Raw genomic sequence first — 72089 nt, 5'->3', positions numbered from 1 at the left:
CACACTCAATTTCCTGCCTTCAAGAGGGAAGGAGTGTGCCCCAAGCAGAGAGAGCATCATGAACTCTGGTATTTCCCTGACTGACACTACCTGTGTTCAAGAACTGAAAGTGTGTTTCCCTCATCATGGAAAAGTGCTCTGTTGAGTTGGACAGCGCTTCAAAAGGGAGCTTACAGCTGTTCTGCACTTTGTATTTGTGAGGGAGATCATGACTATACATTATGTGAGATCAAACTTGTTTCCTGGGGGTGATGGATCTTTGCCTGGTGCTGCAGGGAAGATGTGTAAACTGAAAACAATCTGGCAAATACCTTGTTCTGATAATTTCCTATTAGAATGCACTCTGCTGTCTGAATTAGTTCACAGCCTACGTCAAATAATTCTCCATCGTATTACAGATAAAATTTTATGTATCTGAAAAAGAGCCTTTTTGTTCCATGGAGCAAATGCCTTGCAGCTTAACTCTGAACGTTACAGTGCCTAAAGTCTGTTTCTTTAAAGTCTGTCTTTAGAGTAATGTAATAAAGCCCTTACCAAGAACTGGGTGTCCTGTTCTCTCTTGTAGCATAGCTGAAAATTATTAAAAAGACATGTATTTTATTTTGAACGTAGTGATTTAAAGGACCCCTTTATTTTGAATAATTGATTGCAAATCATCTGGCCTTTGTAAGTACAGTGTGTTAATAACATAGCTTCCAATCTGAAAAAGTCTTTTATATTTATTTACCCTCTGTGTTTATTCTTGTGAACAAATCAGTAAGGTCATTACTCAACTGAAAAAAAGCTATTGAAAATATATTCCAGAGTACAGTCTCTAATTATGGATATGCAATGCTAATGTGACAGTAAAATGAGTGCAAAGGCTTAGATCACATTAGGAAAATTACTGATATAAAGCTAACTAAAAATAAGTAGCATACAGTTTAACGTGAGTTGTTAGTCGCTCTTTTAGTTAAGGTGCAGTGATTCAGCATTTAAGATTTCTATATTTTTGAGTGCTCAATTAATCAGACTTTTGGTATTTCGCTTTCATGTGAAAATTTACCGTGTATCTGAATGGGATGAGCAAATTAATATTTAACAATTATAATAAAGAACATTTAGTGAAATAGCTTTAAAAGGTCTATACTATGTGGCAGCAGTTTTGTGTCGGAAAAACAAAACATTTCATTTCAAGAAGATGGGTGTATGCAGTTTAATTTAAATGCCTGTCACTGTTGCGTGGCTAGAGTTCATGCAGGGTTAAGGCTCTTACAATTAGATGAGAATGTAAATGTTCAAGAAAGGAGATTATTTATATTCAGCCTATGCCTAAGTTGTATAAGCAATGAAAATTTGGAGATGGTTTTGTCTTTCAAGCACAAGCTCATGTGAGTGCTTACATGCCAATGTGTCTGATGTACTTACTGTGATTTTTTTAGTAGGTTGCCATAGCGATTCAGCTTTCAAAACAGTGTTAAACTATCTCCAGTTAAAAAAAAACCAAAACATTATCACAAAAGGGTCCATAGGTAATTCCTCCTTCTCTCTAACCTTACCACTTCCAAAATCTAACCTTAGAAATAAGAAAAACAGAAAAAAGAATCACATTTGTTTCTGATTCCTTGCAGAAGCTACAGTTTCGTAGCCAGAATTTCCATTAGTGTGTGAGATTCTGAGTTGCAAATTAGATTTCTTTTTTATTGACAACTAAATAGTAAAATGAAGGCTTCATGTTTGTAATTATATTTCCTGTACCATACGGTTGTCTGCTCCTTTATACTTCAGATGTAGGCTAGATTCTGCTTGAAGTGTGCTAGAAAGGAAAATATCCAGGTAATAATGAAACACTAATGAAGAATAATCATCCCGTTTGTCAGAACCTGCTGAAGGGGAACGGTTGTTCAGTAGCTAGCTAGAGACTCATTTTTTTGGACGTGCTTACTTGTAAAGGATTGCTGAATTCAGGATGAGAATGTCCAGCTGTGACCATTCACTGACAGAAGTCTGTAGCAGAAATGCTAAGTGATGGCCTGAGGCAGTGATTGAGCACCTGGTGGGAAGGCAGGGCCAACCCAGGGGAGCTCAGGTGCATGCAATGCATCTGAGTGACAAGGAGTAGAGCCAAGATCCACCCCTTCCCAGACTTCATTTAAGGGTTGGCAGTGGAGGTGATGGCATCTCTTACTGGAGACCACTGCCTACCTGAGGCCTTCCAAAGGTAAGCAGCTCTTTTCATTCATTTCTGTGGCTACTGTGTTTGTATTTATTCTCATTTGCTGTAATTAAAGACTTTGTCATCCTGCTATTATCATCCCATTGTTGCATTTCTTACATCTTTGTTGATCTCCAGTCTTTTGTAAGCCACAGTTGGACATGCAGTGTTACAGATACACCTCTTTATTTTATCTTACAGCTGCTGCTGTGTTTGTCTGCTAGCCCAGTGGCTTTAAAATATTTACATGAGAAGCTGGCATCCCCTTTTATGCCAGTAGTAAAACTAGAACTAATGGCAACAAACATGGGAACTGCTCTTCAGTGGAAAGCTAAACTTGCCTCTGATATCATCAGTCTTCCAGAGCCTCTTTAAGAGGCTTGTTGAAATAGAAATGAATAATCTTGGACAGAAAGTTCAAAATGCGTTGGAAGGATTAACGATATAGAGATGTAAATCTTTATTTAAATAAATTTGTAATAAAAACTAACACCTATAGGATAGGACTAGACAAGCTGGACATTTAAATACTGTTTATTTCATTCTCCATTTTAAAGAGAATGAATGGAAGAATTCCTAGTAATTTAATTGCAGCTGGTCTGTATTTGGCATAAATCTCAATAATTTTATTGACTTAGGCACAGCTGTACCAAATTACGTGCTCAAGACTCTAGTTTGTACAGCATATCAACTTTAACTGATAATATATATTATCACAATTATATTTGATCTTGTAACTTTCATTATTTTCTCTCTTAACATTGGCATAATAATCCTGTTTGTTTAGAATATTGAAGTTGTTTTTAAAGTATTAGGGGACATCCTAAATCTAATAACAGTGTATTTTTAGATCATCTATAGTACCAATTTGCTGATATTTATGGGAACTCAACTGAATAAAATGGGAGTGCTATATTTCAGTGCCAGTTTTCATGCTAAAAATGGAAGCTATACAGAATTCGCTGTTTACTTTTGTCCACTAATCAATAAATTGAAGATAAAGTAACTAATGAATTAATAGCAAACGTAACCAAGGCAGTGGTTGGAAGACTGGAACTACTGTTATCAGAAAGGCAGTTATTTTAAACACCTGGTATCGAATTGTTCCTTACCTGAGTAATTCTCTACATCATCAGGCACAAAATGGCTAAAAGGCAGCAAATCTTACTGACTGAGAGCTTGTAACAGGCTTGTGAAAGCCTGTTAATGTGAACTAAGATAAAGGCAGCAAAAAGAGAAGTATCATTTGGAGGCCATGAGCATAGGATTTCTGTGACTTAGGAGCAGGATCTGCCTGATGAAGGGAAACAGCAAAGCACTGGTGTGGTTATGATTAAATTTCCCTTCCAATAAGGGAAAAAGAATTTGTAGGATACTAATGGCAGAAGAGAGCTGTGCTCTGGAGAGAAGGGATGAGCAGCCAGCACTGCATGCGCACCACAAGAGGGTGCCACCTCCCAGGTGCTGCACAGCAAGCCTGGCCAGGTAAGACTCATATCGGAGTGGGCAGAACAACGTCCTTAGATGGGCTCCTGTGGTCCGCAGGCAACCAGGTATGGGATTATATCTAACCAGTGTTATTTAAAGCTGTTTGGAACAGGGCTGTTGTACTTTTATCTCCTCAGCAGCACGACTGACCACACAGCTGCCTTTCAGTGTAGCTTGCATTATGACGTGGGGAACAGCATCAACCCCATTTGCTAAATAATTTTCCTGGAATGTGTTCTAACATGCTAGGAAGAATGGTGCTCTTCCACTTCATTCAGATGAACTGTACAGCAGTGGCTGAGCTAGATGGAGATATGCTGTAAGCCTGGATTTGTGCTTTTCCTTCAGACTGAATGGCAGATCTCTAATATCCATAGCCTACCTTGCTCACAATGTCTTATTACTGCATTATAGGGCTGTTTAGTGAAGCTGTGGAAATGGATAATTGATTTTCTTAAGCCCTAGTAATGAACGATAAAGTGCACTCAACTAAGAAAAATGTTTCTATCAAGCAGGAAAAAAAATCTGTTGAGTCTGAAAATGGTCTTCCAAATATATTCCTGTTATTAAAAATTGTAATACTGATTTTAATTATTCAAACTTGCTGTTGTTCTCGCTAGCTGTGACTAAAGATAACTGATTGCCACACTACTTTATGTACTGCACTGCTCTGAAATTAGGACCATCAGTCAAAATAAATACTGGAATAAAACCTCACTGAATAGAGCTGTTAGATTCTTCCCAGATAGTTTACAAGGTATATTATTACATTTTAGCAAGATACATGTAACTGTGTATTTGATGTCTTCTCCCTAGGTTGCGTGTATCTTGCCCAATTAAAACACCAAGTTAGAGGAAAATAAATTTAATGAAAAAACCACCTAATTCCCTAGCTTGTTTTCTCTCATCTTTTTTTGTTGTTGTTGTGATTTCAACCTTCTAAATCAAATCATGTTTACAAACTGGGTTTCTGAAGTTTAATTTTCACTGTGATTGCATCTCCTTCAGGCCCATGTGAGCATTCAGAGGCCCTGCTTAAGATCTGAGCGTTTCTGTCGAGCATGAACATCGGAGAAGTTTTGCTCTTGAACCTTGCTTTTTGAGAAATGTTAATTCAGAAACAATTGGCGACACAGGAGTTTCTCAGTAACGTCTGCAGAGGCAGAAATGCAGCTGTGTACGTTCTGTTGACCATTTTGAGCTTGGCAACTGTGCAGCTTACAGCCTGCATTTTGTAAATATTTCATGTACTTATTAAACATTAAGGCTAATAAAGCAGGACAGGCAGATGTTCACAGTTTCTATAGGGGGCAGTCATACAGCTCCCAGAGCTGTTTTGCAGAGCTCAGGATCTAAAGGTGCTTCAATCACATTTAGGCACCGTGAGTCAGCTCTGCAGCTGGTGGAAATTAGTGCAGTTTGAGAGATGCTGATGATTGTCTACTGTGTGAAGTTGTCCATTAGAAAAGTAAGCATGTTAAATTGTAGCTTTATTCAATACAAAAATGTGCTTTGTTCAACAGCTTGACAAAGTTTTGCTTGCTTTCATTAAGACTGCTCAGATGAGTAGGACCAGAGCTCTTATTGAGTTGGCAGTCCAAATCCTCTCCCGAGTGCCTGTCAGAATGAGGCCATCTACACTTAAGCAGAAGTCAGCTTTTCAGCCACCAGCACGGAGCCTCCTGGGCCACCTCACAGAGGAGCACTGAATTCCCTTACACCCTGGGCAGCACAACTAATCCTTTCTGCAATTTCTCATAACATTTCTGGAATTCTTCAGAACAATCATCAGTCTTTTGCTTCTTCTCTATATAATTAAACTTTCTCAAGCCTGAGTTCTTTCAGTGTGGCACTTTCCATTGACTTTCAGGTGTATGCGTCTGAGAATAATACACTGAATGTTTAGGTTTTGAGCTTTCATGTAGTACAGTGGAGTGATGCATCTGAAAAACAGTCAGAATGTATGTCTGCTTTCCAAAAGTGAGGATTGTATCTTAAGTAAATGCTTAGTCCATCCATCTTTTTCTGTTTGAATCAGACAGCCCAGAAACATGGCACTGCACTGTTAACTTCTGGGACTACAGTATTTAAGTTTTATGTGGGTTCTTGGAGGTGGTTAATAGTGGGATTTTGGGGAAGAGTTTTGCACTTTATCTATGTGTTATTACAGGAGGAAAAAAAAAATACTGAAGGTAGAATTACTACTTTTTTCTAAGGAAAAAAAAATTGTAATTAGAGCTACTTCAGGTAAATGTATGGAGCAAGTCTGTTTAAAAAAAAAAAAAACTTTGCTGGCTAAATTGCTAGTGATGAGTTGAGTCGGGGGAGAAAAAAAAATCCTCTGCTAAAGCAAACAAGTGTTTAATTTTAGGCATTAAGAAAACCATCACAGGTAAGAAAGACAAAATTAGATTGTTTGCTTTTTGAGTGAGATCCCCTGTTCTATTCTTTAAAATTTCTACTATCCCATCAGAGTCAATGCTGGATAAAATTTACCACAGTGAAATTTGTGTAAACTGTTCTGTGCAAAATAGTGCACACACATTAAGGGTCACTTAAGACTCTTCTTAAGATTCAAGTGTGGTGTAACTGAGGATTTCCCTGGTCAAAATAGGTCTTTGTTGTATATTTGATGCTTCTTTCAGAATCAGAAAAAATGGTGATGGTGCAGAGTCTGTCAGGTGCTCTGTTAAGATTGGCATGTACCTTTGTGCTTTGCTGCTTTATTTCTCTTCTGTCTTCCATTTTATGCCTTCCTCACCCAAGCTCCATTTATTGCTGTTGTTAAGGCACACCTTTTCTGACAGATAAATACACAAAAGGTGAAAGATGGACCATAGAAATTGATGCTCTCTAACATTTAAAAAAAAAAAACCAACAAACACAACCTTTGTTGACAGATGACTGTAGATGGATGCTATCTGTTCTTTATATTGCATTTAGTGCCTCAACTTGTTGTAACCTCAACAACTTTCTCATAAGGAATCCTTCATTTTTAATCTATTTTCTTCCATGCTTTGTGTTTTGAGGGAGTTATTCTTTTACAAAAGCAACACTACATTCCTTTGTAGTGAAGGTGATTAAAGCTTAGATCTGACCTGAGCTTTCCTTAGGTATGTCAATTATTCCAGAGTTCATACATCTTCAGTGAATGGAGGTATCTAACTTAAGTTGTTATGCTGTGTATTTATAAAAGAGCCTGCATTATCCAAACCTGCTAATTTAGAGACAAGCTCAGACTATCATATTTGATTGCGCTAGTTCTATTGGCAAGCAGGTTGTTTAGTGTGTATTTATCCACAAACTGCCTTTATTTCTTTTAATTTCAGTGGCACTAAAAGGCAATTCTGGAAAGGTGACCTAATTGGTCTGGTGGACAGAGGGGGAGGAGAAGGAGGGAGAAAAGGAAGGTGGCAATGACTTGGCCTGAGTTCCTGCACTGCCAGAAGCAGCAGCGCTCCTATTATGATTGATTCTATTTGAGATGCTCAAGAGAAATGAGCAGTATATGTAGTTCCACATTTCCTTCATTGTCCAGCTGAAAGGGGAGGAGGAAAGGGAATGGGTGTGTGAGGGGGAATTCATTTGCACATCTACTCAAAATGCTTTGTGCGGAGGTAAAGATGATTCGGAGGACATGAGCTGCTGCAGCATACAGATGTGTTTGTTTAGTTAATTGAGTTGTCATGGCAACTACTTCATCTTAACTACCACAGAGTATAGGTTGTCACTGGCACCTGATGACTCTAAACAAACATTATACTTCCAACAAAATCAGGAAACTGTTTGGCTGCCTTACAAGTTAAAGAATGTCATTTTGGTGCCCCCCAGAACACACAAACAAAATCTGACTTACTTTTTAAAAGCAAGTCATCATAGCTTTGCACTGGTAGCATTTTTGTGGCTCCCACATCATCCGGTAACTCGGGAAACATGAAATGACACAGTTGCCCGAAACCTACAAAATAAGTCAATCTTAAGAGAACGATGGTGCTCAGATGAATCTCTGAATACGTAATATAGCAGGGTGAAATATATTGAAATCTGAGAAAACAACATTGAACAGTTTGAAATTGAGTCAAGACCTGAATTTCTGGTGGAGGACCAGCCCTGCCCAAGTGGTGCTCTATCACAGCCCTCTGCTTCCTCTATGTTAGCTGGAAGCAGAAAAGGGGAAAATAGCTCACAGCAGGAATCTCACACCTTTGCTTGTGCTCAGCTTGGCACACAGACTGACAAATATTTAAAGAGAAGTGAGGGCTATGGTACCCCATATGAATAGGTCTGGAAAAGAGATCGTTGGCTAAAAATGGATAGAAGCTGTTCCTGTAGGTTCTTGCTGGATGGATGTTTATTTCCATGTGCCTGACACTCTGGGGTGTTCTAAGCCACAGAGTCCCTGGTGGGGTTCAGTGTGGCCTTGTAAGCAGCTGGGCCAACACAGCTGAGGCAGCAGCTCTTGGAAATGAGCAGTGAGCTGCTGAGGCAGGGTAAGTGGGAATACATACTGGTGCTGGAGACTTTGTCTCCATGCGTTGCAGATTGATTTATAGCTTGTCAGTTCCTGACAGATTGTCTCCCAGAACTCTGTGTGGACTAATCTGTGTACTCTTCCTACCCAGCTGTGAGATAAAATGTATTAGGCTAATTGAAAAGAGCTTTACCTTGCTAATGGAGGGTTGTGGAAGTGCAAAATCTGCTACAGCAGCTCAGAGGATAGAAAGTAACTCAGCAAGGCATGACTTCGATCACATACATAAATCAATGAGCAGAGAGCTGCAAGGTGTGACCTACAGGTTGTTCTAAGCTCTGTCACTGACGAGCAGCATATGCAAGTTGTGTAGGTGGTGATCCCAGGGTCATCAGCACTGGATAATGTATTGCAAGTCCTGCACAAGGACTTCCTTCTTAGATGGCACTGTTCAAAGCAGAGCAGACTGTGAAGCACGTCCTATAATTCCATCAAGAAGCACATACATTAAGGGTTGGGATATGCTGTTATTTAGGCTGGACTGACCCTCTCAGAAGGTCTTTTTCCCAATAAAGGAATCTCCTGCTCTCCATAAGAAAACCTATCTCCTGCCTGAGATAACAGGAGCAGGAAAAATCAGAACCCAGCAGAAACCTATTTCCTGATTGTTCTTGCCTACAGAACCTCAGACCACTGAACTTTCATCCTGCTGCCCTAAGGGCATGTTTCATTCGTATAGGACCTACATTTTCAGAATTGATTTACTAATGTTTTTTTGAGAAAATTCACATGGCTTTCTCTTTTGATGTACTTGCTTCCCAGGAAGTGATACCAGATTCTTTTGCTTAGGTGCAGTGCCTGCCCTCCTCACTCCTCCATGTTTCCATCCATGCTTCACTCTCAAAATGAAGCATGTTAAACCTTCCCCCAGCATCCTTTTAGCATTTATTGCCATAAGAGAAAAATCTTACAGTATAGTTTGGAGCAGTGTTCATCTCTTGTGAACCTAACTGATACTTTTGTATAGGTTCTTCTCCCTCTTTTAATTTGATTAGCATAACAGCATCTTTATCATCTCTAAACTGGAAGAACTTGGAAGTAATTTAGGGTTTCTTCCATCCTCCTGCTAAGGGGGTAACTGAGGTGACTGAAGGTTTGGCATCTTCTTAGAAAAATTCCTTCTTTCGTGGTCTTTTGGCACTACGTGAGCCAACCTCATTGATTTCAAGGACTCGGAGGAAGTTGGATGACATTCAGCAGCAGTAAGTCTGATGCTGCAGTTTAGCCAAGATAACACTGATATTTGGTTTTGATTTAGTAACTCGGTCCTTTCTCCCAATTGCAAAGCCAACCTACGTCACCTGTATGTGGGACTCCAGATACTACTCAGCATCTCCACGTTTAAAGATGGATGCTGGCTAGTTTCCCGCCATGAAAGGATGCTGCTTAGCTCATAGCTAAAATTTCAAGCAGAAAAATTTGTGTATTTTTCTTATGCAACAAAATAAGGAAGAGCTTTTCTCTTTGATATTACAAAACAATCACTTCCTGAGAGATCTCAATTTCCTTCATACTAACTTTGCTCTCTGCATTAACCCTTTCTGACTTTTATTTTTCACCTGTAGATGTAGACAGCATTTGAATTCTCACTTTAAAAGGACAAGACAAATGCCTGCACTTGTGTGATCCACCTGCCATGAGCTAACACTTCCAGGAAAAATACCCTTTCATCAAATTTTCTTAGCCCTTTAACAACGGGAGTGCTGAAGAATCATTTATCTCAGTTGTAACCTTGCTATGCAAGGCTTACATTAATTCCATCTCCAGAAAATCACCTTTCTTTAACAATTAGTTGATTAATGCGGAAAAGTACATTGGAAAATAAGCCTGTACTTCTTCAAAGCCCCTAGGAAACAGAATGGCACAGTCAGTCGTCCTCTGCAAGTAACAGCAAAGCAGCTCCACTTCAGACTACAATACTTGTTGTCCAGAGGTCTTCCTGAACTATGAAATGTTGCTACAGATGCAATAAATCATAAAACTGGACCACTTATTCTAGTAGATATACAAATACTCAGAACAGTGCACTTACTGATAGAACAAGCTTACCTCAAGCATTTCACTTGCATGCTTTACTTTAGTCTAAAGCATCACTTCCCTAGGTAGGAAAGGCATTACAATTTTTCAGGCTCGATTCACACCTTCCTAATGTAGTGGTTTTCCTGAAAAATTACTCGAAGAAGCTGCATTGGCTCACGAGGCAGGCATCTGCCTTTTGGCTGTGCTGCAGGTTAGCCCTGGCAGGCAGCAAGTCCCACAGCTGCTCGCTTACTCCCCCACACCGCGACTGGGAGAAAAACAGAAGGGCAAAACAGAAAATGTGTGGGTTGAGATAAAGGCAGTTCGATAAGTGAAGCAAAGCAAAAGGAGGAATTTATTCAGTACCTCCCGGCAATAGGTAGATTTCAGCCGCTTTCCTGGAAAACAGGCCCTCAGTCATAGCCCCAGACTTTCCCCTCTGCTCTCTGTCCTGAAGCTTTCATTGCAGAGCATGCACCATACGGCACGGGGGATCCCTGTGCTCAGGGCAGGCAGTGCTGGCCGTGCCCCTGGCAGCTCCTTGAGCAGCCAGCTCCTTGCGGCCAGGCATCCTGCAAAACACAAGGCCTTGGCACTGCAAACACTGCTCAGCTAGAACCAAAACATCCACACCTTATCAGTGCTGTTTGTTCACAGACCCAAAACACAGCACCACGCCAGTGGCAGTGAAGAAAATTAACTCCAGCACAGGATGGAGACCCTGCTTGCAAACTCACGTGCTTTCACGTAGTGATTGCCTGTTCCAAATGGAGTCTAACCCAGCAGCTTTGTAGCAGGCAGTCCCATTAACGTGAACAGTGCTCAAGGCAAACCAATCTCCTAATAAGCTGGGGATGAGGGCTCTGTAGGGGTTTTTTGTTGTTTTTTGGCTTTTTTTTTTTTTTTTCTTCCAAGTATCATCTGATAGAGAATAGAAAAGAGTGAGATGTGTATGGAAGAGATAATTAATAGCCTGATAACACACTCCAAAGAAAGCAGAACTGTGCTGAAGAGCATCCTGTTCCTTTCCTCAAAGGCCCATTAGAGAGGGCACAACTGAAATGGTACTGAAAGCTGCATCACGACGCTGTGAGGTGAAGAGTTCTTTGTGTTGTAAGCCCAGCAGAAACTGTGCTGTGAATTTGTATAATGCCTTCAGGTCTAAATCCAAGCCAGAAGCACCACTGCTTCCAGACCAGCAATGCTTACATCCTGTGCCACTAGACTGTAACTTAGAAACGCACAAAACAGCTCAGCTTTGTAAACCTAACAGCTCAATTCTGTTGTGGATTGCTCTGGTTTGTTTCGTTTTCAGCACACTCAGGAGGCACCTGTATTATAAGTACTCAGTGAGGAAGAAAGCACAGCTCGCAAAGCCATTCAATAGACTGTTGAAGAAAACTTCAATCAGAAATACAATGCATTATTAGATGCAATCAGTCTGGAAGACAACAATCACAAACAGATGCTCCTGACGATAGCACTGTACCATAACCAAGAATATCACCTCCTTATATCCACTACAACAGCTGGAGATCCTGTTCAAACATAATCCCATGATGGTTGAATTCTCATCCTTCTATACACTTCAACTCTGTGATACACTTCAGTGACATTTTTTCACAAGCTTTTAACAAGTTACTTGGGTTCTATAATTGCTGAGACCGAACTGAGTCAAAATGCCAAGTATGATTACTCTTTTTCAATGCCTGGAGCCACACAAAGTAAGTGCATAAGGCACTGTGTGCATCCCCAGAGAGCTAAGTGGACAGCTACTGACCATAGTGCTTTCAAGAGCAGGTCTAACAGCTGCGATGATTTTTAGCTATGAATTACCTTAAAGAATAAAGTTTGAATAATGTCTGAATGCGTCTGGTATTCCCAGGTGGCATTGTAATATCCTGAAAAAAAACCTAAGGCTATTGAGCATTTGAACAGTACTACATGGGAGCTGTGAAAGTCTATGACTGGTCATTATTCATGTGGGGTAAATAAACAGGGAAATAAGTCATACAGAATCGAAATGATGGAGTCAGGACAGGACAGCCAGTCTGCTCACATTCTGAGCCACACTTCTAGGCAATGACAGTCCTAATGTACTCATCTCCCTTAACCTTGCTCGTGGTGATTTACTGTTCCTCTCTCAGTAGTTGCACAGGCAGCAGGGGAAGAGACCAAGTGGTAATTTTTTCCTGCACCAAGTCCCCAAACAAATGGATCGTGTGGCTCTAATAAAAAGTCATAAATGAAGTTTTTTTGCATCCATCACTGAAGTACCTGAACACAATTTCTGCACAAGACAAATGAAAAAATAATGAAGAAGTGAAAGTCCGTGTGGTCACAAGATAAGTCACATTAGCATACCTTGGCCATGCCAAATCTTCTGTGACTGCTTTGTTTTCTTGTCCTTTTTAATTTAAAATGCAATTCCTGATGGCTCTGAGGAGCTTAAAGCTGCTTCTATCTACTGAAGGGAAAGGTACAGGTCTTTACAGTGACTACAGACAGAATTGCTTCTTTTGCCTTTATGATTCATACATTGCTGCACCAGTAAGAAAAAGCCCGTGGCCAATATAAAATAAAATAGTTACCTCAATGTGAATAAACATGGGGAAACAGAGGTTTCTCTTGGCTGCAAAAAGCAGACAAAGAAATAAATCTAGCATGCTATATTGTTAGAGGCTCCTTTGCAAACATCTTTGTTAAGATAGCCAGTGCACGGGTACAGGGAAAAACAAATCAGTGAGGGCATTTTCCTATTGATAAGAGACGTTGTGGACTACAGGTTGGAACAGTGGCTGAAATAGGTATTCAGAACATGCTCTCAAAGGACAAAACATGAGATGCATCTGCTGTCAAGCAAGATGGAGGCTTCATAGTGCACAGTGCTGGAAGGAGAAATGTTGAATAAGATGGAAAAGTGAAGAGAGTCCTGAGGATTTGTTTTTTACCCTGTAATAAACAGATATTTTTTTTAACAGAAGATTTTAAAGAAAGCAATATTTTAGAACACAACATAAAGACTGCACAATTTTTTTTTGCGTTAAAACAGACAAAAAAGCCCCATGGTTTTACTGTTTTTATAAGAAAATGCATCACTCATTAAACTTAAAAATGTTTTTGATCCTTTATAAGTTGAAAGAAAATGTAATTCGATTTATGTCTTAGTGAAAACTACAGTATTCTCCATTCTAGGGGTTTGGTTCTGCCATCTATACATTGCTTCCTCTGAGCAAAGCAATGAGCCATTATTCAGGGTTTAAACAAAACCAAACCGTGCACTGAGCTACTGCAGTTTTTGATTGATTTCCATGTGGTCTGTGTTTCCAGTAACAAACATTTCTTTACCTGTCTTAGTCCAAAAGTATGATAGACCTGCAATTAGATTTCCTCTGAAGGGCAGCTGCCCTCCATGAAATCCAGGCACGAACGCTCAGAGCAGTGTCTGTGGTGAAGACAGGTTTGTCCCTGACACAGTTACACTTCAGACCTTTCACTGAATTGATGATTGTGTTCTGAAAATACAGGATTGGAATCAATGAGAACTATTGATGGTAACTGCCAGCATTCCTCCACAAATATACTGTTCCATTTTCCTATGCTTTCTAAACACCATTTTAATAGTTACTATTGCAAAGGATGACAGCACTTGACCAGCAGATAAGGATGGAGATCAAAGAACTCTTAATTGCCTTTTATTCAGCATTGCTGCAAAAATAGGAGTTCTATGTTTCCTCAGTTGCCACAACCAACGAGGGTAAGACCTGCTTCTGTCCTGGGCAAGACGTTCCAACTGTGGAATAGCCATCCATCCTTTGGGCATACTGACTGGCAAACAGGATACGATTCAATAACTCAGGATAAACTACAGTCCGAGATCAAAGACGAAGAGAGACAGCTTTAAATCGTTAGTCAGGGTCAATCAAAACACTCCCAAGTAATCAGCATACAGTGGGGACTACGCTAGCAGGCAATCCACTGCAAAATAAATGCCACCTCACTGTCCAAATTCACTTGGGATGTGTCAGACTCACGGTGTGGTGTCAGTGAGCTGTGCCTTGGATCACTTGGGATGCCACTCAGCTGACACGTGCTACCCATCTTACTTTCCCACTGCACTTCACCATCTGAGCTAGAACTGTAATAAGATGCCAACTGAGTGAATCATCAGGAATCAAATGCATGTTATTCTTTATTCAACTGCTGCCTGCCTGGTCATGCATTCAAATGGCCAGATCTGAAGTGATAGAACTTTGTATTCCTTTTTACAGCACCAAATTAACTGTGCATAGCAAACGGAGGGGAATATTGATGCCATTACCAGGGGAGCAAGGGAAGAAAAAAATGCTTCCTGACCTTTAAAGTAGCGAGATGCCTCCACACGCTGCTCAGAGCAAAAGGAATGGCATCATTCTCATACGTCACAGAGAAAATTCTCCACCGTGTTAATGAGCAGGTTTTGAATCCTTGTCCAAAATATGTCTTAAGGACAATGTAAAAGACGTTTAAGGCAGCAGACCTCTTTTCATCAGATCTGTTTGAACTTCTCGAGGTAATGAAGGCAGCAAAGCTCCCCTGTGGCTGGCATTCTATCTCCTTTGCTCCTGAGATGTATTTGTTTACTGCTTCATTTATAGCAGACTTAGATGAAAAATTCTCAGAAATAGACTTTAAAGAATATGATACCTGCAAACTTTCTCAAGACTAGGAAGAAAATCCCAAAGCATCACATACTAAGTATAAAGAAATACAAAAACTGTTTCTCCTGTATCTCACACCACTCATTAATGTGAATGAAAATGTTTTACTCCATTACTCATTACAGTTGTAAATAAGGAATTTCTTAGTTTTTCTGCTTTCCCCAAATACAACATGAATACATAACCTAAGATGAAATAAGTGCTTTGTGAAAATAAGGAATATTGATCAACTCTGATTTGTAACAAACCCACAGTGCAAAGAGACAATCCCTATTCTCAAACAGAACTGAGTTGTTGCAGAGGGCTGGAAGGAGCACTCCATGCACACCCAGTTCCATAGGGATGTTCTCTGCACACACTGAATGGAATTTGAGAAGGCTCCAGGGAGACCTGAGAGCAGCCTTTAGGTACCTATAAGGGCTATAAGCAGGAAGGGGACAGACAATGTAGCAGGGTCTGCTGTGACAGGACAAAGGGAAATGGCTTCATACCGAAAGAGGGAAGATACAGACTTGATATGAGGAAGTTGTTGTTTGCAGTAACGGTGGTGAGGTCCTGGCACAGGTTGTCCAGAGAGCCGGTGGATGTCCGATCCCTGGAGACAGGCTGGATGGGCTTTGAGCACCTGATGGAGCTGTGGCTGTCCCTGTTCATTGCAGGGGAGCTCGACCAGATGGCCTTTAAATGTCCTTCCAACTCAAGAGGTTCTATGAAATATTCATCGCAACTGCTTCGAACTCGAGTTGCTTGCTTTCAGTGCTTGTGTCAACCGTGAGGCACCTGTCCACCTGGATGCTCTTCCCAGCGCTGAGAGCACCCACTCGACTGACCCCAAGAGCTGAAGAAGGGAAAGTAGTGAAGAACACCTTGACCCGCCCGGCTCTTCAGCGATGTGAGGGCAGATCTGGGGAGGAGGTGGTTTACATTCCCTAAGGGGAGGGACGGGCTGGAGTTCAGGTGCCAGGCACCTCAATTAGAGACCTGAGCGCTGCGCCCTTGTTGAGCGCGACGCACGGCCGGGCAGAGCCGGGCTCCCCGTCCCGTACGCGCGTCCCGGGGGGAACTTTTCGGCCGCGCCTCGCGAGGAGCCGGGCTCGGGGACGGCACAGCGGCAGGGCCGCGGGCTGCTACCTGGGGCCGCCAGTTTCGCCGCCAGCCCGCGAGGAGAACGCCCCGCGCCCGCCCCGCCCTGCCGCCGGTTGCGACGCCGAGCCGCCGCCTCAGCTCCGCTCCGTCCCGCTCCCCCGGCCGCGCGGTCCCCTCCCGCCGCGTGGAGGCGGATGGCGCTGCGCAGCTAGTCGGTGCATTGCGGCGGCGGGCGGACCCGCGCCGTGCCCGCGGCCATTCCACACGGCGGCACCGCGCCTCGCACAGCCGCAGCCGGCGGGAGCCGCACCGCAGCCCCGCCATGGCCAAGGAAGGAGCGCAGCGAGCGGAGGAGACGGAGCAGATGATCGAGAAGGAGGGCGGCAAGGAGGCCGCCGAAAGCAGCGCGGGCGGCAGCCTGCGGGCGGCGGACACCAAGGAGATGAGAGCCGTGGTGCTGTCCGCCTTCGGGGGGCTCAACAAGCTGCGCGTGTCCAAGAAAGCCATGCCGGAGCCGCAGGAAGGGGAGCTGAAGATCCGCGTGAAAGCCTGGTCCAGTATCGCCTCTCTGCCGGGGCGGGGGCGCGCGGGGCTCAGTGCCGGGTGGGGCCGGGGCTGGCGGGTCCCTGGAGGGGGAACTTCCCCACTTGTGGCTTCCGCCGTCCGCCGCCTGTGCCCGGCATCCAGCGGGGAGCGGAGGTGCGGGTGCGCTGTCAGGAGCGGCGCCGAGACAAAAATCATCGATTTTCGTGGTGCCGTCAGGGAGACGCGGGGAAAAACCGCGTCCGCCCGCGTTCAGGGTTTGGTTTTGTTGTGTGCTTTCGGTCCCTGCGGTGCTCGGTCCGCCGGTCCCGCTGCTGGCTGCCGGCACGGCGCGGTCCCTGCCCGCTTAGCGGTCTGCCTGCTTTCCTAGACAGCTTTTCTGTTTTCTCCAGACAACTGAAGCAGATCGTGCTTCCTAGGGAGCCACTTCTCGGTGCACGTGTTCCTGTATGAGAATAGAATTATTTGTTTTTTTCTTTTCAAGTGGCAGGAGACAACGAGAGGGCCTTCCTGCACGGATTGGCCGCCTGCTGTCCTGTTCAATTGGGCGGCATGATGGTTCCCGAAGGCGAACACAGAGGAAGGCTGAGCTGTGTCGCAGGGCAGCTCGGTGTAGGCGATCACCCTGTGGATGGACGCCCTGTGCATGTGCCTTAGATCTGGAGCTCCCCGGGGACTTAAAGGATATTGCAGCCTGGGAGGTGCTGGCACCAGGGGATCGTAAGGGTTGTGGGGAGGAATTCTGCCCCAACAACCCCAAAGTATCACCCACAAGAAGTGAGATCCGTAGACCTGAACAGGGAATGATAACTGTTACTGAGTGTTGTTTAATTGTTTGACTCTTAATGGCTTTGATGAGAAATGCAAGAAGTTCCAGGCTAGAAGAAGTAATGGTAGCCCATTTAGCTCTTGGGGAGCTCGTTCTGCTATCGGGGGCTGTTATTCTACTGAGGAACAGGTCTTGTTGTTTTCTTAGTGATGCTTCTAGCTGTTAACAAAAGTTATCCTGCAAAAGCTTACATATTCTAAGCACATGCAAACATATTCCTTTGTATGCTTGAGGAATTTGCACCCATCTTCAGTGTCTGCATGAACTCCATTTCCATCAAAGGAATAGATCTCAAATAGCAAGCTTCCTGTGAAGGAACTTTTTTTTTTCTTCCAATAAATAGAGATACTGTGCTGTGCTCTAGTACTGTAGTGAGCTGTGTGAGTTCCAGGATTGCTGTTTATGGCATCGGTGGATCTGCTCAGACCACGCAGCTCTGCATGCTGTCACAGCTGTCGTTCATGCCGGCTGAGTCCATCTGCATGGTCTGCTTGTCTGGGCATGGCTGTAGGGCTGACATGTGCTCAGGTCACCAAAGTTTCTTCCAAATAAGGCAAAATCAACTCGTCTGATCTTCTTCATTGTAAATAGAGAAGATTTGTCAAGGTGACAATGATGGCTTGTGGTCTAGTCTGGGAAACCGAGCAACAGAAGTAACTGTTGGTTTTCCCCGTGTGGCATCCACCTGTTAATGCACCCAGTGCTGAGCATGTCAGAGATGAGCTTGCTCTAGGTCGTATTGTTGCCAAATAATGCTTAGTGGAACAGATCTGCAGTTGACTTTCATGGCAGAGTTAACTTGTGGAGAAAATTAATCATTATTTTAAGGCAGTATGTGTATGCATGATAAATAATATAGTAAAGGCAGTTAAATTATTTCTGCGTGTGTATTTTGTAGTATGGCACTATAAATAGAGGTGATGGAGGGTACGTTGCTGTTAGCTTGTTGACTTATCCTTCTGAAGGCCTGGCACATCAGTGATCCAATTGAAAATGTCTCAGTTGTGATGAGTCATGTGTTAGCCTCATTCTGTGAGTAATGGATGGAGCAGCCATTGATGTCCAAGCTGAGTCACAGCTTCTGCATATCTCCTGAAATAATTTTTGGTTGATAATGACAGAGCAGCTGAAATTGCTCTGTTTGTTTTTACTGCCACTTGCAGCCTACAAAATATTAGTGGACGTGTTGTTCGATAGATGAGACAAATAGCTCGAGCAATCCCAGACGGACGTTTCAGATAAGGTGTGTGAGTAAGGAGTCGTGTCCTGCAATTACCTCCTTTTATTTTTCTTTGCTCTGTTATAATTATTTCTTCCTTGTGCCGTTACATGTGCGTCATGAGGAGTGAAGCAGAAGTGATCCTTCTGATCCGGTGATTTTGAGATAGCAGCACTTAAAAAAATTGAGAGCAAGTGAACGAAATCTGCAGAATAGGAGACAGTGTATCAATTTCCTTTGTAAAAGGAGTCTTGATCATGTGCTGTGGCTGTTTCTGGATGAAAAGCATGTGATTTTCAGGCAATTTACTTGCTGGCGTAAAAGGAGACTTAAGAACCTAGAACTCAGTGCTCTTCTTTGCCCTGTGGTATTTCAGTGACTTCAGTGTTTAATATCAGTGGAATCTTACAGTGAAATAAGAAAGATCAAAAGCAGCTCCTGTCCAAACCAAAGTGCTGACGTTGGTCAGCGTGATCTGATGTTTTGTAGTGGAAGTGCTGGGTGTCCTGCAGTGCGTGGATCAGAGCAAAGAGAACCTAAGTGACCACTGCTGATCCGATGATGAAAGAAGATGATAGAACACTGCACCCACAGGAGTTTCCATAGTTTAAAAAAAACACAGCAAAGTTAAACCTCAGTAACAGAAGTGAATATTCAAGAGCTTCAAAGCTATTAAGGCAAAGCATTGCAGTCTTAGAAAGTCAGATTTGAAGATAATTCAATTTTGGTGAACAGTGGGTTTGGAGATGGATGTGTAAGGCAGTCTGTGTAGCTCACACCACTGTCCTTGCTGCTTTGCTGAGAGCTCCTTGCAGAGCCTCTGTCAGCCTAATTTATGTGCTTCCCTATCTCCATGTGCATACAGCTTTTGATTTAGGATGTAGAGCACATGACTGCAGGAAGCTGTGCACTGTTCCTCATTGGGTCACTTAGAATTTACTCTTTTCCTTTTGAGTATGAGTGTACGGGAAATACAGCAGTCACTTTCTTTTACTGCACACCAGAAGAGGCTATGCTGGTTCATGCTGATACAAGGGATGAATGGTGGTTATTCTCTAGAACCTCTGACATTTTTTTACAATATTCTTTGCAGCCAAATTCCCTTTTCCTTTATCTGCTGTAGATTGAATCTCAGTGAAGGATTTGACAAGGTTGGATGTCCTGGAGATAGTTACTAAGATAGCTACTTGGTTTTGAGCTCTCCGTCTGATTAAAAATGATAATAATTTGCTGGTTTTATCATATATCCAGTTGTACTTTCAGCTTTGTTGTGGATAGAGCTTGTTCAAATCTGGCTTATAGCAACTCATTTATATGAGAGGATGCAGAGGAATGAAACCGAATGCATAAATGAGAGTAACAGGGACATGAAAGCACGTAGGCCCGTAGGAAACTAACGGTGATTGCTTAGTTGTTTGGTTATGGTTGTTTTGTGGGGTTTTTTACGTGTTTGTTTTGTTGTTGTCATCTTTATTTATTTATTTATTTTCCTTTTCACATGCTGAGTGCTTCACAGGCATTTTGTTGTTCAGAATTTCTGTTTCGTGTATCAACTTCTCAGTGGCAACGCGGGGTTGGCCTTGGACGCTGGATAAGAAGTGGTCTTTCCAAAATAATTTCAAAGCTCCCAACCCAACTGTGCCCAAACCCTCCTACCCTTGATGAGCTTTGTGTACATGTGTATGGTGTGTGTTCGTGGTTTTTATTTTTTAATTTTCCTCCCGAGTTGGTCAAGCTTGGTTGTTATAGCTATATTTTCCAAAAATAATCAGTAATTCTAGTTTTGGAGCTAAAGGCGATGGGCTCAGGTCATTTTTAATCTGTGTACCTCAATTACAAATATTTACATTTGGTGATTTTTTTTAATTTTAATTTTTTTTTCCCCACTGACCTACATCTCATGAATGCTGTCTTGTCTTCATGTTTGTGCTGTGCGTCTCTTTTTGTCTGTTGGGTCTGTTCAGTCTGTGAGCGTCTTGATTAGCGTCTGACTAAAGCTCCATCTCATAAATTCTTGTACACATCAGTAATTTTATGTATCAGAGCAGTTGTTGGCATCATATCACATGAGTAGGACTGGCAGTGTGCATAGCTTCATAGACATGGGGGAGTTAGTGTGCAGCAATTCCAGCTAATAATAAACACAGGGCTGTGTTTTACAAGGGTGGATTAATGCTGAAGCATACTGTTAGAGTGTTGCTATAAGTGCTAGAAGTTTTAACTGTGTGTATGGCTTTTGTTCCAGGAATCAGTATGTACACATAGGGGATAAACCTTGGCCCAACAGTAGTTGTTTTTCTTGTTTCATTTTGTATTGTAGTCTGCCTTGGAAACTGCATTTTATTAAATAAAACTGGATGGCATACAAAAGATAAAGCAAAGGTGCTTCAAGATTTTTTGTAAAGCTCAGGCTACAGGGGGGAATTGTAAACGTCCTGAGCAAGAGCCCTGAGGATTCCAAAGACCTCAATAATCATTGCAAGACTGTGTAAAAGTGGTTCAGGAGGAATGGTTGTAAAATAATGGCATATCTAAAACTGATCAAATTCTCATCACAGTTTGGACTCCTACCTGAGATGAACACAAGATTCATTCTTGGAGTCACTTCTGAATTTAGGACAGTTCCACCAAGATACCTACAGTGTTTGAGGGTTCTTCTCTTTGTTAAATTGACCTGGTTTTATTTGCCAGCTAGTGATGCCTTCATGGAAAACATAATGTTTCCCTGTTATGAATTCGAAATGGCCCCTGTGAATTTTTACATGTGACTCCTAAGCAGTCGGAAAGCTTTGGAGCTCTGTTTAAGGATGGATGTGGTTGCCTTGCATTGTGTGCTTCTGCCCACAGCCTGTGCAGCACTGCTGTAAAGTCAGTCTGCTCCACATGTGAAGGATGGGAATGTCTGCTGGGTCAGTTCTGCACTGTGGAGCCCAGGTTTTTAATGAAGATTTCTGTCTTTGTCATCTCACGGGTCAAGATTTCCCCCTTTGCTTTGGTGTATGGCAATAACTCTGATTTTGTTTTTTTTTTCCTCATGTTTTACAGCGGTTTGAATTTTATTGACTTGATGGTGCGACAGGGGAATATTGACAACCCCCCTAAGACACCACTTGTTCCTGGCTTTGAATGCTCTGGAATCGTAGAAGCTCTTGGAGATAGTGTGAAAGGATTTGAGGTAATATTCTCTTTAATTTCAGGGAAAGACTAAAAAGTACCGTTTCACTGAGATTGTTATTGCTTTCTGTTATGTCTTTGCCAGCAGCCTTCATTACCACGTTGAGATCTGAAATGGCAGTTTTTCCTTTCTACTTCCCAAGCATGAGAATGACCTCTTCAATTAATACCTAAAGCCACCAGTGTGATCTTCAGATCCTTCCTGGAAAGTCACCTGTGCTGTGCGCACATCCAGGTGGTTTTGTAGGAGCTGATGAGCTTTAGGAAAGTAAAAGCAGCTGAGTTAAGTTTTATTGGCCATGTTTGCTGTCATTATAGTTCAATTCCTTGAAGCCCATGCACTGCTGATGCTAGTTCCAGTTCTTGATCTTGAGCTAACAAGGCCCCATTGATGATAAGCATTGTTTCTTACAGCTGCGTGCATTCATATAGTGCAGACAATAATGGGACCTTGATTCTGGGTATGTGACAGCTTCTTCTTGAGTGATCAGAATCTGTTTTGCCTAACAGAGTAATGATAAATGACAGATAGTTAATGTGTGTAATAAAGCTATAAGGTTGGCGTTATGTACTCTTCAGTGTATTGTGTATAAACAGTGCTGTGTTCTACTTACTGTTTTCATTACTGATGTTAAACACCTCAATTCCCTCCAATCTCGTACTCTGTTACTTACTAATGTAAGTAAAAATAGATATAAGAAATTCTGAAATAGGACACAAATGAGTTAATGCATGTCAAACGTATATCAGCTATTTGCTGACTCTATCATGTCATCAAGTATAATTGTGTTTCTAAATTCTTACTGTATCTTGATCTTAAGAAGGCAATTACCTAAAATTTATTTGAAAGTAATAATTGTGTGGTTCTGGAAAAACTTCAGAATTTCTCTGTGGAGTACAGATGGCCAATTTAGTTTCCAGTAGGGTGTCAATGATAAGCTTCTCTTAGGACATTTCTCCATTTTCCCCCTCCTGCCTTGTCTCTGCCTTGCAATAAATTATGATCTTTCAATGTTTTTGTGATAAACAGTAACTGAATGGAAACTTAAGTATCTGGAAAACTCTTCTGATTCAGTTGTTCAGCTCTAGTATTCCGTTACCTGTAGTCCACATGGAGGAATATTTTATGAAAGGACAGTAGGAAGTTTTCTGATATAGATCAGCATTTTCAGTTTAAATGTTCCTGCTATTTTTAAAGGGCATCATGTAAAGCTACAACATGTGGTTCTTGTCTGAGTAACGTTGCCCCTGAATGAATATACTGGGTCTCTGAAGATTATGACTTTGTTCTGACCATAAAGCATGTTTGTGCCCTGGTGAACTTCCTGAAATCTAAACAAGTCCAGGTATTTTACTTCTTACATATGGTCAGTGTAGCTGTGGTGGTGTTTCAAGTAATCTCGAAGAAGATCTAAAACTTGAAATAATGCTATGTACAGGTATGAACCCATCACCAGGGGAATGTCCCAAGATGGAGCTGCAATAATGCTCTGTCAGCTTCTTTATGGAACTTTTGCACTGAATAGAAGGATGCCAGATGCTCGTTGTCTTGTTGACGTATGCTGTTACCTCTGTTTGTAACGACTGCAGGAATGGCTGAGATTGCACCCTATATTTTCTGACCTCCTTTCCCTTCGTAGATCCCCTCCAGTTCAAGTCCTGTTCAAGTTGCGTTGTGCTCCAGGCCATCTTACAGTTGAGATATTGCCAGCTATTTATTGTCTTCACTGGCTGTGATTGCATTATTATGTGATATGATGACATGGAGTGGCAGACCGTTTTGATAGAGATGTGTAAAAACATGCTTTATATTGAAAGAAAGCTCTCCTTTTTTGGGGGGGGGGGGGGAAGGAGGGGATGGAGGGTGGGGGGAGTAAAAGAGTAACAGCCTCTTCTTCCTCCCACCAAAAGCAAAAGCTGATTTCTGCTGAGCCCAGATGTAACAGGTGTGATCTATAGTTGTGAGGATGGCCCAATCTGACATGCTTCTGTATAATTTTCATAGAAAATATGATTTTAATTATTATTATTATTTTTATTATTATTAAGAAATCACTCCCAAGAAGGGTCTCTCTCCTTTGCATTCTTTTTGGTAGTGAGTTCTGTTTGCAACGATATAGGACTGTGATAATACTCACTAATTAATCTGAACAGACTTCAAATTTTATATACTTTGCTAACAGCAAAAGGAAACCACAGAATGCTTACCAGTGATGCATTGCTAATTTGAATGTGAATTTCAGAGGAGACATCTCAGTGAAACTGGAATGACGGTTCTGTTTCAGTATTTTCATTCTAAGAGAGATGTAAACCTTTCAGAACTGTCAGCAGTACCTTAGCATTTAGCTAACCCACAATATCCCAAAGCCAAAGTGATGACAAGTACTTGGGAGACCAAAATGTGCCTGCTCTGTACTGCTGTGGAGCATCATTATCTTTACTATCTGTCATCCACAGCTTGACCAAGAGAGGTGCAGATCTTAGAACTTCCTCCCTACAGTTTTAGTTGCACACATATCCTCGATGTTTTTTTTTGTTGTTGTTGTTGTTTGTAGATTGGAGACAGAATCATGGCTTTTGTAAACTACAACGCATGGGCTGAAGTGGTTTGTACCCCAGCAGAGTTCGTCTACAAGATCCCAGATGACATGAGTTTTTCTGAAGCTGCTGCATTTCCCATGAACTTTGTAACTGCCTACATGATGCTCTTTGAAGTTGCTAACCTAAGAGAGGGCATGTCTGTGCTGGTTCACTCTGCAGGAGGTGGGGTGGTAAGTTGGAGCTTTTCTTATGTTCCTATCTAGTCACTGAAGTAAGCCAGATGCTGCAGTTCGATTTGACATCAGTCTTTCCTACATGAGGGATTGTGGTGCAGGAGCTACGTCAGACAGTGATGCAGGCTTTTGGTGAAATAAAAATGCTGTGACAATCAACTCTACCCCAAAAAGCACCAAAAGCCTTTTTGAGGTACTCAGAAATGAACAAGCAAGTATTACCTCAAACTTTGTATCCCTGCCTTTCTGCACTTTGTACTTGTTGGTTGTGAAAGAAGGCTGTAAGGAAGGGATTAAATGAATCAGCTCCCAGCATAAGATCCTCGTGGTAACTGTAATTCTCCTTGCAGTAAATGGCCCTGCTGGAATATTCCTGCAGATACGGTGTGCAGGTGTGATGTTTCTTTGTGAAAGGCAGTGTACTTTTTTCCTCTGTTGGGATTGAAAACAGTGGAAAATATTATTGTGCCAAATCTGAGGAAAATGCCATACAAATGCAGAATTTGAGTCAGAGGGGGCTGCTGCATGCCATGTTTTGGGTTGTTGGTAAAGAGGCATTGCACTGCATAGGCAAGACAATGGTTGAATGGATTGGGTGGAACAGCAGGGCACACAGGGACATGAGAAGCCTACACATGGTGTTACCAACTGCTTCAAATATCTCTGGAAAAATCTCTTGAATAAAATATTAAGACACCTACAAGGTAATATGTTTATGTTGGAAATTACGCAGTCCTCTTCCATAAGACAGATTTTATGACCTTAGAACTTGAGCAGATCTCAACCTTTTAAATTAGAGTACCTCCTCTGTTTTACTATCATTCCTTATTTATGCCAAATTAATATTTTATTGTCTGCTGAAGTGTCTGGTAGGCAGCCCCAAACACCTTTTCCCTGATTCTATGCCCTTAGGCCTTCTTTTAGATTCTCATGTAAATGAAGTCTGAAACCAAAGGAATAAATTCATCAGTTCCCTGCACAAAGTATTTTTAGCTAACAGTAATCCTACTTGCAGTAAATGATCCTCTTGAAAAACTTCTGTAAATGAATGGAATTTGTAATCTTATTATGTTTCAGCACAGTGCAACCTAGAGCATTATGGCTGACTTTATTGTTCTATAACATTAAATCTCGTCATGTGGAATTTAAACAACTGGAGGCCACACATTGAGGGAACTGGATATTCGGTAGGACTTTAAGGCTCTGTGTTTACCTGTGAGGCCACTAGCCCAGCTGACTCTATATGGACCCAGGCTGAGCATACTGAATTAGCAAAACACCCAAGAGTGTGTGCATATGCATAACTTTAGAGAAAATGGACTTTTAGAATAGACTGTCTAGACTGTCTGCATTAGGATAAAGTGTCCTTGCTACATTTTTCTTTTTTTTTTTTTTCTCTCTCTCTCTCTCTCTCTCTTTTTTTTTTTTTTTTTTTTTTTTTTTAGCTTCACTCATCTCTATTATTTCTTAATTATCTTCCTTAAGCACTGCTAACACTCTACTAGCCTACACGCAGTCTTCTTCACTGGGCAAGCCCTGTGCTGGGCTATCCAGTTAAGGTGCTGCTGCCTTTCTTCCTTTCTGCTGTTGCAGATGCCCAGTGAACATTTTTCTGATAGTCCTGTGTTGTGCTGCTTGTGGGCCTCTTCTGAGAGAAGCTAAAGTAGGGGAAGGTCCTGTATGGCTCCCAAGAGAAAAAACACATTTTTTTCCCTTGTGAAGAAGTTAAATAACAGAGCTTCCAGAGGAAAGAGCAGAGGTGCAGGAGGAACAGTCAAAGTGAGCAGTACTATTGTAGATCTGTGTGATCTGGGGAGAGCTGCAGATGAAGTGGAAATCCACTGGTTAGCCTGCAGGGCAGGATGCTGATCGCTGTGTCACGGGGGCAGAGCCTTGTGCAGGCTATTGGGTTTGGTGGGGAGAACATGTATCGTTAGGACCAGAAGGGAAAAGCTTTTCCCATTCCTTGGTCTTACAGGTAAAATCTCATTCTGCAGGTGTAATTTTCTGCTCCAGATTTCAGAGAAAATGTGCTGAAGGCACGTCTTCCCCCTTAAACCACTCTTATACTCTGTCTGTTAATCCTTTGAAAAATATAACAGCCTCAACCAAGCAAATTATTTTCATGAAGTGCTTTGCTAATAAAACAAAAAACTGACACCGAAGTCACTGCAGGAAGAGATTTGTGTGTGTGTGTCTTATTGCTTTAACAGATACCAGGTCCATTAACGTTTTCACCATGTAGAAAACCTGTCCAGTTTGTTTTTAAATGCCGTAAAAATTCCAGAATACTTTAATGAGACAGTAGGCTCCCTGTGGGACTAGAAGCTTGTAATTTTCTTTTCTCATTATACACGATCATTATTTTAGCCACTTCAGGCAGTTTAAAAAAAAAAAAAAAAGAACTTGTTGCTTCAAAAAGCTTTTGTGAGGTTCTTTGTTCTGGCTCCCCAGCTCCCTTCAGGAGAATCCTGCAGCTTTTTCAGAAAGCACTCAGGGAAAATTCTCAGGGACCTTTATTTTTGTGTTGCCTCAATGTATTTATGTGGCCTTGTTTTTGTTTGTAGATATTTCTGGTAGGGAGGAAACTACCAAACTGCTTTCCCATCTGTGCCTGGGATATGTTTAGTATGTGATGGTATCATTTGGTGTCTGACCAGGTGTTCTAGTTAAGGTGATTTACTTACTTCTGGAAGTTTCAAAGGGTATCGGAAGATAATGTAGAAAAAAAAGAAAATGCACTCTGCCTCCCACTCAGCTACAAGGTGAGGGAGTTGTGTGATCTTCACGGTAGGAAAGATAGCTGGCTGTAGGGAAGCATCTTGTCTCTCTGAAACAGGAGGAGAAATACGGACAGTCACCACCTGCTTGTAACACTGCATATTGTAGCCTTCCATTTAATAAGAAAGACCTGCTGCAGCACTCAGATAAGGGGATTTGAAAGAGGAGATAGTGTTTACTTTTGTTTCCTAGGGTCAGGTTGTTGATTTTGACTGTTTGGAATGGGAGCTGCAATGGGTGTTTTGGTTTTCCTGTCTCTTTTTATCTGGTGAGATGGGAGAAAGTAAGAGAAACTGACTGTCAGCAGTCATCCTGGAAGGTGAAGTAGGCTGGAGAAATAGCAGGGACCTTCTGGCTCACAATTCTCATCAGACATAGATAAGAAATTAGTATCTTGCAAAGCATTTTCTTATCATTCCTCTGTTGCAGATTAAGATCTAACAAGAACCAGGCTGGTCACATGCTATCACTTAACACTTCTGTTTAAGTGGTCTGTTACACTGTACAGCAGGGCAGTTCAACGGTTAACAAGATAAAACTGTATAGTACCTATGAGGTATAAATGCCTAAAGCTAGGGGGATGTGCCCTTCTGAACTGATTGCTGAAATAGTGAGGTCAGCTGACAATGAACTTCAAAAACTTTAGGATTATACACACACAGAAATCAAAGCTCAAAAGTGTGAGAGGTTTGCAAGAACACGTGACTTACTGTAGGGCAAATACCCAGATGAGAAAGTGGCTTAAATTTAACTGTCAAACTCTATAACTGATGTTTGGAACGTCTGTAAGAGAATGGTAGAATAGGTCCCGTCACAAATATACTTAAATGACATTTTTTTCAAGGGTAGCTAAGTGGCAACTGGAAAAATAGAGTGAGGAAACGGAGCATTAGCATGCACTCCCCTGGGACTGATCTGCTGTGCGAAGCAATTACTTCTTTAAAATGAAGACTGCTCAAGTCAGTGCGTTCAGTGTAAGTTTCAGTACAGGCTTGTATGAGATTACATTAATAATTTGAAGAACAACTTCATAATTTATGAACTGTATCCTGGATTAATTGAATTGGTGTATTTTACAGGATTCCTGTATTTTAAAAAAAAAAACAAAACAAAAACAAAACATTATCATCATTTCTATATGTAATAAATCCAATTTCTCTGCCTGTTAGATCTGCTTGGAATGAATTCTTTTGTGGATTTAGATTTGTTAGAGGCTGCCATTATGCCCATATGCCCATTTGCTCATCTGTTTAGTTTTTATATATTGCTTATTCCAAGTGTTCAGAGCACAAATTACTGGTCATTTACCACAATCATGTAAACGCTTCAATTTCATTGCTTAACTCCTCAGATACAAGGCAGAATTACTAGCCAGTTCTTTCACATTTCACACTCCCAGGTGTAGAACCAGGCTGCTTTTAATGCAGTATTGATTGCTATCCTGAAACTGTGATCTGACCTTCCTTCCACCCTCAGCAGAAGAGGAAGTAGAGGAAGATACACATGCAAGCTCTCCTGTTTGAATTCAAAGGATAAATCTGACTTGGCAACAGATCTAGGCCATCCTGGCAGGAGGGGTTACTGCTTGGCAGGAGCCCTTATTTTTATTTTGTCTCCCCTGCGTAAATTGCAAATATTTGAGGATGTGTTCCAAAATGAATCACATCTATCTGACAAAGAGGAGGCACTCTTTAGCAGCTGATCTCACGGTATCACAGGAATTCCTTCGAAAGAATGATCAAATTTCTTCCTAAAAGAGAAAAAAAAAAAAAACAAACAAAAACCAAAACAACTCTGCATTTATCCCTTCAAATTTTCCCTGCTCTGTTTTGCAGTATGAGAAGTTTTCCTAAATTTCCAGATTTAATTTGTAACCAGTTAATGTATCTCTGTATCTTCTCTGGCTCTTTCATTTAAATTAGCTGTTTTTTCATCTTGAGACAGTTCCTTCATATCTCTTTGGTAGTATGCATATATGTTAGAAAAATGCTCATGATCAAACCTTTCCTTGGCCTGTGTTTTTTCACGTTGAAAGCAAGTTTGCTCGTGCACACTCAGTTTCTATAATAAGGTCAGATGTCTGTTTCATTGAGCATCCTACTCACAGTACTCCACACGGAAGTATTTCCTGGGCTTTGAGCTGAGTGACTGCAAAGCAGCGGTGGGCAGTCTGAAAGCCAGCCTTCTAAAACAGATCTCTCAGCATCCCCCATCCTTTTCAACATTGTATGGGCTGATTGAATTTAGGTCTGTCTGCATGTAGCAGGTAGGAGTACATTAAATAGCACTCTTGACTTGTATTTGAGTTAGTTCTTGTTGAATATGTGTTATTGGAATTTACTCCCTTTTTCTGATGATCTCAACTGGTATATTGCACAGTGGCATTACAGCTTCCCGATCTGATGAAAACTTTATCCAGTACCTTCCAGAACACTTGCTGTTTTCTTCTCAGTAGTTCATAGGTATTCTGCACTTAATAAATACACCCCCAAGTGCTTTTCTCCTATTTCTTCTCCGTCTGAAAAGGAAGAGAATAAATCAGCCCACACAAAGCCATGTGTAGCTGCTTTCAGTATCCTAGCTGACTCATTTGAAGCCAGACAGGGTGTCTTTACACCGTGATGCCCTGTGCCATGTGAATGCCTCTAAAGCAATGGATATGCTCCCTCAGCAGCACAGGAAAGTCCCAGTGCCATGTCTGAGTCTATTTCCAGATGCTGCCTCAGAGCATAATCTGTTAATCAAACACAAAAGCTTGGCAAGCCGTACACAAAAAGCAGTTTCCCTGACCAAAGCAAGCTGTGGTGTCTGAAGGCCTTTCTTTCTGCTCTCCCCAGAGGATTTGTTCTTTTCCCCAAGTCCCCTACTGAATCACCTCGCAGGCTGCCACTGCTGAACTCTTCCTCGGCTGTTCTGCCTTTTCTGATGGAGTTTGTGTGCTCTGAGCAAGAACTGTGGCAGGTGGATGCTGGCTCCCTTTAGTGCAGAGGGTTTACACCAAATGTAGACACAGCCATGAGTTTTGGTTGCACCCAAACGTCACAATTTTTCAAGGAAGGAGGAGAAAGCATTCCCTGCTGATTTGTGCAGAAAGTCAGTCTTAGGATAAAAAGAGATTGTTACCTCACCTCACCTCCTGCTGCCTCTCCTCCAAAACTTTCTGTGGTGCACTGAGTGTAACGGATGCTGCCTTAACACTTGCTTTGTTTGTCCACTCTGCAATGTTCACTTGAGTTCTTGGTTTCCAATTTCCTCTGCTGTACCAGAAAATTAACACCCTCAGGAGATGAAGTACTGTGCAGCTGGCTTCTCCTGACACCACAAAAAAGTTCTCCTTGATGCCAGGAGATCTGTAGACATCCTCTCTTGCAGTTTTGTTACTCTTTGTGTACTTCATGCCACCTTCAAATATGGGCATGTGGCAGCAGTGCATTTTGGAAGTGTGTTATCTTCATGTTCAGTTCCAGACAGCTTTTATGTGCAAGTATAAGTCTGAGTGAGTTTTGAAATGCCATAGCACCTCAGGCTGCAAAAATATCCTCCAGAAGTGATCATTTCTTACCGATGCTATTGATTCTCATAGATGCTGTTTTGCTGGGTGTTGTTTTGTAGATGGTTTGTTCATTCCTGCTGTAAGACTCGGCTCAGGTTATATCATAGCAAAGTATATAGAGCAGAAAGAGTGCGTGAAAGACTACTGATGTGTGACTGCTGTACATCAGTGCAAACTGGTCTCTCTTGTGCCTTTTGGTCAGAACCTTTCAGAAATTCAGTAATTTATTTATAATTCAGCCATTGTTAAGTTAGTATTAATAAGCTGATTAGATTAGTAAATTTTCGTGCAGTCATGCTTTTCATACTGACTTTTCAATGCCTGTGATATTTCCATGGTTTTAACTTTGAAATTGCTTAAATGAACAAATCTGTTTCTTTTTTTTTTAATTAAAAATCTGCTTTTCCTCTCTTTTATATGACTATCTCAGCATGAGAAGTTTCTGATCCTGCAGGTTTAAAGTTGGGTTTTAAAGCAAACAAATGTATAAGAATTTCAGGTTTTTTTACTGGAACTAAAGCTTACAGAAGTGTATTCACTTAAAATAGATAAATAGATTCTATAATAATTGCATTTAGATTAGGTTCAATACACTGATGTCATAAATTGTCAGGAGCCCTTGAAAATGAATCTGTCAGACAGACTTTGAAGCTAGTGAGATGTGAGATGCTCTTGTGCTGAGTCCAGTACACAAGACTTGCTTTGCTTCCATAGAACACTAAAACCCAAGCTGTTTGTCAGTGTACAGTTCTGTATGATAAATTGTGTTTGTGCACATAGCTGGATTGCTCTGAAGGTAATGCCTTCTATTGATTTCCATGGAAACTACAACAGGTATAAAGAGCACAATAACATTATTAATAGAGCAAATTCTCAGCTACAAAATGCTGTTTTTTAGTGTAGTCACCACCATTAGCTGTGCATTTTTGCCAGCAATGAGCTAGCTCCACTGTCATGGCAGCAACATCCATTTCTAATGCCATGGGCTGAGATAATAAAATAGGAGACATTACTTTTGGAGCAGTCCTCATATATAGATTTTAAAGCAGATTAATTCCCTTGTAAGGAAATAATCTGTAACCATGTCTATCACTTCAGTGAAGCAATTGATCAGTTAATTCAAAAGCAGCTAAATCTCCTTAAACATAAAAGTAAGTATCTGTATGATAATTGCTTTTTTTGCCCTTTATCATCTTCCCTCCCTGTGGTCAGGGCAAGTGCAGTGAGGAGTCACAGTCAGCAAGGAGAGCCCACCTACATCTCCATGGCCCAGAGAAGAGGATGGTTTTCCTTCCAGCTGCAAAACTCCTTCTGCATGCTTCTTTTGTAAACTGTGGGCATTCTGAACGCTGGGGCCCCTCACACTTGCAATTAACATGTATAGCCCTCTAAAACGGAAGCTTCTAATCCAAAAGTAGCTAAATGACTTGAGGGATTAAGAAGAGAGACTTAAGAGCAACTTGCATAGCTGCAGTGCTGTTCTGGAGCTTAGTCGAATTCCTCAGAAATTAGTGAAACATTCAAGTTTGTAGGGTGAGTTCAGTTCTCCCATTTAGGTGAGGAAATCTTGCTGAGTCCAGTATCAGCCTTTATTCCTGTATTTTTGAAATTAAAATGTTAGGAACACTTTGCACCAAAATAAGTGCAAACCAAGGTTAGCTTCAGAAAGCTGTAGAAGAACGTTTCATGGAATTGTCACAGAATAGTTCAGTGATCTTGTTCATCCAGTTATGAAAAATACTGGTCATGTGAGTCAGTTTTAGGTTTTAAGTATCCACAGAAAGCTGGAAAGTATTCTCAAGTAAGATCTTAGATAAGCTTATCTCTATGGGGGGTGAAAGGAAGAAAATAGGTTATGTACATTGTGATGTTTTTCATGCATTTCTCCTATTCATCTGACAGTCATTTAGTTAAATGTTAATTAGGATAAAAAACATTTCCTGCTCTAATATTTGACCTTTCAAACATACACCGTCTTTGATTCAGGATACATTCATTATCCCTTGTATTCCTGACTTACATTGAAAGTGGAGAAAACTAATTAAAGAATAGATCAATAATGTCAGAATTTCACTCAACTAGCATATGTTATAAAATACTAATGTAGACATGTAATTTACTGGGGGTAATGATTTTCTGGAAGGCGTAGAAAATGAGAAGTTCATTACTAGAGAAAATAGCTGAGAAAAAAGAGATACAGAAGTCAGATTGTTTTTTCTTGTAATTCCGTGTTTTTGGAGGCTTCCGACCGAGCTGATAAGAAATAGGAAAGACAGCAGGAGAAGAGTGAAACTGTGCTACTAGAAAACATCTCATCTTGCGATGTCTTCCCCAGGAAGACATTTGCCTATGATTTCTATTAACTTAAGGATTCAAATCCAGGAAAATAGTGGATGATTTTAAAAAGAAAAGGTCATTTATGTTTGGTATTGGATTATCGTGCTACAAATCTACATGCAGATCTGGGTCCTGCTGTAAGTTTCTCTGAGCTGTTGGACATGTTCAATTTGCTCTGCTATTTCCATTTGTCACCTGTAAAGAATGAATTAGAATGCATCCTCTCTCATTCCCTTCTCTTCACCTGTTGGTATCTGCCCAAAGGTCACAGAAACTGCTCTTGCTGTGTAGCTGTTTATTGACTAACTCTGTTTGCATGCCACCATATAAAAATACTACTGTTGTCCTCTTGAGATGTTCAGCTTTGATGACTGTCACTAGCAATTACACTCAGCATTAAATGGGAAGATGCCAAGACCCCAGGGTATGCAGGATTACCCAATTATTCTATTGTAAATAAAAGCCAAGCAATGATTACTGGTATTTACATAGTAATAATCAGAGTTTCTGGTTTGAATGAGCTGAAATGTGTTTATCCATGGATGATTTTACTGGTCATGCATGCTGTTTACAAATGACAATAAGTCATAAGGCTGTAAGTGTAAGTAAGAATCTGCTAAATTCAGCTAGATGTTATTTCCTGAATCACAGTGCTGTTTCTTGCTTCTGGGCATATCCATGTAACCCTGCTATTTCCAGTGGAATAATGCGGCTGCAGTGAGGAGTGGAATTTGTTTCTTTAACTGAGGGATAGTTATGCAGTTTTACACCTGTGTGTGTCAGTGGATGCATGTGTATGTGTGTGTAGATAGAAGTTCAGGTGTGGCTGTCATGGAGCACAATGAACTTCTCTTTCTCAGCAGTGTAATTTCCATCATGGCAGTAGAAAGAAAGCAGTATTCTGTTTCAGATCTCAGCAATTAAAACCATAATGTGAAGTGCGTTTTATTTACAGCAAGAAATTCCTGCAAGCTCATTTAAACATAGGCACAGGGAAGCATAAGCTTACACTGTAGAAGCCATGGAACTGAGAGGATATACTAGGAGAACCATTCCCCCGTGTGTGCTCAAGGCCATTTTCTCCTCTTCCCTACTGATTGGTTTTGAAAATGGGGCACTGGGCTCAGTGAGCCTGTTAGTGTGACTCATGGCTATTTCTGCATTCTGAAACATCAGTAATAATAATGATTGTTATTAAGAAGAGGGAAAACAGATTTGCTGTACTGTGCAAGATTTGCCACGCTAAACTGGTATCTCCTACTGAAACAAGAAGAAAATGTGATCCCTTAAAAAAAAAGTAGATAATATGTTGTACTGGACCACAGGAATCTGAGGAATAGAAGCTGTATCTAAGTATCAGAAACAGTTATCTGCTGTAAGTTTTGTTATGGCATAAAGTGCTGTGAGGCCTTCTTGTGAACAGAGGAGGTTAGAACCACACATGGAAGCAGCCACAATTATTCTGAGGCATGGAGTGCTGATGTTACTCAAGGGTCTCTGGGAAAAAGGCAGAGTAGAAAGTGTGAAATATTTCTGATGTTCTCTTCCAGCAATCGTTTTTTATGTTCCTTGTAAATTCATGCAATTTCCACTAAATTACCCTGCCTTTCCAATACAATTCTTGATAGAATGAATTCGTTTAATCTTTGTAATTACTTTGTCTTCAGGATATCCATCTGATTTAAGTGTGTTTTTTTCCTATGACTGAATTGCATTACACTGGTAAGAAATTAGTTTGGGAAGTGCTTGCATGTTTGGTGTTGGATTTTGCCCTGTCATGAATGAATTGGTAACTGCAAAGTCTGTCTACCAGTTTCCATGTCAATGAACTAACATCATAATGTGCTTGCAGGGTCAAGCTGTTGCTCAGCTCTGTTCAACCATTCCCAATGTTACTGTTTTTGGAACAGCTTCATCTTTCAAACATGAAGCAATCAAAGACTCAGTAACTCACCTGTTTGACAGAAATGCAGACTATGTGCAAGAAGTAAAAAGGTATTTTTGTTTTTCTCAAGTAAGTGTTATATACCATCTGGCAAAATACCATGAAAAACACTGGGCTGATTGTATCTACGGGAAGAGATTACCCTATTGAGTTCAGGAGCTGGAATTATTCAAGAAAACAGCTTAGATCCTTAGACAAGGAACAAAATAGCAAGCATCTCTTTATTTCTTTATAAGCAGCATAAGATTTGCAAAGTAAATACAGTGGAAAGAAAAATACAGATGTGACCAGAAGACTCCACAGTTATCTCTGTATGTAGTAGCTCACTGTAGCTTTATAGAGTAAGAAGTTTTCAGTGAATCTGTAAGTTATCCAAGTTTTAGAGGAGCTCTCTGGTGTGACTCCATCTGCCTGTGCTTCTGTCTTCTGCCAGGGACTGATAGCAGAGCATGTGATGTCAGTTTTAGTTTCAGATCCTCAGGTTTTGTTTGTTTGCATTTAGATTAGAATTATCCTGTTGCCTTCGGAAATCTTGTATGCTTTGTGTGCTTCTGTTTCCATTTATATGCTTTCAAATACCTTTTTTCGTTTCAGTTTGCCTAACTGCTTTTAGATAGCGATATCAATAAAGGTGACAAAACTGTGGAATTAATAAGAAAATCTTAGTGAAAAAAAAGTCTTTTTTGTTTTACTTGCCAGATAAATAAGAGAAAATGCATTTTCCTGTATCTTCTATCTGTTAAAATACTGACTTATTTAGTTGGGCACAGCAATACATTTCTCAAAGGATCACTGCAAGACTTAAATTCCTGTGAATCCTATTGCAAAGTGAGGTTTCTTTCTTGTTTTTTTCAGAATCTCAGCAGAAGGGGTAGATATTGTGTTGGATTGTCTGTGTGGAGAAAATACCGGGAAAGGCCTCAGCCTTCTCAAGCCACTTGGGACCTACATTTTATATGGTGAGTGAAAGCAGGTACATCTTTCAAAACTTCGCTAAGCTTAAAATCATCTCAGCCAGTCATTCCAAAACTGGATGTTTATATGAGTGGCTACCACGTTATATTCTCTTGATTCAACCATTTCAATGTCAAGTCAATGATTTTGGAGTAGATAAGCATAGGCTAAATTATTGAGAAACAATAGCTAATACGAAGAAATTCTTAAAAGAAAAAATCAGAAAATAAATGTGTTTCAGATAATTAAATGCTGAATTCTGCAAGAAGAGCTTAGGAGCAAGCGTGGATCTCTCATTCTTTGCACCACAAGAATCACACTGAGGCATAACAGCTCAAACACAGAGCAGGAGGGAACCTTAGAGGAGGCTTTCAGAGAGAAATCTGTCATTTCTGTTGGCATGACTTTGAGGAATTCAAGCCTGGGTTTCTGTTACCAAATTCCCAATTGCACACTGAGTGCTTCACATACTGAGTACGCACATCTTGCCTGCAGTTCTGCCAGGTTGCCTTGTTGTTTATTGGTAATGCCACCACAGTCAGCTTACAGGAGTCAGCTGAAGGGATTGCTCAATTCTGCAAATGAAGAATATATCTCTGTTGTAGTGGAAAGTGCAGTGGCATCACCGAAAAGCATTTCTGCTTCCTTGGTCTCACATCCGGTGGCAGTAACGATGAGGGAACACTGTCACTCAAGTATCTACTTGGAGTGTACAAACCCAACCTGTTTGTTATCTAGTTCCTGCCAGTGAATTTCTGTTGTGTTTGTTATCAGGTTGAAATGAACAATATGTGTATGTTCAGACTTGTAGTAGTCTGACCTTTGATGGTCAGATATATTTATCTGTTGATGGAAGAGAGGATATCACTGTGGTGATCAATCCTGTGTATTTATAGAGATGAATGTTATTTTATTGGGAATAAATGAAGAGCTGCAGAAGAGAATGGTATCAGAATGACTAATAGTACTTAACCTGTTCCTGGCTTTGAAAGAAATTGTCTTGGAATAGGAAAAAAATCTACTTACAATAAATGGTTTGATCGTCAGCGTGTAGTTAGTCGTGTCTGTGTACTCATCTTTTACAGGTTCATCTAACGTGGTTACTGGGGAGACAAAAAGCTTCTTCAGTTTTGCAAAATCAGTAAGTGTCCCAACACTGTGATTCCATCCTGCTTTCCTCTAACCTCAGTCTTCTCTGAACAATGTTGCTAAATAGAAGTTTTATGGCTGCACTGTGGTCTGACACGTTTTATTCTGATATGACAGCTATACAGGAATTGAATCTGTGTACGATGCATATTTAAGTTGTTATCTATCAGACATACATCTGTAAAAACAAAGCTGGATAAGCAGTGTATGGTTTCATTGTTTTGAGAACAGTCAAGAGCTGCTTTCAAAGGATGGGAGATCCATTATTTCTAGTGCCGAGTCCTAAAGCCTGACACAAAAATGAGTTTTATTTCTGCATGGCAGTCATTAGCTACCTGCTTTTTAGCCTGTTAAATAAAATCCTTACCACTTGTCTTGGCTGCTATTTGAGAACTGACAGATGAGTCATGTAGCATATCTGCATAGGTAGTTTTCTTTGTCATCTTTTTAGTATAATTTCTTTTTAGTATAATTTCTGAAGATTGTTTCTCTACCTTGCTGCTGTTTTTTCCTTTCCAGTGGTGGCAGGTTGAGAAAGTGAATCCTATCAAGCTGTATGAGGAGAACAAAGTTATTGCTGGATTTTCTCTGTTGAATCTACTTTTCAAACAGAATCGAGGTAGCCTGGTCAAGATTGTGATGGACAAACTCCTAAATCTATATAACAGTAAGAAGATCAAGCCTGTAGTTGATTCATTATGGGCTTTGGAAGAGGTAGGAGCAAAAATTTATTTCCACCTGTTGAGGGTTTTGTTTTGTTTTTTTAATGTATATGCATTGTTGGGTGCAAAATTGGTTTTAAATCTGTATTCACAGATTTCTTTAGTAAATATTTCTGGAGTTCCAAACTCTCTGTGCAACATGCTTCAAAATACTAAGAAAATGTGAGTTTTCAATCTTAGAAAATTGTTGCTGATTCCTAAGCACATGAAATTTGCGACTAACGAGTGCAGCATGAAATGCAGATATTGTAATTGAAAACAAAACCTACTTTGAGGAGAAGATCAAGTACATAAGCTTTACTTCTAGTTTGTGCTTGCAAACCTCACAAGCTTGAAGCTTTTCAGGAAAGTACTGAACACGTATTACAGAAAGTTGAATCAGAATTCTCTTAAATGTAAGTTAATGCTCCAGTGATTTTATTTTTTTTCCCTTCTAATTACTCAGTTCTCCTTAGAGAAATGCAAACAAACTGATCTGATCATAGCCTGTGTAGTGACAAGCTCCTTGACCAAAGAAAACTTTTATCACCTGAAACGCTTGTACTTGAAATGACAGTAAATGAACATAAATGTTTTCGGAGGTATGAGCAGATAGTAATGTACAAAGAAATGCCATGATTATAGCAGCACCACTAGATTCAGTTTTATTTGCCTGCGAAGTGTGCTCAGCCTGACACGTTGTTAAGGTTTGTGATCACTTAAGAATGCAGAATGTGAATGGTAGTTGCACGGTTTCTCTTCAGAAGGTGCTGTAACAAAATTCTGGCTGTCTTAGTACATCAGCTTGTATTATCATGCATCCGTGAGGAAACAGTAATCATCAGACATAAAAAAAATGCATTATTATTATTAATGTGTTACAGTTCCAGATAGCCTGCAGGTAGTGTTTGGAGGCCAACTTGTTGATTATTCAGGTGGCACTGAAGAACTTGTGATGGATACAGGGAAAGAATACTGGACTGTGTTGGGGCTCCATAGCCTTAGACTGTTCATGGAGCAGGATGCACTGCAAAGTTCAGTGAGGTTTCAAGGTGCATGGCTAGGTGTTATGAGAAGAAGGTGCATACTGCCCCAGGTCATGCTTGTAAGGGAGCTGTGAGCATCTTCATCCTATCTCTACAACTGCTCCTAATGTGCCCCAGCACAGCACTTCATGTTTCCCAGGAGATGCAGATGATCCAGCAGTGTATGGACTCTGTTTTTTCCTCTCCAGCAAAACAGAGAGGAATTACAACTTCACCAGGAAGCCTTGATCTGTATCTTTCCTGAAGAATCTGTTACTGTTTGTTCAAAATGTCTGCTTACATTGTCATTAACAAGTAGTGCTGTAGCTTTACCAGCCAGTGACATGAAGAGTGGCACTCAGCTCAGCGATTGCACTAAAATGGCTAACTATTGGAGAGAAATCAGATGTTGTGGTTAAAAGCATCTGGCTCAGAGCTCGAGCAAGATAAAAACACTCTGTCCTTGTCTGAATGGGAGAGCATTTTAAGAGCACTCTACAGTAGAACTGCATTCACATTTTGGTTTTCGATGTGGTTTCCATTATTTACTTAGTAAATAACCTTACAAAGCATTTAAAGAATTCAAATGGCACAAGGCTAGATAGGCATTCTGCAATTTCTTGTTCATATACTTCTCGAATTTGATCCTAAAAAAAGGAAAAAGAAAAGTATGGTAACAGTGTTCTTAATAAAGATATTTCAGGCTAGAACATGAAAAATTACACATGGTAGGCTGATCTTAATAGAAAACATGATGAGAATTTGCTGGGAGACTTTTGTTTGATAACATTTCATCTAACATTTGGCAGTACCATGTACCATCCCTAGCATTAGATTGTAAAATGTGTAAATACATCTGTTAAAGAGTGCAGTCTAGAAAACTAGAGCTCATTTATCACGCCTGCTCATTTTTCATGAGCTATCTGGGCAATTTACAACGAAATTATTGGCTATATATTCAGGAATGTAACAGAACCAGAGATGTCCTCAATCAATTGCAAAGTATTTCTGAATTATTATTTATTCTGGGCATGATCATTTTGGTATACATTTTTGTAATAATAAAAGTAACTTAGGTCATATTCTCAAGATGAAGTTAATATGATGCACAGAAAAGTGTGTTATAGCTGAGGACTAATTGGAGTCAGAGTTAGGAAAGGTTGATGCATGTTTTTGTTCTGAGAAGTTTTTTTTTCTTTTTTAAATGTAACTGTAACATCCTCTGGCCATGTACTCTGACATTTGGTTGCTTTTCCTTCCCTACTGAGTAAGACCGATTTTCCTGAAATGTCCACGTTCATTTGATTGTTCTCAGTCTTGTTCATTAGATAGCAAGCAGTACAACCACAATTTTTACCACTGCTGTTTCCTGAGGAAATATCCTGACCTTAGGAGCACTGAGAATAATTGCGTTTGAGTGAGAGTGACAGACATGGACTTCCAGCATGGCATTTGGAAAGGAATGTTTTGACTAGCTTTTTGTGGCAGAATGTCACCCTCTCCAAAGGCTCATGGAAGAATGCACTTGTCTTCTGACTAGAAATTGACGCAGAGAGTTGAGGTCGAATCCATTAATTGACATAAAAAGGAAAAATTTCAAAGGAGCCTTAACCATGGGACACCATTCCTAATGCTTAATATTAGATACCTAGTTGTGTCATCAGATACAGAAAAGTTTTTATCTACATATGAAAGGCTTGTCATGCTTTATTAACTTCACATCTGTGTTTATTTTCATGTATTCTTTCTGCAAATATTAATTCAGAATTGGGTTTCATCCGAAAGCATATCATAAAACAAATCCCATGTCCTGTCAAATTTGTAGAACAGATGAAGTGATGTCTCGTTGATTGCTGATTAATATTCAAGGTAGTGTTCCAGAATTGTTACAGAGACTTACCTTCCTATTATTTGTGTTGAGCAGTGAAGGCTTGTCTGTGTGTCAAGGAGGTCATTCCAATTAGGATATAACCTCTTCCAGCATTCTGATTTGTCTTTTTGTTCCTTATCCAAATGCTCTGGAAGTCGGTAAAAGGACTCCTAGGTTCATCGGCTTTTGTTTAGGATGAGGATTACCCTGCCTCTTCAGTACAGTCTGCCTGAGTAAATTTAGCAGTGGGATAGAACTTGCTCCGGATGGAATTGGAAGTGACTTAATTTTCTTCAGTGCATCCAATTATTGATTCAAAGTACTTCAGGTTCTAGACTATGGACTATTCCTATGGTGTAGAACTATTTGTGTCACTGCATTATCAGTTGGTGTTGGCTTAGGAAGGTTACTTTTTTAATCTCAGATTTATATCCATAAAGCATAGTAAAGAAAATTATATTCTCAATTAGGACGGTAGGGCCATTTAATTATGTTAATTGATGAAAGATTTAACTAAGAAAAACAATAACACAGTCCACAGATATTTTCAGATGGAAGTCTAACTGAGGAGTTATTCTTCATGAGATGAACAAAATCATAGAGTAGATCAGCTGCTGTGTAAGTCTTGCTGATTTGTAGCTATTTGTTCATGCTGTCAAGTGTTTAAAATGCCAGATAATTTATAGATGGGGCATGCTTAAATTCTGTTGTGCAGTAAAAAGCTAAGTGTGCGGTAGGATTGTATTTCATCAGAAATAGTAGAGTTTAAAGCAGAATTAGTATTCAGTGCATACTTGCTGAGTTCTGTGGTTGCTTCTTTGGCAATAGCTACAAATCTAATCTTTAATTTGCATTTGGCCACTTGTCTTTGTTCTGATCAATTTGTATTTGAGAGTTAGCATCCTCCTTGGAGGGTCTGTATCATCAGCTCTACACAATAGATTATTCCAGATTGATTATTAAGTAGAATGAAAACTTGAGATTCTTACAAAATCTGGTGTGTTGAACAACATGTACATGTTGCACTTTTCTATCAAAATTCTGTTCAGCTTTTTATTACTGCAGAAGAAAATGCATACTTAAGGTAGAGCAGGTTATAGAAATAGAAGATACAAGTGCTTTCTGTAGGACTTGCAGCAGTTAAGAGTAGCAATGATAACATGTAAAACAGAACTGCCATTCTGTCATGAAAGTGACAGTGGAAAATATAGGACGTGTCATCATCTAATCTGTAGGCCCCTTTTCCTCACACTAGGCTATCTGCTTCAAAAATTACTCTTTTGGTATGTTGGAAAGTCTTTAAATCTGGAATATTTTTGTCCATGTGGGTGACTACTGATATTATAAAAAAGCATGCTGATTACAGATCAGTTTTGTGTGCAGGAGGATTCATTGTCTCCTTCTGCCTGAAGTGAGGTAAAGAAGTACACTGTTCATGCAGTGGTAATGGTATCAAAGACCCATACTGCTGTAGGGCCAGTAGGAATGATGAAAAGCCTGAAATCTGTGGAACACAGTTATTACTTACTCTTATAAAAAAAACTGAGGGTAATCTGATAATGTTTCTACATCAGGCTAGTACCTTGTATTTGTATTAGGCAGTGAATGTTACCCTATGTCGTGAGTTTGTAGTGATGATGTACTAATAATATCTTGAACAACTCCTTAGTTTGCAAATGGTAGTGCAACAACTGTAGCTTAGGTTCAGTAGTATACTTTGGTACTCAGCTGTGATTGCAGTTGGTGGAATCAAAGCACTAAACACATTTCAGCAGACTCTAATTACTGTGCCTCATGGTCAGTGCATCAAATGTGTTTGAGTGGAAAGGCACATATTAATTTAATTTGCAGTGATCACTGCATATCAGTCTCGTTTTTCATCCTGAATCACTATAGGAGATGCTGCAAGTCTAGCCAGCTCTAAATATTATTTTTTATACAAGTTTGATTCTTCTGTCTCGGAGCCAGAGCTTTCTGCTGTAGTAAGTTGCTAAAGCAAAATCAAGCTGTGTTTAAGGGCCTAAACCTGAAAGAAGGGCAGTGCAACTGATGGCATTGTGATATCATTATAAAATATCTGCTGATACCATATTTTCCTTTAAAGGAATCATTTTCTCATGTGTTTTAATTTTCACATATTTTTCCATTTTCTGCATGAGTTTTCAGTGTTATGAGCATGCAAAAGAAAACAGTAGAAACCTTACATCTAAGATTGCAGTCTTGCCAAGTTGTAATCCCATGGCAAGAAAGAGGACTGAAGAACACTTTCCCTCTGTAATGTGTTTTGGTGAGGGCAAAGCCATCACAACAGAATTCAGATATTGTAAATCTTTTATTCTTTTGCCGAATGCATTGTTTAGCATCAATTTCAGTGCATGCTTTTAAATATCAACAGTATTCTAGGAAAAAAAGAAAAACCATATGGCCCATGCTAGGAAAAGAGTGACACCCCCTTACCTTCCTCTGGGGCAGAGACTTTAATTTCATCGAAGACACATCATGCCTTGCAGTGATCTTAGCTTTAAGGCAAAAAGCCTTTCATGTATCAATATGGGAGGACATGGAGAAAACCAACACATTAATAACTCCTAACATAGTAAGAGGATAATCTGGTAATATCAGATTAGGCTGGCACCTTGTTATTAATACTAAGTGTCATCTTGTGCCTTTGTTTTCCTTTCCTGTAGTGACACTATAATAGTGGCTTGTGCAGCTGTTACTTTCCTTTTATCTGCTAGATGAAAACAAATTCCTCACTTGAAGAAATGACACCTTTCTCTGCCCATATTTGAAGTCAAATGCTTCATTTAGATCCTGCATTTACTCTTCTAAGCATACAAAATAATCTAGAATATCATTATAAATATGGAAGTTCCCTAATAAAAAAAAAAACAACAATCCACCACTAAATACACAAAAAGGATAATGTTTCATGAAGTGAAAACTCCCACAAACATTTTGATGTTTCCTTTGCTGCTATTACTTCTCTAACATTAGAATGCAAAGTCTGCTTGTTCTCATAGCACAAATATTTCCTTGATAGCACTACAATTACAGTTGTTCGTGAACAGCTTTTCTGATGTACAGGTATTAGCTCTACTTATATTCTGTCCGTTGCACTGCCATAGAACGTTGTTCTCCCTCTGTGTGAGATTCTGTTCCCTTTGCCTGTATAAAATAAACATCTGTAGCTCAAAGTAAATTTAAATGCCTTATCTGTACAGTACTGTTGTTTCTCTGTGTACAAACAAGTCACAGTATCACAGAATTGCAGAGGATGGAAGGTACCTCAAGATCATCAAGTCCAACCCCCCTGCTACAGCAGTTGCCTTACAGCAGCTCACACAGGTAGGCATTCAGATGAATCTTAAATATCTACAGAGGGAGATTTCACAACCCCTGTGGGGAATCTGTTCCAGGGCTCCATCCCCCTTACCCTAAAGAAATTCTTCCATATGTTTGTATGGATCTTCTTATGTTCAAGTTTTAGGCCATTGCTCCTTGTCATATTGCTGCACACCACTGGGAAGAGTCTGGCCCCATCCGTTTATCTCCCACCTCCCTCTAGATATTTAAAAACATTGATCAGATTCCCCCTCAGTCATCTTTTCCCCAGGCTGAACAGACCCAGCTCACTCAGTCTTTCCTCATACGAGAGATGCTCCAGGCCCTTGAACGTCTTCATGACCCTCTGCTGGACTCCTTCCAGGAGATCTCTGTTTTTTGTGAACTGGGAAGCCCAGAACTGGACACAGTATTCTAAATGCAGCCTCAATGCAACAAATTTAAAACAAGCTTCCTGCATGTATCAAAGATTACAGAAATTCAGGGAGCTGTGTGGTACTGATGTAGTAGGTTTCAAAGTATGAATGTGGGAAAAGCAAACGGAGAAAAAAAGCTTGAGTAGTTCAGGGTAGCTTGCTTCTGTGTTCATGATTGAATTACACTCAATTAATTGTATTTTAAAATACGGGAAGAGTAAGGGAAAGCTATTTCACTTAAAGTTTACTTCATTAAGATTATATGTAATGAACACAGGTTCCAAATTTATGAAAATTGAGCCATGAGTACGGTGATTTTTAATGAAGACTGCAATTTTTTTTTCCCCAAGATACTTAGTCTTAAGTAAATATTAATTAAAACTCCAGATAATTTCAGTGCAATATTGTGTAGAGGAGCAAGCTGTACTTTGGAGGAAAAAATATACCTTAAAAGTACTGTGGATTAATTAGGCACTGCAGTTTTTTCATCTAAAGCATTGTGCATACCTGATTATGGACTCCTTGCTGCTCTTAGACGAATAATTTAATTCCTAGCAAATACCTATATAATTTAATTTACTTTTCTTCCCCACGCAATGCTGTTTAACAGGAGTTTGTATTACTTCCTAATTCCTTCTGCCCTTCCTGGCTGTATCACTGTGTGGTGACATAACCCAGTAGTTTCTTTGGTTTCACACACTGCTGATAGCAATGTAACATGACCGTGATTTTGTTGTAAGCATGAGATAGAAGAAAGAAGAAAAGCCTTAAGGATGAGTCCATTGTAACACCTCAGATACGCAATATTAGCTGTGATTACCACAAAATAGGGTTGGGTTAATGAGCCGTTTTAGGGAACTCGTACTTCACTTGTCAAGTCTGTTAAATATGTATGCTGAAGTCAGTTATTTCCAATTGTTACATGTTGTTTGTAAACGCTGCGTAAAATTCCAGCTACATAAATGGAATGTAATTAAAAAAGTAATTTATTTTAATTTTGTGGGTTTTTTATTTTTTTCTTGACAGCTTCTGAAATGGTTTGCATTGTCTAGCCTGCCAGTTGAATTACCTGTGTGCATAAACAAAAAGATTTGCCATCTAGAGTCTTCATCATGTTGCTTTACATATACTGAGAATATTCATATTAGAATATTAGTTTAATAGATAGATAAGAAAGCAGAGCCTGATGTCACTTGCCTGATGTTATATTGCATGTTAGTGGAAAGCTCTTGGGTTAGCCTGACATCTCTGCCTGCCAGTTCTGGCTTCCAGCAGCCAAGCCTCTCGGTTCTGTCTCAGTATCACTGAGGGCCTTTGTGGTTCAGAGCATGCACTAGGGGCTCTCATTTCAGAATTATACACGTTTCAGTAAGCTGGGTAGTTGCAGAGGAACGATATCTTAATGTTTTGGAATTGAGTAGCAGACATGAAAAATTATTTCAGCAATATTTCTGATAAGCATTGATTCTGTATTCAAATATTGCTGTTACAAAGTTGGAACCTGACTAGTGAGAGACTGAACCTGACTACTGTGAGACTGAAACTTTCAATTAACGTAAACACAGCCCGCAGCTACAGTACTTTTCTAATCTACTTGGTAAGCACTCTGCTAAGAATTAATTAAGTATGGAGATACACAGGCAGAAAGTACTTTTCTAGAAGACATGAGACACTGGAAATTGGAAGTACAGCAGTGAGTCATGGTACGTGTTTTTGGGTCAGGACAGATTGCCATTTTTGTTTGCCCTTATGTGCTACAGAGATAATGGCTTTCTCTAATGGCAGGTCAGAAAAGAACATCTAGACTCAGTTCCTGATGGATAAAGTGAGGCAGAAAAAAACAAACAGTGAAGGAAATAACATGGAAAGCACTGATAGATTCCGCTGAGGAAAGTGTGCACTGTTAAAGATAAAGTAGTCACGTGCTTCCACTTAATTAAATTAGCAACAGGAGATTGTATGTGTGTTAAACTAGTATGTCACTTCTTGGAAGAAACAAACCTGTTAAATGGAGCAAGCTGCTGATTAATTATTGTGAAGAAGCAATATTTTACAAGAGTAGTCTGCTTACTGAAGTACATTAGATGGCTTTTAAGTAACAAATTGGCACCTGTTCCCTGCGTATTAAACTGACATGATGATATGGTACCCTTGCAAAGAAGTAATGAGACCTAGCTAAGGAGAGCTTCACCAGAGCACAGTGGATATATTTAGACACCAAGGACAGAACTATGAGCGATAAAAGGATGTATATTCTGTATTTATCTTGGATGTTTGACTCAAACGTGTTTTCTTTACAGTTCATTTTTACTGTTTATGCCATAGAATTTAAGCCATTCTCAAAATGTTAAAAAAAAGTTTCACAGGGATTTCTTTTGCTGTTTGAAAACAATTTATGGAACTTTTATTTTATGAAGTAGTAGAGAATAGAAGCCACTTGTTTTATACTCATATTTAAATACTCCATTTTGCCTAAAAGATGCTACATTGGCAGCATTGGTCCCCTGGCCATTTTCCATGGCTGATAGTGAGCAGAAAGATTCAATAGAGCAGAAGAGAATGAAATGATTTGTGAGACTGCAAAATTACCACGGTGATAGACGTTAGCAGGTAATATGCTTTCAGCATTACTTCTCTCTATTTTGTTTTTCTGAGTGCAGTAGGGAGCTTTCACTGGAAACAAGTTTACTTTTCTGGTTCACGTAATTTTACCCTGAGTAAAATGGAATGATCCAAAGTAATATTTTAAGTTGGTGCATAACAGTCATTAATCAAGATGAATGTTCTCACCTAATGAAAATGGCTCATAAATCCTTCTTAATCATTTTAAACATAGATGAGTTTTAAGAGCAAAATTGCTCTTACACTTAAAGGCATCTCTTAGAGTAATATAGTCCAATTTTAATGTGATAATTGGGAGTTTTATTTGGTAGTGCAGTTTTTTAATGATATTATTGCTTGTTACAGATAATGATATCAATTAACACCAAGGCAGCAGAGAAGATGTATTGTTGATAGTAAAGTGTTCCTACACATATATGTATAGCCTGCTGTGAATGAACACAAAGATACTTTGTAGGGAAGATCTATGCATTATAATCACTGACTCAAATAAAATAGGCAACATAATTCAGGGTCTTCAGCTGAGCATCTGACTCTCAGCTGTTCTGTTTTTACTCAGTATGCTGGTTTGAGTATTAAAGTTCTGTTTTTGGATGTGGTATTAAAGTGCATGTGTTTGGGAATGTAGACTGTATCTTAAAAAAAAAAGATAAAAAATAAGAAACTAGGCCTTAGCTCATCACAGGCAGCTTCAAATCTTTGTTTATACACATTTGGTGTAACATAGTAAAGTTCATTAACCATCACAAAAAAAAAAACCAAAATCCACCACACCAATCTTGGGAATAGCATACATTTTATTGTATTATCCTTTATGGTTACATCCTGCATGAGTTTCTTGAAGAGAACGGGTATAACCTTTCAGTTCTTCAGCAGAAGTCATGAAATGCTGGTTGGTTGGGTCGGTTTGTTTTTGTTGTTTGTTCACTGTTTGTTTTGAAGTTCTTGCCTATTTTCTTGAACTAGCTCATACACACCATTTGAAGTTTTGGCACATCAACACCTAATTGAATTAGATTAGAAGCTGTTTCAGCTGAATGAGTGGCATCTTGTTACACAAAGCCTTATGCTTTATGTTACACAAAGCCTTTATGGACTGCATAGCAATTTGATTTCAGTCAGTGTAATACTAAGTCAAATGAGTATTCATGCATGGCCATTAAAATTGTAAACTAAATCAGTTGTGTTGGTACAGGGTTAAAAACCTTTAACAGTGTCTCAGAATGAAAAATTTTTAACTGTGCCATAAAAAACATTAACAAATAAAGCAAATGGGACTGAAAAATGTATTGTAAACTCGTCTGGTAAACAACAAAATAAACTCAAATACCTTTCATCTTACGTAGATGAATGACTTCAGTCTTACTGTTAACTGATCCAGCTCAAGATGAGGATAAGCACAAATCACACTAATATTACAACTGTAAAGCAGTTTAATATATCTGTGCTTTTTGGTTTCGCTTATGTAGAATTTTAATGAAGGTATAGAGCAGCACCCAATGGTCAGATCTGGCTTAGAGAGCTTCTTGAATAATGGAAAAATATGACTATGACTTAAGAGTAATTAGATTTGCAATCCTCATGGCACTACTTCGTGAAACCAAAAAATTTAAACAAGAAAATAGAGAAGAAATATTTTTTCATTTGGATCTTTAGAGTCCTTTGGTATTTACCACGCTGAGATTCAAGAATCTACATAATTGACTTAATGTCTAGGGAGGGAGTTTATTGGAGAGCATCCATTGTTGTGAAAGAACAATTCTGTGTTTTTTCACACAAAATTAATGTGCTCGTGTAATCTGATCCTAGTTGGTGGATTTGTGTATGGAGCTTCCCAGACTTTGGAAATGATAGTGTCAAGTCATTTTAATGATTACATCTCTATTGTCTAGAAGTCTAAATGTCTGCTCTATTTTGTAACCAGTAAGTTTAGTTTCCAAGTCTGAGAGTATTTTATGTTGTAGTTCTGGAATAGAGAATAATTCGTTCTCCATACTTGTATTAAAGGAAGGTAACTACTGCAAGGCAAAGTAGTGACAGTCCTAAGTGTTGCTTCGATGGAGTCCTGCAGAGAAGAATTTAGTGTTTCTCATTTCAGTTGTCATCTGGCATAACTGTATGTATGCAAGCACATACTGAAGAATCACCTAATGTGGTGCAAGCTGATGTGTTTTTAACTCCATGAGGCAACATCCATCCATTTGCCCAGAGGCAGTTAAGGCATGCATTGACTTAGATCACCTTGCAGCTAGTTTGCTTTTGGAGGCAATTAGGAATATAGTGAAAAAGATTCTTCTGTCTCTGAAAAGTGTTCTGCAAATGTCTAGACAGTGCGTGTGAAACACTGTGATTCTGGAAGTATTTCAGACTTGGAGCTCTCACATGGCTGTGAAACAATACAGTTCCAGAAAGGCTGTCTCTAATCTTTCACTTGTGTGTGAAGAGAGATCTCTGTTTGCCAGCTTCCCACAGAGAAGCAAGCAGACAGGATTGCTGCTGCAAGGCTGTGCTGAGGAAACCAACAACGTTGACCTTCTGCAATCTGGGCATTATAATTAGAAAGACAACAATTCACAAAGCAGTGTGCTTGTAATTAAGGGTATGTAAGGGGGAGTGGAGGAGGGAGAGTTTCATGACTCTCTTAACTATTAGAAGATGCTTATGGGAGAGAGAATGAATGAGACATATTAGTGGGTTGGTGCAGTTTTTTTCCAAATATTTTTTCAAAGAGGTCACAAGGCAACATGGCTGAGGCAAGAGTTTAAAAGCTTATGTTATGGAGCTCGATAATTGATAATAACATAAAATATCTGCTTTTAATTGCAAGGTGATAAATGTCATAAACTTTCCTGCTGTAAATTGTGAAGACATTGTGATGAAATGGACCAAACTGAACTTCATATTTGAATTTCACTTACACAAGAGACTGCTCCATGTTAACCAAATACAAAGGGCTTCTTTCTTTTGTCTGCTGCTGCCAAAACTCCTTTGCAGCCAAAGGACTTCTCCACAGCATAAGAACTGCTGCTGCTCCACAGCAAACCAGATTTTTGCTGGAGTGGAATGTGAACCACTTCACTTTTGAATATCCCAAAATCAGGGGTATCTGGGGCATCCTTATGTGAATAGTTGGCTGTAGCTTAGTATAACCTGTTATTGCTCAGAATGAGAGAATAAAGGGAATACAGGTGACCAGTTCTAAGATCCTGTATGTGGGCTTTGATGTGCTAGTAAAATCTGGGGCCATGCTACCTTAATTTCTATCAGCAATCCCAGCAACTCAGGCAACAGCTGTGAGTCAGTGGCTCACAACTATATAGCAGAAACCAGAAGCACAGTGCAGGAGGGAGCGATCAGTGAGTTTGGGGAACTCTTTATCACAGTAGTTCTGTCTCTTCCACATAACGTTGTGCTCACTTTCAGATTGGTTAATCTCACCCTAGAGTTGATATGATTGTATTTAGCTATTGACTAGACAGATGGCTGAAGATCTGTATTCAGGAGTTCTGGCTTTATTGCTACTCTGAAGAATTCTACCATTGAATTCTAAAAGCTTCTTGCTGATTCACAAGACGTGGCTTTTCTTCTAGTCTGTGTTCTGGGGATTTTTTTCACCAAATCTCCCTTCAGAGAACACCCTTTGAAACTAAAAAGGTAATTTTTTTACAGTATTAATTGCTGTTGCAAAAGATTTCCTTTTTCTTCAAGCTTATGCAAATAATAAGTGATAATGAGAGGCTACACTGTGCTAGTTCAAATCAATATTTGCTTGCCTTATCGTTCTGCAGGCTCTTCTAAGGTAATACACATAGTCTAATAGAGATGTTCCTTCTACAGTACTTGTCTTACAACCGAAATGCTGGCCTTTAACTGTTGAAGAAGTCTCTGTGTTGGTGGATCCAACTTCAAAGTCTTTTTTCCCCTGCTTACTGTGTAGGAAGAACTCCCACCAGATTTATAATCTAGGTCCTATTTTCGTAGTTATGAATATTTAATTTGATATTGGTTCTTTCTTTTTTCTGCTTTGTTCCTGTTGACTTCATAAGTAAAAGCTGGTAAGATTTGGTTCAGTTATTCTGTAATTGCGAGGCTTTAAATCTCTTTTTCTTTGAGTTTCATCAAGACAAAAACAAATACTCATTGATGTCAGCAGGAGCTTGTTGGAATAAGGCAAGAGTGAACAGTACAGTTGTGCAGCTGTAGTTCTCCATGTAAAAAACATATAATGTAACAGATCTCTTCGGTAGCCAAGGAAGGATTTGAGTCAGAATTTGCCTGTAGCATCAGTTTTTATTCCTTTGACATTTTTCTCATCTTGGGTCTGGTTTTAGTCTTGCTGCTATGGCAACATACAGTGAGGCAAAAAGGTATTCCAGCAAAAAGGTCTCTCCTTGCTGACGGGCAGCGGGAGGGAGTGGATGTTGGAGCTGTTCTTTGCAGCTGCGAATAGCAATGGAGGAATGAAAGGGATTTTAAAATGACCTTCTGTTTGCATGTATACAGGAAAAGACACTGGTGCAAAAGTTCAGGGTGACAGCAGAAAACAGGTGAGTCAGATTCAAATCATTCTTGGTTTCAGATGAGTACTAGCAGGATGATGTGATGTATTCGCTTCCATAGCCCAAGTTATCTTCCTCCCGTGTTCTCTAACTCTCTAAACAGATCAAAAAATTGCTGACTATACTAATTTCTTAGCACTTCAGCAATTAATTTTGATTGTATCTCAGTTTTCTCCACGCTTTTTTCCCTGTAGCTGTACCTTAAGATCATTGTGTCTTCTTGCATATGGTCAGTCCTTGATTTCAGAGGTAAGAACTGACACAAGCAGGAGTGGAGACTATTCAGAGCCCTGTAAATACCACATTTATTGTCACAGCAGCCGAGTACTAGAAGCACTCTTCTGCTAGCTGTTTGGTACGTGGTGCAAGCAGAATATTCCTCTTACGAATGCAAGTTGTTCCCATGAAGGTGTGCTGTGGTCAGTACTCTCTCCCAGACAAAACAATGCCTGCGAGCAAAAGGATGTTTTTGACCAGATACCTGTGTCGATTGTCAGTAACCATACTTAAACAGCTCTTTTACAGAAACTTGTATGGAAGACAGCCTGAGAAAGAAACACACTGCAAACTCACCAAAAAAAGCTTAAAAGCATTCAATGTGTGGCATAGTGAAATATTATTTCACTGAATCATGTTGCGTTAACGTGGGAGAGACATGTCAGTATGTGAGGAGGAGGAAATGTGCCAGCAAGACAACAGGACTGCATTTTGACAGAAGTCACTTCGAGGAGCAGGCAGATGCAGTCTGTAGTGCTGGGGAGCCCAGCAGCTGCTCACTGTGTGCAATACAGAAGGGCTGCATCCAGAGCACCAGATTTCTGTCCCTGATCTTAGCACAAGCCACACTAACAGGGCTGTTGCAAATGCAGCCTAAAAGGAAGATACACTTTTGCTCTCTACATCCCATGGCCTGGCACTGGCAAAATCTGCATAGGGAAGAATATCAGTTCGCTCTGCTCAGAGCTACCAGCAAGCTCGGGAATTATTGTCCTTGTCCTTTTGTCCACAGACAAAAGCTAAAAAACATAAACCAGAAGACGGAAACTACATAGGCTTTTTCTTTGCATGGACTGCCACATTGTGTGGAAGCCTGTATATGCCAGTGACATGAAGGTAAATTCTTCTGATCCGAGAGGAGCATCTGCCATTATAATGCAGCTCACAGTTTATATTAAAGACAGCGTAGCCTTTAATAGACCACAGCAGTGCTTCTGATAATAAAAATCATGTTGCCTCATGGCACTTATGAAAGCTGTAGTATGAAGTGCTTTGCTTATGGGGTCTCTCAGCTAGAATAGTCTGCAGCATGCATCTTTTTCTTCATTACTGCATACAAATGATGCTTAAATAAATACTATTGATATTAATGTTTGTAATGCTAATGGAAATAGCTCATGAAAATAGAGGCTGTTATGAAACAGCAATGGAGCAGAACCGGTCCTAAAATGAGAAAAAGACAAGTTTTTAATTCAGCCGATTCTAGCATAAATCTGAAGAAGATTTGGATCATTACCTGTGACACTTGGGTTGCCAAAGTAACCTTGACTAGCCAGCTGATGTTTGCACACTGCATGACACTGTCACCATGGAGATCCTGTCCATGTGATTTTGCAGACATGATGCAGTTGCAGGCTCTGCTGACACACGGCAGTTAGATACAGAGGAATTAATTATTGGTAAGGAATGTTTTTGCCAGCAGCTCTTCTTTCTGTCAGAGAGCGAGCCTGCACAGAGCTAAATTTCTTATTTGTTTAGCTGTTTGTGTCAGGGCAGGATGAGTTGTATGAGGAAGCTCTCTTGGCTTTCACGTGGAAAATTCTGAATTCTCCTGATGGGAAGTTCATGCTCTCCTGATTTTGGAGAAATCCAAAATGTCCAAACTGTTCCATGCCAAAAAAAAAAAAAAAAAAAAGGTGTTTGAAAGATAAGAGCCATTTACAGAATGCATGTTCAAGTAGTGGAAGCTGATTGATCACTGGTAATATTCCTTTATCAGCTGAGACTTCCATCCTCCTAACAGCTGCTCTTCTCATCCACATGCAACTTAGCGATGTCAGGAAAATTGTGCCAGTGGAACAGGGAGTGAAATTTGTTCCCACACACAAAATATTTCAAATTTTTCTCAAAAAGAAGCTTCAATTTTTTGTGTGTGTGCTTTCCTTGCCGGCAAAGCAGTAGCACTCCAAAGTAGATTTTGGACTTATTTTGTGGAACAGCACCAAATCAAAGGCCATGTTGAGTGTTAGAAAGATCTCATGAGATAACCAAAATTTTTTATCTTTTCCTAGATGTACAACCAACTTATGGTGAACCAAGGCTTATTATTCCAAGCTATTCCAAGGCTAATATTCCAAGGGGAATATTAGAGAGCTGGAGGGAAACAGCCTTAATGTGACATGCTGGCAGGCTTGGACATTTTCAGTGTGTAAGCTGAGGACAGAAGGTGATTCCTTGAGATGATTTGTGGAAATAAATAGTGATAATGAACCAGAAGGTGTGGAAATAATAAGAGAAAAAAATACGATTGTAGATCATAAAGCGAATGCTGTGTTCCACTGTGCCTGTCTGCTAGTGGGGACTGTTCACATTTGGGCGCTGATCTCTTTTGCAGCAGGTGATGCTACAGGGGATAGAACAGTTGGTGAGTATGGTAGGTTATCACTATTGCTGGAGACGCTCAAGAAAATAAAGTACAAGTGCTCTGCCACTGTCTGGTAAATGTGCCTTGGGTAAGAGGGAAGGGTTAAGGACAAAGCCTGCAAAGATGAGACTGTGACCGTGACAGCTTGGGCAATAAACTGCATTCGACCTCATGCAGGTAAAAGAATATCCATTTTTCTATTGCACTGGTGTCTTTCAGTTGCAGATTTTGCTCTCCTAAAGTAAAAGCGCAACTTCACTAAAAGTTTTGATAAAATTGCAGATAGTACTGAGCTGAACAGCACTGCATACGATGATAAAACCATCGTGTTTTAACGGCCCGCTAAGAGATCTACCCATGGCATTTATTGTTTCTAGCCACTAAACATCTGTATTAAGAATACGGGACTAAAGTCCCCAGTGTGTTGTATTGGCATAGCAAAAAATACAGTGCACAGCTTTGCAGACTCTTATTTTACTCCTGGGACTGGTTCCTTTTAAGAGCCAAATACAGAAATGGATCATAAATAGAACATTTTCTGACCAGCAACGTGAAGGCGTTTATGCCTTTCCTCTCCAACCAAGATCTGTTGGCAGTAATTGTTGCTCTTCTCAGTGTGATACACAATATAGTAGGACAGAAATGGCTGTGGTACAAGAGAAACTCTGAGATCCCAGCCATAACATCCCCTCAGGAAAATACCACTGAATAGTCTTTCCCACAGCAGGCTGTCTTTGCTGCCTTTGTCATTTTCTAGCCTGTGTTTGTATCAAGACTTCTCTGAAGATTTATCTTTGGGTATTGGTAGCACAACATCTATTTAAATGTGCAAGTGTGTGTTAATGGATGAAATTTACAAAGCGATGTTAAAGCTGCTTGATAGCCTGTAATGCTGGCACAATGCAGTGAGTGCTCACAGAGCTCAGAGAGCGTGCGGCACTTGGGGAGTTATGGTGGAAGACGAGTTTTGAGTGTTTCTCACAGGGCCTCGTAACTGTGACTTGTTATTACATAGATCCTAATTACCAGATTTATTGTCACTGCTCAGTGGGGATATTTAACAAATTATCCACAACTGTGCTACTTGTAAGGCTGAAAGGGATGGGAGAAACACGCTTGCTCAAAATCCTTTCTTCAATTATGAAAGGATACTCCCTAAAGCAAATGCAAATTGTTTCCAACTGGGTTTGAAAATTCCTTTTCCTGTGTTTATTACCATTTTTCATTAGACTGAAAAGATACGGAAAGCTATTTATGCTGCAGAGAATGTTTAAAAATACAATACATCAAACTAAAAGAATATGATGCAGAAGTGTGAATTGTGTTTGGGGGAAAAGGCAAACTTTGGTTCCTTTAATTTCTCTTTTCTATTATTAATTGCTTTCTTCTCTTGCTACCTAGGAGAGTTTATGTTGGGTTCATGGGACTGCATGGCTTTTATTTCTTTTCAGCAATAAGTTTGACAAATTTCCTTAGACAAATAACGTGGAAATTTGAAAGTATTTTCGCATTGTTCACTAATGTGTAAAAACAGTTCAGAATCCAGTGCAGAGCCTTATTGTACGTATCATGTGAATGTTAGGCTTTCTCAGCATAATTTCCTGTAATTTAGCATTACTTCAGTCACAACCACTGTAAGGAGTGAGTTATACTGAAAGGGCAATGGAAAATTTGTCCTTTATTCCAGTAGAAATTCTTTAAATTAGGAATTGCCTAATTGTCAAAGTTCACATGGAAAAGCAAATGCTTTTGGAATGTGCACAGAACAGCAAACTGTAACCATGCTTGTTTAGTTTTTAATGCTCTCTTCTCTACAGTGTTCTCTACAGTTTTAATATTCAGGTGTGTTGGGAAACAAGCAGTTGCAGTCTTGGTTGAATAAGTGAATTAGCAGCCATAAACTTTAAAATAGAAGAATTACTCATTTATTAAACAGCTCATGGTATTGCATTGGTATAGAATTTGATGAACTGGGTAGGCAAGTTGAAAATGACACTGAAGGATGCTGATGTTGAATCAAACTATTTTTTTCTCTTCTTAATGTATTTTAATGTTTCCATCTGGATCCCGTAGCCACTGTTATTGTTAAAGAGTGTGTTTTCCCTTTTCCAATGCCTGCTGTTTACATTTGCAAGCTACTTACAAGTGTACTGGAAACCAGTGAACCTTTCTCCAGAGTCTTAAACTCAATACCATGCTTGTGAAAAATGCAGGGAAAGCACATTTTCTCAGATTTGCCTTGTGAACTGCAATATGGTACAGATTAAAATCAGTGTTGCATGCTTTGCTTTTTACATGATGTTCTGGTAATAAATTTCAAAGATGGGTAAATGTGTTTGCTGATTTCTCCAATTTTATCACATCTGTGTATTTATGCTGTGCTATAGACTCCTGAAAGCTTGATTTGGCTAACAACATTTACAAAATAACATAGCTGCTGCTTTGGAGTCATTGTTGGATGTTAAGGGAATACTGTCCATGTTACAGAAGTGCTGTTGTGGGTTACTTAGATGGGTATTGTTTAAGTAAAAGTTACTGTGGTTTTTGGTCAACATATAGAGTCAACCTTTTATCCAGTTGAATTAATGCAACAGTGTATTCCAAGGTTAATTTGTCAGAGAGTTTTTTTTTTCTTATTAGTTTTTTTTCATCATTGCAATTTTTCTTTTGTTCTATCAGATTTATTTTTTTTTAATGTCTGGTATTTACTAATTGAGTGAACCACTCAGTAAAATTAAAATTGTAATATTGAGTTCACTGCAGCCAGCTTTCAGAATAAGGCTGACAGATGGTAAAGACATTTTGTGCCCAGTATCCATTAAATTTAATTGAAGCTTGAAAGCTGTATTTGTTTAGTGTCTTCAGAAATGTCATACCACCTCCTGTATTGGACATTCACTAATGATCTTGGGTGCATGGACCTCAATTCAAGCTTTTAATGTACTGTGGGCCCCACATGTTCCCAAGTCAGCATTTTGTTTCTAGCTTCTATGCCATTATTCTTAAAATAGTCAGTAGAACTATGTCACAGATGGCAGATCCTATTAACATAAAACTTTCTTGCCTCAATATATCCTGTTATGCCAGCAAAAATAGTGTGGTAAGGCTATGGCAAAGCCTTTCTGTGGCCTTTATTTTCAGTTTTCTGATGTTTTTCCACCATGACAGTGAGGAATTCTTGACATCTTCTAATTTCCAGTGATTTAGTAGTGTTCTGCATGCCTCACTTTGGATATTCAGTGAAACACACATGCAATGTCAGTTCATCAACACTGAGACCCCATGAGTTCTAAAACTGCATATAAAAATAAGCTCCTCTCCAGAGCATTCATAAGAAGTTGTTGTTCCTTTTTTATATGGGCTAATTGGTGCCAGTTATTAAATGTCTGGTATTGGTAAGACAGTATTCATTAAAAGAAACAATTAAAAATGTGGGGAAAGACAAAAGAAAAAAATACTCAATCATGCAATTAGAGCCAGCGTGGTCTATCACAGCCACTGCCTGGATATGGCATTCTTTCTGTAGGAAAGCAAAAGGATATAATTAACCATCATAGGTCAATTAGAAAAATATTTCACGTTTTCAATGAAAGTAAAATTTCTTCACAAATATTTTGCAAAGAAGAAAAGAAATTAATCTAATGAACAACCTGTCAAGATTAATTCCCTGATCCTGTTTCTCACCTCAGCTTTTGTACTGCAGTACCGTTATGTAGGTACTCTACTCAGAAACTGTCATGAAGCTTTGCATCCCATTTTGGCAATCACAAGGCAAAAGTCAAGCCTTAAAAAACCACTGGAAGATGTTTAACATATTCATTTTGTTTAAAGCAGCAGTTTGAATGGCATTGCTCATAGCATGCCTCACATATACTGCTGATTTTGAAGAAAGGCAGTCGGGATTTTCTATAAACGTGTGCTTGTAAATTATCAATATCTTATCTTTCTTTCAGGTGAAGGAGGCCATGCAGAGAATCCATGACCGAGGTAACATAGGAAAACTAATTCTGGATGTGGAGAAAGCACCCACTCCCCTGGTGAGTGCAAAGCACTACATACATGGCGTACAGTCTCACAAGGTAAAGCGTGGTAGTGACATTTGGAGAAATGTCCCTTACGGTTTTCTTGTATACTGTTTTCTTCTAAATCCATAGCACCTAAATAGAACCCATAATTATAATTTATACTTTTAATCCAAGGTGAAATGCAGTTGTAACTCCTGCACTCCCAACAGTTAAATTTCTATGCAGCATAGCCATCTCCCTCTCCAGAAATGTGCCTGCCATTCCTAAATCAGGATAAAACTGTCAAATCTATTTGTGTCCCTGTGACAGAAAACAAACAGACATTTAATGAATACAAAATTCCTGTCTTAATAAGTAGGTTGAACAGAAAAAGACACATTACTTCAGCGTCCGAACACAGAAGTGCTTTCATACAGAAGTAGGGAGTACCTCTGCTAGGAATTATTTTCTTCTCTAAGTATCTAAACACTTCCCATCCATTAGCTGCTTTAAAGAATCATACTGTCTATCTCTGGAAGAGCATGTTACATACATTTTGTGAACGTCCTACATAGCTGTGTTTCTTTTCTGAGAGTCTTAATGCCATTCTATGATAGGTATGCAGATCAAAGTCCACTTGTGCAACTGTCCTAAAAGCAACTTCCAGTTACAGAATTCAGCTGTAATCCTTGAAGGAACAGTTCACAGTTCTAACTGAAAGTGATGTCATACCAACAAAACTTTTGTACTGACAGAACATCTGTTTTCTTGCTGCATCCATGACTTCTTCCATTTTTAAAGTCATTTTATGAGATGAATCAAACAGAAACAAGACTGGGTAAAACCATGTGATAGGTGCTCTGATTTTCTTCATCTTTCATCCTGTAGATGGCCAACGACAGCACAGAGACAAGTGAGGCTGGAGAGGAGGAAGAAGATCACGAAGGGGACAATGAGAATAAAGAGCGCATGCCATTCATCCAGTAACAGCCAGAGGTGATGGAAGCAGAATGATTGATTCAGTAGAAGGGAACAAGACTGGGAAATATTCTCTGCATCAGTGAACAAATGCTGTAGTACAGTGTGTGTTGTATTTGTCTGCAGTCAGCTGAGCTATGAGCTGTTGATCATTGTTTTGAACTCAAGTGCCATTCTCATCCAGTGCAGTATTATGACATTCCTGTGTAATACCCAATTTCCCTGTAGGAGTCCCATGGATTTTTCTGTTTCAGTTTAAAAGCCTCATTAACTTACTGTGTAATTTTAGATGGGCATCTTTCTCATGTAAATTCCAACTTTTTGCATAAAGTTATTTGGAGGGTTGAGCTTTTTTTTGCAAGTTGACAACCACAGTAACAAAAAGTATTGCCCACTTGCTGTATTGAAGATTCTGCTAATTGGAGGGAGGATTCTTAAGTTTGTGAATTTTTCAGTGTTAAAGTAGTTTTCCTTTTATGAACCACAGATAGAAGTTTCAAAAATGGTAAGTTTATTTTCCTTTATCACGCTTCCTCATTTTATAAGCAATCTTGTCTTCATTTTCAAAAATACCTCATTTTGAATTGTGGAATCTGAAATTGTGCATTAATTGACAGACAGACTCTGATTAGTATCGTATAATCATATTAGCCATCAACACCAGTAATTAAACACTTCATTCAGAGTGCCAGCTATCTTGCTTTCCTGTTGATCTGAGTTATCGCCCCATATGTTTTAGGCACCAGAGGTCAGTTAGCTACTCACTTTAGAGCCAGAACAATTTGCATTGTTACTGACAGTTCAACATCGTGTTCTGTGAAGGATGCATTGACTCATCTGTGTCTAAAATCCGAAACATTTGTAGGTTTAACTTTTAAATCCCATTAGTAAGGATCACTCTTCAGTATGTGGAAGGAATTTGTTGGCAGAGTTTACTGCTCTTAAATCACTATGTATTGATCAACTATGAAGCTGGAGCTGAACTTCTAAAGAAGTTAACCCTTTTAAAAGTGACTTTTTAGACCTTAATCCCATCACAAATTATGCATGGGGATAACTTTACCTAGGCGAGTAATTCTATTAAAAGCTTTGCTCCATGTGTATGGTTATATTTGTGATTATTTGAAGGATCAAATATACAAAACCAGCTAGTCTATCTACCTCCCACTAGTGGAAACTATGTCTAAACATGACAAAAGTAAATATTTTTTCTTGACTTTCACCTATCCAAACAGAAGCTGCTCAGGTCCTTGGTGGTCTTATTGAAATAAACATTTTAAAATAACTGCAAACAACTTCAGTAGAAATGCTAAAAGAAAGTCAGAGACCTTGTTATAATGCCATGTATCTTTGAATTAATATATTTTTAGTACATTTTTAGCAAAGAAGTTATTTCTCCAGGCATGGCTAGTTGTGCTCCTAATTCTACAAATATGTAGTAGTGATAGAAGTTGAAAAATATACAGAAGGGGAGAAGGATTGCTTCTCAGGCTTTTCTCAGTGTGAAAGTAATTGTGAGTCTGGATTACTTTTATGTGTGGTTTTAGAGGATTCTCTTGTGTTGTTTTTTTGTTTTGTTTTTTTTTCCTACTTGTTTAATTTTTGCTGCCTGAGTATTTATGTCCATCTCTTCATACTGTGCTCATGAAGTTGCCGTCCTACTGTTCTAATGCTAGATAATTGTGCAGAATGTTCATTCTAAGCAAGTTTCCCTTCAGTTGAACAAATTCAGAAATGATGAGAGGAACTAACTGTGGAGGAAAATGCCAAAAAAAGCTTTTGTTGAAATATTAGTCAAAATGAACTTCAGCTTTCCTTATATATTGAAGCAGAATTTCATTCTAGTTGATTTTCTTTCTGTGTTGGACTTACCTAGGCTTCCGGTGCCATATCAAACCCAAACAGGAACTCAATATGCAGAAAAAATATATATTCAATGAGTTTTCCATGTGTTGGGGTCGCCCAATGAGCTTTTAAGAAAGGCCATTAAGTTTTCACAATTCAGTAGGAAACATGCCCAATTTTGTTTTGCAGTTAGTGTAACAATGTTGTCCTGCAACAAACCTTAACATAACTAGAAATTTTGATTTGACGCCAAAGTGAGCAATATTGCTGGTGACCTTTGAACTGGCAGTAAAGTGGCATTCTCAAGGCCTTAAATTAGTAGGGCAAGCAGAATAGCAAATCCATTCTTCTGTTATAAACCACAGTATGGTTGGCTCTACAGTTAAATTTCCCTTATAGATAAATAGAGAGGGGTGAGATGGTGGTCATGGCCACAGGCACCATGGGGACAACAATCAGATGAAATAATTTTGGCTACTTTTTCTGGTTTTGTTAGCAAGGCGAAAATACTTTTCATGCTAATTCATACCAACTTCAGGGCCATTTTCTGATCAGCAGAATGTCAGGTAATTGCAATGCGTTCAGAGGACTATTCTGGATCTACATAAGCACTACACAGATCAGTATTACAATCACTGAGCTAAATTCTACTCCGTGTTGTAGCGATATTAATATGGCACATATGAAGGTTACTAATGAAACGAATGAAAGTTTTCAGGTACCTGTTTTGGAAGCAGGATTTGTGCTAGCAGAATTTGGCCCATAAGCCCGAAATACTTTCTAGAATACCACAAACAGTAGTATCACGTTTGAAGTGGTAGAGGGCATGCTATACAAAATGATGGTGAGACTGTTGTTACTGAACAAGTCTTATTGCAGAAGAAATGAAGGTTTGTGTTTACTACTAACACTTGCGTTTAAACAACTGTAAGACAATTTGATAGTTTCTTCAAGTGAAACAAATTATTTCTTAAATTGCCTTAAAGGAACTGTGAAAGCTTCTCTTTATCTTAAGCCTGATTGAAGTGAACTGAAATACTGTTTAATTGTATTTGTTGCTTTAGAGCTTTTGTTATATTGTGCCTACAAAGCAAATTATGTTTACATAAAAATATAAATAAAATACTGAGCATAGCATTATCCTTGGCTTACATATTTTATTCTAATACAGTGCTTCACATTAGAGAGCTCACTTGGAGTTGGTTAAGAGGAAAATCTGAGGTCTCATTTTCCATTTCAGTTACTGAAGGATAAACAAATATTTGTTGTTTTTATTACAGAATACATCAAGGTTATTAAAATGGCTGAGCATGCTACTTTACCCAACATTAATAATTTAGTATAAAATGTTGAATGTTACAATCTAGGAACTGCAAAACATTTTATAAGCACCGTTTACGAAGTGTCAGTGAAGTCTGTTATTTTGATAAGGATAAAAACTAGAATTTTTGCCCTCAGATTGCACTGGGAGAAAGCTTGACACGTAAGTTGCGCTCAGAGAAAAGGTTCTTTTTAGAAGTGAGGTTACTCAAAGGGAATAATCTTAAAATAGGATCCAAAACAGCCACCTCCAGATTAGCTGATAGAAAGCACAAGGACATGATTGAATCAAAAATCCTAGTATTCCTGAATCTTGGACTTAACTAAGGGCTTCAAAGAGGTGGTTCAGTTGACATGGGGTATAAGATTATCTTTCCTGAAATCATTCTTACACTTCTTCTTTCTAAGTACTCTTTATGGTTACCAAAATTTAACAATGACCTCTAGTTTGTACTTGAGTACGTCTTTAAATATCTACCTGCGTGAAAGGAAGAAATGGCTCAATGAACTTCAGTTTAATATCTGAATGAAGAGAAAATGTTAGCTTTGGTTATTTCCAGTCTTTGGTTAATTCCAGCCAGACTTGTTCTAAAGCCTGTTGTGTCCTTGGAAAATCTCACTGCAGTAGTTACTGGATCAGTCCTATAATCTAAAAGATGTGAACACATGTTGATTGAGAGGAGGAGCAGAGTAAATTTCTGCCCTCTGTTTCCCAGCGCTGATAAGCAAATAATGGTCAGTGCATCCCTGATCACAGGCTCAGGATGAAGCTGAAAGCAAACAGCCTTTTGCAAGCTCTCTGTGATTACTAACAAAGCCCTGCCTTTTGCCTGCTTTTCCTTCTGGGGCCTTCTAGGCATAATTGTCACACAGTCTAATACTCAGAGGCTGCTACCAGCCAAGCTGGGATGCAGATTTTTTGTGGTTTCTGACCAGACAAAATGCAAAAAAATCATCTTAATGTGCTGAGTATCCCTGATCCTTACTCCATTCCCTCTTTTTTTTTTTTTTTTTTTTGTGCTTGTCTCATTTTCTGTGTGCTTAGCCATTAATCCTGGTGGCTTTTGCCAAAACGTACTCTCCTACTGTGATTGTGTCTGCCAGCACACAGCACAGCTCATAGAGGACCACGCAGGAGAGTCCTTTGCCAGCCCTTAAGCCACTTGGTGTGAGCTGGTACTTTTTTTCTCTCTGAAAGGATCCAGGACAATCAGTACTCCATAACTGATATCTACACCAAGGCATCTCTTTTCCAAGTGAATTTTAACACCTAGGCAGGCACTCTAATATTTTCCTGTGAGAGAACAGGTTAGAGTATAAATGCAAATGTGGCTTTATCTCATCAGCCTGCACTGTTGTGCTGATGAATTGCTTGCAGTTGATCCTAACTCAGCCATTGCTTTTGTCTCTGCCTCAGCCTTCTCTGTCACGCATTTCTGCAGCAAATGGCATGGCTTTCTGAACACAGGCTTAGAGGATGAATGTAGGGAAATAATTGTGTATATCTCTGCCTAGGAGTAACAAATGAGCAGAATTTACAGATTATCTGTTGATTTATTTATATGTTTTACATCTATTCACTATGTGCCTGATTAGATTAATATGCATTTGTGGTGATTATATTTCTCTTCTAAGGAGGCTTGACCTCCATCAGCAGTGGTTAAAAACCCCGTCCATATATTTAGGGATGATGAAGAAGAAGCCATTTGTCAAACATTCTCCACTAGTTTCTAGGGTTAGAAAAATCGACGCTTTCTTCATCAGCTGATTCCTGTTCTTCATTTGTCAACAGAAGCGTTTTCAGGAAATGTAACAGTCTGTTAACAAGTTCAGACTTCCTTTTAGTAACTAGACATCCCAGTAGCAACCTTGAATCCCCAGTTAGGAAAGCAGAGGGCTGAGAAAGAGTTGGAATCCCTCTGAATTTGTATGCACAAGCATGCTTTGGACAAGGGTTTTCTTGTGTGGAAGCCTGGGCTGCAAAAATGCAGGTAAGAGTATGTGTTAGATATTACAAATGTTGGTATTTATTAATTGGGAGCTTCTCCTGTTCAAAGATAGTACTGGGGAGAGTGGTCTCTTCGTGTCAGGAACTGTCCATTGCTTATAAATAAGGACATACTCTCTTTTGTTTTGCTTTGCTTTGTTTTTAATTAAAAAAGCTAGTCTATGCCCCAGGGAGATGATTAGCTGGAGCAGCTCATGCTCCTGCAAAGCAGAGCTAATCAGAGAGGGAAGCTGCAGGGTGCTGTGCGTCAGTCACTGCACTGTCACTGCACACCCCTGCCTGTAAGCCTCTGAGGGTTTCTGCTTTTACTCTTTTTTTACCTCATCACTGGTAATCTAACTCAGTTCAGGGAAAGTGTTCAGTGCTCAGTTTTGCTCCTGTCTCTGCATACACGCGTTTGCCAGGCAGCAGAACAACCCAGCAACAAGGACAAGGCAAGTAAGTTGGGCAGCTGCACCATCGCTCCTTTCTCTGACCAGCCAAGCTTTCACAGAGCTGAAAAAGGGGAAGGCTCCAAAGTTGCTGACTTCTGGAGTGTGAAGGCGTGCCTGAGGCACTGCTGTTGCTTAAGGCCCTGTCCTCCCTGGAGCAACACTTAGCAACCACTGTCTTGCATCAGGTTGATATGGAGGTCCCAGTCTTTTCTGAGCTGAGGTCCCCCCTTCTCTGCAGGGCTTCTGGAGGCCCTGCAGTGCTCAGTGATTGTTCTTGTTCTCTGGGAGTGCCTCAGGAAAATTGATTTTTTACCTCCTGGAGAATTCTGGGTCATGCCCACTTTGATCCCCTGCGGAGAGTGGCAGATGAAATCTTTGTGGACTTAACACAGGTACATTACTGCTATGGGAACCTTGACTCACTTCCCCCAGGCATTTAGGGCAAAATGAGAAAATAAAGCCAGGAATAAGCATCATCTGTCTTCACAGCAATTGGGATTAAAAAAAAAAGATTCAAGCACCCTCCATCATACCACACCAACCTTCTTTTAGAAAGGCATAGTCTTCACAATTGTTGGTAAAATCTTGAACACCGATTGAAAGAAAGTATAACCTAAATAGGCAAAGGAAGAGCCATTAAACTTGTAGTTTCAGAGTCCTCGTGATGTTCTGACATCAGGCAGGGACATTTCTAGTCCCCCAGCATCCCGGCAGAGTTGCTAGCTGGCCATCCAGGGATAAAATGCATAGATTAAGAGATGCCGTCAGCACTTGGTAGCTTAGGGATCTGTAAAAAGGGGAAGAGAGCTCTGGTGTGGCTCTCATTAACCAAGGGACGGCCACAGGGGCATGGACCTGCTTGTTTTCCTTCAAAGCTTAGGAGGGCTTCGACTTGTCTGGAGGACCCCGCTGCCATCAGTCCCTTCCACTACCTGCAGCCCCGGCAGAACTGGGAGTGGGCTGTGTTCTGCAAGGCATCAGCTGTGTCCCTGCCAAGCATTGTTTCCCTGATAAGCTGCAGGTACCAGTGCAAATCATTTTGTGCTCTTCTGCTGGTTAGTCTTCGTAAATACATCTCCCACGTGGAGAGATGTAAGCAGTGCAGCAACCCAGCTGCTCTAGAAGAACAGAGCGAGGCTGCAGATACATTAGATGCATTATTTATAATAAGGATTTCTGTACTTTCACTGAAATGACTGACCCCTGGGCTGGCTGGGCAATGAGCAAATAACCAAATACTATTTACAAAGGCTAGGAGGGAAGCTGGCTGACTGGTATTTTTCTGCCACTGTCATCGTGTGACCTGAAGGACGTGTCAGATCTGTGATGTTTTCCAGAGGCCACTAGGAGAAAACATTCATTTTATTGTTACCACAGGAGAGAGATAAGAGAAGTGCTTTTCTTTTCCGACTGTTTGCTTTGGCAGATGTTTTTCCTGTTTCTTTGCTGCAGTTTTTCCCTTTTAGTGTCTGCATTTCAAAAAAGGAAAAATTTTCCACTGTTTAAAAAAAAAGAAAAAGAAAAAGAAAAAAAAAGAATAAAACCAAGTGTCCTGTGACTGGTCAAGTGCCTCACTGGTCTGATAAAAGCATACCCTCCCTGGGGAGGTGGTTGTATTTAAAAACCATTTGGATGTGGTGTTCAGGGACATGGTTTAGTCAAATTGGATTTGATGATCTTTAAGGTCTTTTCCAACCTGAGCAATTCTATGATTCTCAATGGTGCCACTGTGTTCCTGAGCCACTGTAGACAGGAAAAAATGAAACCAAATGTTTTGTCCAGTGCCCTATTTATTGCTGTTAGGTTTAAGGATTTATAATTCTCCAGAATTAAATTTTCCCCTTAGAAAGAATCTTGATTAAACTTAGCAGCTGAGCTGGAATTTTTTCCTTCGTGGTTGAAAGCTGTGTCTCAAATCACACTTGTTCCATGGCAAAGGAGATGAACCCACAGAACCTTATGCTAAAAACCCTGCCTGCAAAGCCCCATAGAAAAGTAGGCAGCTGAGAGACAATAGTCAAGATTTTCCTTGCTCTTTGTCATCAAGCAGGATAACTCAGAACCTGAATCAGGAATGAACATTAGAAACAATTCAGTGGGGCACTGCAGGGAAAAGGAACAACTCGGATTCCCAACCCCAGCCTTTTCTGCTAAGCGGTGCCTAGATTAATATGAGAAAGCAGAACCAGCCCTTTGGGCTCATCCTCACCTTGTGGGCAGAACGGGGATTGCTCCATCTGAGGATCAGATGGAAAATGGTGTGGCATACTGGGCTGTAAAAATTTATGCCGTAATTAAGTCTGATTGCCAAATGATGTTGGAGTCCTGTGTCAGGGGTGTGTTTATGCAGTGTGTCAGTGAGAGAAGCACTGCTTTGGGAGTCTCAGACCCATCTTTCCCATAGGCACGCGATGAGAGATTTACACAAGGAATTGTCTTGAAGTTCCCACCTGAGCAATCAATCTGCAGCTGCACACCTACACGCATTGGATGCCATTGGCTGTGCTGCACAGTACTGCTCTAACCAATTCTCACAGTTCACATATTAAGCATTAGCCTCATTTCAATATTATCTTGCTTGCAGCACATTCCCTGGCATTGTAGGTTAACTTAATAAAGCATACATAATATGATTCACATGAGATTTTTGATCTGCATTTTGTTCAACATGACAGCAATGAATGAAGTTATTACACAATGTTCTGCTTGCTAATCATCAAGCAAAACAGGATAATAAAAGGATAATTATTACAAGCTTCCTTCCTTATTCCCATTAAGACAGTAAATTCAACTCAAACTGGAATCTCATAGGAGTTTCACCACTGACTTTGACAGGAACAGCATCAAGCTGATTGGTCCTCTAAATGAACCTAGTCATAGCTCCAGTATTAAAAATTCAGGGAGTAATATTTATTCCATGCCATAGCTTATTAAAAAAGATTCTTTTTTTTTAATCCTTACTCAATTCTCCATATTAAAATACATTGTGTGCATTGCCCAAACCAATTGTCTTTCTTGAGAACACAGTGCTGTTTTATACTGGTTTTATGGAGCCTCTGGAGCAAGTAAAGAAAGGACAAAATGAAAAATCCCTGCACAGAGAATACAGCTGCTCCTCTGCACTTACAGCTGTGCTGCTCCTCACTTTCCACAGCCCCTGCTCTACCAGGCTGCACACAAAGGCTGCCCAAACTCCAGCATCAAGTGCCAGGTTGTACAAGAACATACAGATTGGATATATAAAACAAGTGTCTTGTCTGGTAGCTCTTGGTTTCCCGGTCACATCAGGTATCTTATAAATGGAGATCATTCACTGCTTGCAACCTGGGAGCATCTCCATGCAGCACTGTGTGGAGCCAAGATCCTCATGCTGATGAAGTCCCGAGTTATGAAGTCTACGAAGCAGCATGTAGCACCGCTCAAACCTGCCAGCTCCTATCTGGAAACAGCTTTGCCATTTCAGCAGGCCTACAGCTGCACAAATAGAACTGGCTTATTTCTGCCCTTAGATAGGCTTTTATATTTCCAGCTTTGGTGACATGGCATCAATTTACTGCTGTGTAGGGAGATGATCCCCTAATTATCTAATTATCTAACATAGAGCAAAGGCTGCTGGCCTTACTCAGGCAAAGCTCTGCAGCCTTCAGAGAGGATTTAAGTCCTAAAGACAGGGAGCTAGATGAAAGCTTAGCAGGTCATGTTAGCTGCAGGTCTGGGGTCAGTGGGGAGCCTAGCCTATCAAGGAGAGCTCTGAGAACTGCAGAGATGTGTCCTGTGGCTGGAGAGGAATAAAGAGCATGCATGGCAGCAAATGTCAGATTAGGCAAACCCAACCCATTCGTTCTCCCACTGCAATGTGGTGCTATTAGCCATGCATGATCCTGAGACTCAAAGATCTTTAGAAGAGTAATCAGGCAGTTTAATCAGGCAGATGTCCATGCAACCTGGGAAATCGTATCACCTTGTTAGATGAAGTTAATTTAGTCCATGCAGAACCTGCAGCATTATTTAAGGAAACAGTATTGCCAAAGCCAGCACAAATAACCACCCTTCCCTTTGAAATCCCAGCTGTAAGAATATGTTTGATCTGAGAGATGCCTGTCTCAACTGCTAACCCTACAGTAATGAAGCCTCAAGAAAACGTGCAATGAAACTGATCCTGACCCTCTGCTGTGTAACACTGGGGGAAAGACATACAGTGCAATGGATTTACCCTGAGCATTAAGGAGAAAGGAAACTTGGCCTTTTCTGTTTTGTTTTGATGGAAAAGCAATACAAAATCAGACCTATCCTAATAATTCCTAGGGCACTTAAGACATCTGCTGGAAATGGAATAAACTGCAATAAGAATGCATGTAGCAATGACTAATGTAAGAATGAAAAATTCTGTGATGTTTACATCTATGCAGTGTCTAAATTACTTGGCAAATGCCAGAACAATTTCCGTTCAAAACGATCATTTGAAAATATTTGCATAAATGTGCACAGTGTGTGGTAGTAGGGCTGGCTTTAGTATTTGTCCTGCAAGGCATGGCCAGCTCCACTTTCCACTGCCTGACTTGTCTGTAGACAAGCAGACATCACCCCAACATTTGCATTCAGATCATTTAGATGTTATTTTTCTTTCCTGATCTGGCAGATTAAAAATTCCTTTTACTTTTGAAAGAAAGGTGTTTTGCTTCGACCACATCACACATTTTCCAACCCTGGGGCCTGGTGCATGAACTGATTATGCTTACACGTGGGGGTAGTGCTGCCTCCAGGACAGGTAAAGCAGGGCCAGCTGTTTGCAGATCCTGTGACAACCCTGGGCTGCAGAGCTGTGGTTTGGCTCCTTGCCGCCAGCCAGGCTGGCAGCCACCAGCTGAAGCCTCTTGTCAGCAGGCAGGGGAGCAGCAGCAGTGCAGCAATGGGGACCTCTGTGGCGATACCGACACAGCTGAGTGGGATCTCAAGCTCCTGTGTTGCCAAAGCAAGGGGTCTCAGCTCTCAAGCAGAGCATTTGAGTCCTCTGTGAAGTGCAGCCACCAAAGCGAGACATGATCACACTCCTGAGAAGGTCTGTTTTTCCATCTGCTATAGGAAAATCCTACAAACATCAACACAAGCCAAAATGCAATCCTTCCTCTGGCCAGCCCTACTGGCAGTAAGCAAAGCCACGCTGTTAGTAACCTGCTATGAACCTGTGAATGTGCATTTCAGACTGTCTTGTGAGCTTCTGACTGGGGCCTTTGCCATGTCATCATCTCAAAGCTGGATCTTAGCAAGCAGGGGCTAAATTAAGGCTTTGTCTAAACTGTGTTGTTTGGCATGTGTAAGGATGTGCAGAACCTATTAAGACCGTGTTAATGTGAAGCTGTAAAACTTCATAGCAGAGAGACTGTAGTGATCAAAACTAAAAAATTAAAGGGAGAAATTAAGTGCTCAGGATGTTTTTAGTTCATTTCCTGAAAGGCAAATAGGTAGCACACATTGCAGGAGAAAAATTAGCACAACAGGTATTTTAGGTTTACAAAAGAGAAACAGACAGATTCTCACATGCTCCCTGAGGGCTAAACAAGCTGTGCTGCCGCCAGCATTTCCCAACACGGAAACCTGGCCGGGTCCGCAGGAATAGCACTTCAAAAGACCCCATTCAACGGCTTTATTTGCACCTGGATTGCCAGGAAACCAAAGCTTTAAATTTTCTCCTAAATTCCCTTATCTTTAGAGATGACATGGAGTCACCTGACTGTGAAGAAGTCTCCGGTTTTTGAGAGATGGTGTTTTGCTTTTTGCACATTTCACATAGCCATGAAACATGTAACCCTAGATGAGAAGCCATTTCCTTGGGGTCCTTCCTGTCCAAAGACAGAGGCAGTGGCAATCAACAAAAAGCTCAGTACCACCTATTTTTGCCAGTAAAACAAGACTTGGCAACACTACAAGAAGGCAACTTTATCAGTGCTCAGCAGCATTGGGTAGGTAACCAAAAAGAGCAATTGCTTTGCTAACAGTGGTTTATGAAGATCTGGTGAATCTCTTCTGAATTCTGCATCTTTTCTGAACATGATCAACGTTACTTTTTCACATTTACAATCCATAATTTCACTGCCACTGCAAGAGAATGAAAGGAGTACAAGTGATACAGTTCCGTCACAGATAAGATAAAGATACTTACCTTAAATATGTGTGATAGACAGAAGTTACTGTGCTGCCTCTTGCATACAACTTACTGTCCCCCAGCTTTGAGATGATGGTATGGCAAAGGCCCCAAACAAAAGATACAAAAACACTTATTCAAAAACATTCAAAATATTTTCATTTTAATCTTTTCTGTACACCTATTATTTATATCTTAAATTTCTTCATTTTCTGAAGTAAAAATGCTTGGATTTACTCTGTGGTAAATGAAAAGCAGCAAACCTGTAGTTAAAGCAGCTATGTTTGAACTGAAAAAGAAAACTAGAAAAGCCTGTTCATCAATCCCATTATCAGTGTCAAGGTGAGGATGCATTTGGGATAGGAGTCTTATACTCCTAAGGAAGATGTAAATGCCATCATTTCAACACTCCGCGACTTTCAGTGCAGGTCACTGGTGGGCAGCCTGTTTTTGCAATAGACTGGTATCTTCCTTTAATTTTAGCAGACATAGCAAAACCCTTATAGCTAGCAAATTTCCTTCTAAAAAAGCAAATTTATATGACAGGAAAAACATTGAACTGACTGTACAAACCCAAAATATCATTAAGAATTTTCACAGAACCTCACATACCATAAGGTTAGCCCTTCCCTTTTCCAAACACACAGCTTGCTTGTACAAATTTCCCCCAAATAACCTTGGTGTTGGGATGTTAGCCATAGACCTGCCTCGTACCTGGTTTGACAGAGACAAAATCCTTAAGAAGGAGTTTTTAAGACTTTTCAAGGCCAAAGAAATCAAGCACACTGTATTTTTCCAAGCATGACATAATCCTGGGTTAGCAGAATTTGCAAAATCTCTTGCATTTAGTTTAAACAAATGAAAATCAACCCATGGATCCCATATACTACCCAAATCATTCAT

At 40.0% G+C, this 72089-nt stretch overlaps 1 protein-coding gene across 2 annotated transcripts; it reads left to right on the top strand.

Moving 5' to 3' along the window:
• Positions 1–16174: 16174 nt before the first annotated feature.
• VAT1L (vesicle amine transport 1 like) lies at positions 16175–62422 on the top strand. 2 transcript variants are annotated; one of them, XM_052686035.1, is made up of 9 exons: positions 16175–16570; positions 21655–21784; positions 24339–24554; positions 35081–35223; positions 36029–36132; positions 37213–37268; positions 37796–37990; positions 58409–58534; positions 59348–62422. In XM_052686035.1, exons 1-9 carry the CDS (start codon positions 16341–16343, stop codon positions 59444–59446), a joined length of 1299 nt encoding a protein of 432 aa, XP_052541995.1. In that variant the 5' UTR covers positions 16175–16340; the 3' UTR covers positions 59447–62422. The 2 variants fall into 2 exon arrangements, with proteins under 2 accessions (XP_052541995.1, XP_052541997.1); XM_052686037.1 differs by having other exon boundaries at positions 16184–16570; positions 58409–58492.
• Positions 62423–72089: the final 9667 nt, after the last annotated feature.

Source organism: Tympanuchus pallidicinctus, unplaced genomic scaffold (assembly GCF_026119805.1).
Source record: "Tympanuchus pallidicinctus isolate F22 unplaced genomic scaffold, pur_lepc_1.0 scaffold22, whole genome shotgun sequence".
In the NCBI taxonomy this organism is placed as follows: domain Eukaryota; kingdom Metazoa; phylum Chordata; class Aves; order Galliformes; family Phasianidae; genus Tympanuchus; species Tympanuchus pallidicinctus.
This window is presented reverse-complemented; position numbering and strand designations above follow the sequence as displayed.

Excerpts from the sequence above, each read along its gene's own strand:
- VAT1L (XM_052686035.1), top strand. The coding sequence starts at position 16,341 with ATGGCCAAGGAAGGAGCGCAGCGAGCGGAGGAGACGGAGCAGATGATC. Across the intron at positions 21,785-24,338 it reads ATAGTGTGAAAGGATTTGAG|ATTGGAGACAGAATCATGGC; the intron begins GTAATATTCTCT and ends TGTTGTTTGTAG. Across the intron at positions 37,991-58,408 it reads CATTATGGGCTTTGGAAGAG|GTGAAGGAGGCCATGCAGAG; the intron begins GTAGGAGCAAAA and ends TCTTTCTTTCAG.